Source organism: Salmo salar, chromosome ssa03, assembly GCF_905237065.1.
Source record: "Salmo salar chromosome ssa03, Ssal_v3.1, whole genome shotgun sequence".
Classification (NCBI taxonomy): Eukaryota; Metazoa; Chordata; class Actinopteri; order Salmoniformes; family Salmonidae; genus Salmo; species Salmo salar.
In genome coordinates this window covers 20,484,685-20,556,773 of record NC_059444.1, presented here as the reverse complement: position 1 = coordinate 20,556,773, position 72,089 = coordinate 20,484,685, and the positions used below count along the sequence as shown (strand labels likewise).

The 72,089-nt window shown below is 44.2% G+C and overlaps 1 pseudogene; it reads left to right on the top strand.

Moving 5' to 3' along the window:
- The first annotated feature begins 18,585 nt into the window (after positions 1-18,585).
- LOC123741833 (uncharacterized protein K02A2.6-like) lies at positions 18,586-66,702 on the top strand (annotated as a pseudogene).
- Positions 66,703-72,089: the final 5,387 nt, after the last annotated feature.

The window sequence follows — 72,089 nt, the reverse complement described above, 5'->3', positions numbered from 1 at the left end:
AGGGTATAAGCACAGCGGGAGCAGTGATGTCATCAACTCTCCTGAGCTCCTTTCCAGGTGCATAGTTAGAGCTTCTGACTGACTGATTCATACTTCTTAAAGACTATATATATCACCTGGATACACACCTACGTCTTTGAGTAATGTTGTTTTTCTCCTGATGTGTTTGGATTTGGTTGTATGTCTTTGTGTGGTGATGTATTGTCTTGCCTACAATACTCAGCAGGTCTTTGAGTGTGTGTGTTTGCTCTGCATTGATGTTATTGTCATTATTCTAGTTTGTCCTATTGTGCAGTATGTCCTTGTGCTTCTTGTGTCCACTATAAAGGTTTCCCTGTCTGTACTGTATTTCTATCGATTGTGTATGAAGCACCTTTTGTATATGTGTTCTTATTTGAATAGTATGAAGAGATGATATTATCGATGGCCATGTTCTTCTGTCTCGCAAACACACGGAGGCAGGTCATGTCGTAACGATACGGTGGTGACTCACACACAGCCTGTAGGCTTCATGCACAATGTCCAAACATCATTGTTTTGGAGGTTCTATTTCATATGGAATGGAGTCAGTGTTGAAATGACTGAGGCGTATCCAGGGATTCCACTCAAAAACTGAAATAGTTTGGCCTGGCTGGTCCTGATTTGATTCGCTGGACAAACCAGCCTAGACCGGTTTTTGATGAGGTGCAGACCTCACGCAGGGCTGGATATCTACTCTTATTCACCTTAGCTGAGGCATCGAGCCACTGGGCTGTGAGAAGTCTTCTCAGCTCCGCAGGCTGTTGGCGGGGCCAAGAGGTTGCCTGCCCAAAAACCAGAGGGTAGTGGACCAGAGAGGAGCAACCTGAGCTACTTCACAAATTGTGTCCGGTTTGCAGACTTTCATAGACATGTAGATACAGTATGTGTACACATGCACTCAAGCACACTGACATGCATAAATACAGGCAGGCATCTGCACACCAAATCAAGGTTAAACAAGGGAATATGCTGTACGTGTGTGAGTCATGCTAGCAATGAGTCGAAAGCAGCATGAAATCCTACTATCTTCCTAAAGGTGTGGAAAGTTGACTAAATGGAAACTGAGAAAAGCAAAGACAGAGGAAAACCTTTGTTATTCTAATTGCGGCAGTAATATGCATATATTCATCCTACAACAGAGGCTTAGCTTAAAGGGCATTACCGCCACTTTTCAGCCTCATATTCATTTTCTCCAGCACAAAACCAGTGTCTAAATATGAGAAAATGGTGTGTTTCTATGATCTGTGGTTAAAAAGATAAGAAAGGTCTTTAAAAAATGCATCTCTGTGACATCACAGGGTAGGATTAAAAGTAAAAAACAGTGATTTTCCAAACCTGCAACGAGTTTCTATCCCAAGGGAGCGGCACCGCGAATCTCATAGTATTTGGATATCACTGTTTTTGAAATGTTTGATTATGTTATCATGTAGAACTTTTTAACTTCACATTTAGTTTCACATATGTTGACACTGGTATTGTGCTAGATGTAATTAAAATGAGGTTGAAAAGTGGTGGAATTGTCCTTTAAGGACATGAATTTCAAGCCCAAGGAAGGCTCTCTGCAGTCTTTGACTGAAAGAATGAAAGCAATTTTTCCTCGTGCTCTGTGAAACGAAGAGGCAGAAAGGCAGGCAGGCACCCCAGCAAAACCGTCATTATGCTTTGAAAATCCCTCTCTGCCTCCAGCACCCCAACCTCCACACCTCCCCGCCTCTAAACTGAAGCGAAACAGATAACATTAGCAAGCGGGAGAGCCTACCACAGTCAGGTAGAAAGAGCACCTTTGAATGTCAACCGTCAAATATCAGAGAAGTAAGCTCCAAATGGCAGAGGAAAGAAGCTTGTCAGAGGCCACGAAGACACACATTATCTGAGGCCAAGAACTAGTCTGATAACATATAAAAAGCTGCTCAAATAGTAGAGGGAGATTGGGAGAAGAAGGGAGATGTGGATTTTAATTATGATATTGGGAATTGAATTGCTTTAATTTGCTGTTGCCTGATTGAAAATTAAAGGGAATTCATAGGAGAGTAATAGCGTTGGGCATGAGGTATGTTTTAATACTCCTATCTGTTTTAGGCCTATTTAGTCATCATTTTCTCAGGTTAAGCCTTTCATGAACATTTCATGAAGCTATACACGGAGTAGCAATGCCTGCAATAATGTAATAACTTTTTCAGTAATTAAAGTTGGAAATTCAACATTGCAGATTGTCAAATACATTTTCAAACCAATATAATACCAATCAGCTACCAATTTATATTTTAGGATATACAGAGGAGTCTTTGGCCTGGTTTGCTAACTACCTCTCTCAAAGAGTGCAGTGTATAAAGTCAGAAAATCTGCTGTGTCAGCCACTGCCTGTCACCAAGGGAGTACCTCAAGGCTCAATCCTAGGCCCCACGCTCTTCTCAATTTACATCAACAACATAGCTCAGGCAGTAGGTAGCTCTCTCATCCATTTATATGCAGACGATACAGTATTATACTCAGCTAGCCCCTCCCGGATTTTGTGTTAAATGCTCTACAACAAAGCTTTCTTAATGTCCAACAAGCTTTCTCTACCCTTAACCTTGTTCTGAACACCTCCAAAACAAAGCTTATTTGATTTGGTAAGAAGAATGCCCCTCTCCCCACAGGTGTGATTACTACCTCTGAGGGGTTGGAGCTTGAGGTAGTCACCTCATTCAAGTACTTGGGAGTATGGCTAGATGGTACACTGTCCTTCTCTCAGCACATATCAAAGCTGCAGGCTAAAGTTAAATCTAGACTTGGTTTCCTCTATCGTAATCGCTCCTCTTTCACCCCAGCTGCCAAACTTACCCTGATTCAGATGACCATCCTACCCATGCTAGATTACGAAGACATAATTTATAGATGGACGGGTAAGGGTGCTCTCGAGCGGCTAGATGTTCTTTACCATTCGGCCATCAGATTTACCACCAATAGTACTCTGTAAACTGGTCATCTCCGTATACCCGTTGCAAGACCCACTGGTTGATGCTTATTTATAAAACCCTCTTAGGCCTCACTCCCCCCTATCTGAGATATCTACTGCAGCCCTCATCCTCCACATACAACACCCGCTCTGCCAGTCACACTCTGTTAAAAGTCCCCAAAGCACACACATTCCTGGTTGCAGCTAGCGACTGGAACGAGCTGCAACAAACACTCAAACTGGACAGCTTTATCGCAATCTCTTCATTCAAAGACTCAATCATGGACACTTGTAATGACAGTTGTGGCTGCTTTCTGTGATGTATTGTTGTCTCTACCTTCTTGCCGTTTGTTCTGTTGTCTGTGCCCAATAATGTTTGTACCATGTTTTGTGTTGCTACCATGTTGTTGTCATGTTGTGTTGCTACCATGCTGTGTTGTCATGTGTTGCTGTCTTTCTATGTTGTTGTCTTAGGTCTTAGGTCTCTCACTATGTAGCGTTGTGTTGTCTCTTGTCGTGATGTGTGTTTTGTCCTATATATATATATATATATATATATATAGGACAAATATATATATAGGACAAATATTTATATATATTTGTGTAGGCTAATAGCCTACACAAATGGGCTGCAATATTCAAAGTAAATTAAATTAGGCCTAATCAATTTGAATCCAACTTGAGAGACTCCCCTGGTCTCCCAAAGTCTACCTTTCTTTGTTGCAAATGTTTTCACCACGGCCTGTAGGTCCAGCTTGCAGGCCCGTCTGTTTTCTATACTGAGTACTGCCAACCCAGACAGTCTTTCCTGAGACATTGTGCATTATATGTCCATTGCGATGAACACAATTTAGCATTAGTCTAGAATGATGCATGCCAAGAAATACCAGAGATAAGGGACAAGAACTGTTGTCCGCTAAATATGATAATCTGTTTGCATCTGGCAATTTATTGACTGTCCAGTATCCAGACTACCTGTCCCCAGAGCTTCCTATACAGTTAATCTCTTCCCATAATTTGTTTAGAAATGGAGAATGATAGGCTCAATTAAAGATGTTGCAGAACTGCTGTATTTGAAGCACTCATCCCTTCTGACTAGTTCCCTTGATGTTGCTACGGCAATCAAGCTGCTTTTACCATCTCTGTAAGTATCGCTTCTGCGGAGAGATTGTTTTCTAAACTAAAACTCAAAAAACTATAAGAAGCATTAGGCTCTCGGACTCCTATGAGCTTTTGAACACCTGAGTAAGCTCCACTCATTGCACTGGTGCCGTCGTAGCCTTGACCACAGCATTTGTTTGAAAGTATAAGGGGGATATCGCCAATCAGTTAAAAAAATACATTTTTAAGACCTTGGGCACTTTTTCAGCCACATTCCTGAAGCCCAAGAAACAAACACTTAACTTTCTAGTACATATGGAAATTAAAAAGGTTAATGAATGAATTACTTTTTGGACGGTTCATTGATGACAGGCGCATGGGCCCCCAGAGCTCGTGACCCCCTTAAAAGTACACAGGTTTTTTATCACCGGTTATTTGAACAAATCACGATTTAGCAGGTGTGCGCATCTTTGACATTTGGAAAGGGAGGGGACATTTGGTCCATAGACTTGCCCGAAACTTGCAGAGAGAGGGGGGTAGAGCTGTCGCCATGCTTCCGCTCCTCGTTCTAGTATCTTTTAGAATACATCTCCCCCAGAACTTAATTAATTATCTGACTCAATTACTTGAGATTTTAGTTATTGGTTTTCCAAGTTAACAGAGTTGATACTTCTGATGGTAACAGTGTTGAGACTTCTGATGATAACAGAGTTGATACTTCTGATGGTAACAGAGTTGATACTTCTAATGGTAACAGAGTTGATACTTCTGATAGTAACAGAGTTGAGACTTCTAAAAGTAACAGAGTTGAGACTTCTAAAAGTAACAGAGTTGAGACTTCTAAAAGTAACAGAGTTGAGACTTCTGATGATAACAGAGTTGAGACTTCTGATGGTAACAGAGTTGATACTTCTGATGGTAACAGAGTTGTGACTTCTGATGGTAACATAGGTGAATAAAGTAAGATTGTTGTAACCCAAATTGATGGAAGGAAGAATTAAGGGGCAGAGTGAAGTGAAGGCATCACATTAATTACAAAGGGAAAATGTGTATAAATAAGCAATATTGCAGTGTTTCTGAACAGATTGAATAAGGAGTGCATGCGCATGTCCAATATTTTCTTAACTCTTCTTGAACTGCACTGTTGGTTAAGGGCTTGTAAGTAAGCATTTCACTGTAAGGTCTAAACTTGTTGCATTCGGTGCATGTGACAAATAAAGTTTGATTTGATTTGTCATTTTTGTTAAGTATGTCATGATATGACTAAATCAAATGAAAATGTTGTGCATTTTACCAGGAAATGGCTTGCTCTCACTCTTTCACATGTATTTTGTGTGATTTCGCTTACGTTTTGTTTTGGAGTGTCACCATGTGGATTCATAGGAGCATTGCCGATAATCACTGGAGTGCAATAACAGGAGGAAACCTGAGCAACGAGGCCCGATTGGCAGACCCACCCTTGCGAGAAGGCAGGTACAATCATTCAGATGTATTCCCATTGGTTCACTGTATTTTGAAGCCTGTATAGAGCCCCGTAGTGGAGGTTTCATAATACCTATAAAACCTAGCAATTTTAGAAACACATGGGTATTATGACTCAGCTGTGGTACTCTATTTACATGTCACGTTCTAAACAACTGGGAACTCTGAAAAATACGATATCAAATCATATACGTCAGTGATCTTCAAGTCGGAATGTCTGAGCTCTAGAGAGAGGCCCGAGTTCCCGATTTGTAATTCCGAGTTGGATAAACAGTTCAAATCCCAGTCGGAGCTCGTTACAAGTTGTTTTGAACTCGCTGAAGTCGGAAGTCAGAGATAGAGTTCCCAGTTGTTTTGAACGCAGCAATAGCCTTGCAGAAGCAGCATGTGGGGATAACGGCTTGGGGAGCCAATGAGGAAGGATCTCAGACAAACATAGAGAAACTGGAAAGGGGGCAGAGCTCTAGCTGCATTATTGACCGAAAACACAGACTGAAGTCACAGGGAAGTACACAGTGAACTATTTTCCAGTGGAATGGACTCCAGTGATTTTAAAGATTGGTTTTCAGTTTAAGGAATAGACCCTGGTTTATTGTAAATATTTATTCAAAGACAATTGTGTGTTATTGTACTGCTCAACATTTCTTTGTTCCTCAGGTCTAACCCAGAGGAGGTGGAATGCAGAACATTTTCAATTGATTTCATCATGACACGTACATACTTTCCATACTTGCATCAAGTAGTTCGCTTGGAGGGTAAGTAACTTCCTCTCGAGTTTTCTGTGTCAGTTTGTGTATGCGAGCAACTCCGTGTGGGAATGCATATGATGTTATGGCCTTCAGACATCTGACCTAACCAATGTACTGCTGCTCACAGAGGAGCAGGAATCCATAATTTTCTCCTGAGACCTCACCACACCGTCAGAGGCATAGGCTTCACACAACCTGTAATAAACACAAGGGAGACAGAGCTGGTTTCAAGCACAGAGCGCAGCAGGTGTTTAATGAAAGGGACCATAGGAGGAGGCAGGTAGCTGGGTCTAGGGGCAGGTAGAAGGTGATTCAGTCTGCCCGTTGGTTTGGGGATGGTATCCAGAGGATACCCCCAGTCGTTCGCAGAAGGCTCGCCACACCCTGGAGATGAACTGGGGTCCCCGATCCAAAACGATGTCTTCCGGGATCCCATACAGACGAAACACCTGTTGGAACATGCACTCGGCCATTTCCATGGCATTAGGTAAATGCGGAAGGGAGATGAGTCAGCACATCTTGTAGAACAGGTCCACTACAACTAAAATAGTCGTGAAGCCTGAAGAGTCCGTCAGATCCGTGAGGAAATCCATGGCGATGTGAGACCATGGTCTGTGTGGTGTAGGTAAAGGCTCGAGCTTACCGGTAGGTAGTTGGTGAGGGCTCTTTGCCCATGCAAAGACGGGACAGGAGAGAACGTAATCTCGGACGTCTGCTGTTAGGGATGACCACCAGAAGTTGCGTATCAGTAGCTCCGTGGTCTGGGTGATTCCGGGATGGCCAGAACTCAGCAAGTTATGGCACCACTGCATTAGTTGGGGTCTGACAGACGCCGGAATGTAGGTCTTGCCGGCAGGGGCGTCGAGAGGTGCTGGGTCGTGGCGTAGGGCCTCTTGGACGGCTAATTGGATTTCCCACTGTATGGGTCCCACGATGCAAGACGGAGGCAAGATGGGCTCGGGAGCTGAGTTAGAGGAAGGAGTCAAATAGATGGATAAGGAATCAGCCTTCACATTCGTCTTGCCGGGCAGACAGGTGACGGTGAAGTTGAAGCGGGTGAAGAGTACCCAGCGAGCATGTCTGGGGTTGAGCCTCTTAGCACTTCTTAAGTACTCCAAATTGCGGTGGTCAGTAAGGACAAGGAACTGTTACCAGTGGCTCCACTCTTCAATAACCAGCTTCGACATCGAGAAGCTCTCGGTTCCCGACATCATAGTTCCTCTCAGCGGGTGACAGTTTATTGGCGAAGATGCCATATGGGTGTATGGGCCATATGGGTGTCCCGACCCGCTGAGAGAGAACCGCTCCTATGCCGACCTTGGAAGCATCCACCTCCAGAACAAAAGGAAGGGTTGGATCTGGCTGCCTAAGGATGGGTGCAGAGGTGAAGAGGCATTTCAAGGTCTAAAATGCAGTAAGGGCAGTGTCGTTCCATTGGAGGGTACAGGTTTTTTGGCTGGTGAGGGCTGAGAGAGGAGCGGTTGTGCTGCTGCAGTTTCGGATGAACCGGCGGTAGTAGTTGGAGAACCCTAGGAACCGTTCTAGTTCCTTTACGGTGGTAGGTTTGGGCCAGTTAAGCATGGCCGTGACATTGCCGTCGTCCATGTTGACCCCTCCTGGTGTCAGCACGAACCCTAGGACGGTTACCGTAGTAACGTGAAAGGCGCTCTTCTCAGCCTTGACATAAAGATGGTGGTCCTGTAGTCGTTGGAGGACCTGTTGCACATGCTGTACGTGTTCTGCAAGGGAGTGAGAGTAGATCAAGATATCGTCAATGTACATGATGATGAACTGGTTGATCATGCATGGTAAACTTCATTCATGAAGGACTGGAAGACTACGGGAGCATTGGTGAAACCGTAGGGCAAAACCAGGTATTCGTACTGACCCCTAGTGGTGATGAATGCCGTCTTCCACTCATCCTAAGGGGAGGATTAACAGGGATTAGTTTGACTCTTAACTGTTGTGCTAATTGTTTATCAATGAAAGTTCCTGCGGCCCCTGAGTCCACTAGTCCCTCCACAAACTGAGTGACCCCATTAGCAGAAAGAAGAGTCGGGATACCAAACTGCCTTTTGGTAATATTCAAAAACGTAGAGGTGCTTACCCGGGCAGAAGTGGAGGGGTTGTGGTCACCCCCTCATGGGGGGCGAATCCGACAGCTAGTGAGTAGGTGGTTACTCTCTCCACAATAGAGGCACAGGTTTTCACGTAACCTCCGTTGTCTCTCGGCCGGCGTGAGAGGGGAGCGGACGAGTTGCATGGGTTCGGGGCTATTGGACCGTGCTGGACGAGAGAAGGGAGTGGAAGACTCACAGGCAATGGGCGACTGTATAGGGCTGCGGTCCACCAGTAGGTTGCCAATGGATTATGGACATCCGGATGTAATGGTTTAGGTCCGTTAAATCTCCTTGAACTGGCCTGTAACTCCCAGTTAAGACCTCTCTGGTAGACTGTAAGGAGAGCTGGTTCACTCCATCGACTGCCGGCAGCCATGGTGCGGAACTCAAGGGCATACTCAGCGGTGAAGCGATGGCCCTGTCGCAGCTCACAAATACAGGTCCCCGGTGTGACGACCTGAAACTGAATGGTCTAACACCTCCTTGAAGAGGGCGTGGAAACATGATTCAGAGGACAGATCAGAACGTTGAGTTGCCCACAGGGCTGTGACCCAATCCAGAGCTTTGCCTGTGAGTAGGGAGATGACGAAGTCCACTGCATGATAAATCCTTGACATTTCCCTGGGGAGCCGTCGTATTTATCAGGCATAGATATAGGGGAGGATGAACGAGAGGAGGCTGTGGCACCTGACATCGGTGAAGCAGGAATGGACTGGCGAAGGAGGTCGCAGAGTTTATCAATCCATTCCTCCTGTCGGGCTAGACGTAGCTGCAGCTCCGCTGAATCCATCTGTCATTTTTGGTTGAGATATTCTGTAATGAACACGAGGGAGACAGTGAGCTGCTTTCAAGTGCAGAGCGCAGCAGGTGTTTAATGAAAGGGACTATAGGAGGAGGCAGGTAGCTGGGTCCAGGGGCAGGTAGAAGGTCATACACAGTAGGTCCAAAAATGGCAACAATACAGGCAGGGAATAGGCAAAAAGCGTTGTGAGTGAGGCTGGCAAAAACAATACCTCACAGTGATGGGATGCAAGGAACTGAACTAAATAGTATGGGAGGATGACATGCAGGTGTGTGAGCAGGTGATTAGAATTCCGATGATTGGGATCTGGAGAGTGAGCTGGAAAGTGGGCTGCGTTCTGGGGAGTGTGAGTTGGACGCAGATGTTACACAACCCAGAGTCGATAAACATTCTGTGGACCACAAAAAAACTATAGGCCCCATTCTATTGCTTGCCAAGCAAATATGTCCCTTTAAAAATGTCAAATAAAAAGCTGTTAAGAGCGTGTGGTGTTCTATTGACTCAAGGATGTGCTCATTTGACCACAGCGGTCCGTTGATTGTTCCCTTCTGTTCCGGATACAAAAAAGTGAGGCACAAATTATGGGTTGTATTAAACAGAGTCCAAGGACTCTAAAATAAAATAAATGTTTGAAAATGTCACAATGTGTGAAAAGCATCCAAATAAGGATGAGAAACAACACAAAGACCCTAAACTCCATTTTGTAGTTTTCATGACCAAATAATTGCCTTAAAACTGTCCGTGAGTGTCTCATTCTCCATTTTATATTTGGGTTTTGACTTTGATATCCAGGCTCTGAATTTGACACAGAGAGGGCAGAGAAGAGAGAGAGAGAAAGAGAGAGAGAGAGAGAAAGAGAGAAGGAGAGATAAAGAGAGTGCATGTGTCCTCGGCGCAGTGTGTTTCATATGAACCTGGGCCTTTGAAGACTGTATGACTGTGAATTCAATCACGTTTAATCTGACTCCTTCTGTGGTGCTGGTCTCCAGGGAGCCCTTCTGACTGATCAGGCCACAGCCTTTTATTTGTAGGGTGGCCTTCTTCTCCTCCTTCTCCACCCACTATCCCTTCATCTCTCCCCCCCCAAGAGTGTTCTCTTTTGAGCCTCATAGATCCTCAGTCTTTCAGAACTTTTATGCTGGACTATGTGTGTATGCGTGCGTGTGTATGTGTGTACGGTGTGTATGCACCTGCTCCTACAGCCATGCACTCTTGTGTTTGTGGCTGGTGATTCCTTCCTGTCTGGCCTTGCCTGCCTGCCAACATACCTTTTTACCTGTCTACTCTCCCTCCCTCCCTCCCTGCCTGCCCCGGTGCTCTTCAGGGCTCAGTGGTTCTGTGATGGATCCTTATGGGCGGCCAGACGTCTGCCTGCCTGTGTGGGTGTCAGCTGGCCAGGGCTAATGAACTGGACCCAGGCGCTATGCTAATCAGATTAATGAATGTTTTCAGGTACAAAATGACCATAATCAATGGAGAGAGAGAACGAGCCAAGCTGGAATCGGACGAGGGCGAGTTGGTGTTGACAGGCGGTGAGCGAAGGTCAGGGGTCAAATGCAGGGGAGTGAGGGATGGAAAGTTAGCTTTTGTTCCTTTGTGATAACATTATGATGCACATATGCAATCACATCTCAAACAAAACAAACACACAAAAACTGTCCTTCGATTCACAATGAGGTGGCCTTTACCTCTTTCTGATTTGCACGATCTACCCCCTTGGTCCTTAAAAACCAAAACAAAGAAGTGGTTGGGTCGCACTGTTGAATGGAAATGGAGGCTGCAGATGTCACTTGAATAAACACAGTGCCAGGTATGAGTGTGGACACAATGGTTATCAGATGAATATATTTTTAATGTGCTATATAATTATCTTGATAGACCTTTGAAATGGTTTGATTCTGGCTCTAAATATAATTCAGAGTTATGAATTATTATGTTAAAAAAAATCACAAGGAATCGTTCTGTACTTGCTCAGTCTATAGTAAAACACAAGGGCTGAATTACCCCTTTTCGTGGTATCCAATTGGTAGTTACAATCTTGTCTCATTGCTGCATCTCCCATACGGACTCGGGAGAGGCGAAGGTCGAGAGCCGTGCGTTCTCCAAAACACAACCCAACCAAGCCGCACTGCTTCTTGACACAATGCCCATCCAACCCGGAAGCCAGCCGCACCAATGTGTCAGAGGAAACACCGTACACCTGGCGATTGTGTCAGCATGCACTGCACCCGGCCCGCCACAGGAGTCGCTAGTGCGCAATGGAACAAGGACATCCCTGCCAGCCAAATCCTCCCCTAACCCAGACGACGCTGGGCCAATTGTGCACTGCTCCATGGGTCTCCCAGTCACAGCCTGCTGCAACAGAGCCTGGACTCGAACGTAGAATCTCTAGAGGCACAGCTAGCACTGCGATGCAGTGCCTTAGAACACTGCCCCACTCTGGAGGCCCTCAAGGGCTGAATTATAACTCAAAGCTAAACAATGGTTTGATTTATGTTATGTTTACGTTTTATTTGACTATTTCTCTGATCACAGACCTATTGACAACAGCAACTAATTTAAACACTGGCTTTCACACACACATAAACAGACAATCAGCACGGTATTGCCTGCAGCTGCGTGCCAAACCACTTGTGAGTGGATGCTCAGAGCCCCAGTGTGTCCACAGAGCCCAGTGTTGCATAAAGCCATTTGCCCTTTAAATGCTCATCATTGTAGATGTAATCACCCGATAGGGATACTGAACATCATCTGTTATTGTTATTACGTGGCTCAATGCAGAAAGACTATGAAAATTAAATTGGATGGGGACATGTTCAGAAGTAATATGTTTGAATATTCATACAGCTATTTGGTGTGAAATGTTTCTGATTGCACAATTGGCACACGTCATGTTAGATGTTTTAAATATCCACTTATGTTGACTTCAAAGGTTTGTGCGGGATAGCAATTAATTGGATTTGGAAACATATACTAACAAACATGCATACACACATTATAGTACTACTGTATATAACAGTACAAGCCTACCCTTTGTTTATGCATACACTATCACAGCTTCTCTCTCTCTCTCTCTCTCTCTCTCTCTCTCTCTCTCTCTCTCTCTCTCTCTCTCTCTCTCTCTCTCTCTCAGCCAGGGAGGCAGGCAGACAAGAGGGAGTAGTGTTCAGAGTACACATGAAAACAGCCTGAGAGGCTCCTTCTCTGTGCAGCATATCAGCCTCAGACAGATGCCACCCCAGGACAGAGAGAGACAGAGGACGGGGCTGCAGTACAACAGTCTCAGCGAGGATTATTGCAGTGGGCTGAGGCCATGGGAAAACATACACATATGCACATGGACGCACACATGCACACAGGCAACAGAAGCACATTACTGAGTAATAATATGTTATCTTTCAGTTCGAAGTACAGGTACAGTAAGCTGGTTTAGTAACATGACAGAAGAGACCATAGGATAAGTTATTACAACATTGTATGATCATGTGCCAGCAGCATTGCCAGCAGCATACCACCCTGCATCTCACTGCTGGCTTGCTTCTGAAGCTAAGCAGAGTTGGTCTTGGTCAGTCCCTGGATGGGAGACCAGATGCTACTGGAAGTGGTGTTGGAGGGCCAGTAGGAGGCACTCTTTCCTCTGGTCTAATTTTTTTTTATCCCAATGCCCCAGGACACTGCCCTGTGTAGGGTGCTGTCTTTTGGATGGGACGTTAAACGGGTGTCCTGACTCTCTGAGGTCATTAAAGATCCCATTGCACTTATCGTAAGAGTAGGGGTGTTAGCCCCGGTGTCCTGGTTAAATTCCCAATCTGGCCCTTATACCATCACGGCCACCTAATCATCCCCAGCTTACAATTGGCTCATTCATCCCCCTTCTCTCCCCTGAAACTCTTCCCCAGGTCGTTGCTGTAAATGAGAATGTGTTCTCAGTCAACTTACCTGGTAAAATAACGGTAAAATAAATAAATAAAAATGTACTAGCATTTGATACTGCAAAAAATACCTATAGAAAAATGTAGGCTTATATATAATGCCTTAACATTGTTCCCTGTCAAAATTTCAAGAAATGTTCGACGCACCAAGCCCCAATTATAACTTCTTGGCATCAGCAGGTTGAGAATTTTTTCCTGACCCACTTTCTACAAAGACTATCAGGCTTCTGGAGGAATGCAGTTTTACATCTGAGAGGATTTGGGCCTCCTACTGGCACAGGTATTGTCTTTGACGTCGGTGTCTTCTCCCTGTCTGATAGTTGTTGTTGATGCTATGCTAGTTTGTCTCTTAGCTTGCTCAGGATCAACGGATGGGTAGTTACAGCACTTTTGCAGTTTGTACAGTATGCATATAATGCATTTTATTGTGAATTATCCCTGTGAACTAAATGAGATACATAGCTACATAGATGGAGATACAGTATATTGATCTATACAGTATTGAGATATATTGTGTAATTCTAGTCTAGTGGAAGCCATAGAGCGGATTATCCCAACTATTGTAGCTACTTTCGGCCACTCCCATTCGTCAATATGGATATGAATGGGCTGACAGAGAAAAGGCTGCAACACTCATCAGATATTCACAAGGAATCATTTCCATCCCATTGAGTGGTACTCAAAGCTTGCAAAAAGTCTCGGTAATGATTCCCACTCCAAAAGAGTCATGAATAATTTAATCTAAATCAATGTTTTATTGACAACATGTCATCAAGTGAGGAAACCCCACATGAAAAAGTGATATGGATATCCGTCTGTGTAGCAATGCAAAATGAAAATGAATCTATTAACTTTATGGTGTCACTAATCAGTGCCGCAATGACACTATGTTCTATTAAACATATTTACACCAGCAGTAGGCAATAAAATACTAAACAACAAGAATGTTCATGTTTACAACATTAGCATTCCTTTGCTGGAAGGAGCTGTCAGTTTTGGGAATCAAGACTTGTGTGGGAATGTGAAATAATTGTCAGATATGATAACAAGGTGCTAAGGCTATGCCATAGCCATCATATATACTTCTTTCTTTTCGTTTGAAGGTCTCATGAAAACCCTATTGGAAGGATACACTTTTGTGTATCCTCCTAGTTGACCAACAGTTGGGCATTTCCATCGAAAAGGACCCATGAGCACCAACATGGGAAGTTCATAAGAGCATTTCAAACTGGGTGTCAAATGAATGCTAAGGGCCTATATTTTGGGAAATGAAGGCATACAGTGCCTTCGGAAAGAATTGAGCTCAGATGCCTCCTGTTTCCATTGATCATCCTTGAGATGTTTCTAGAACTTGATTGGAGTACACCTGTGGTAAATTCAATTGATTGGACATGATCTGGAAAGGCACACACCTGCCTATTTAAGGTCCCACAGTTGACAGTGCATGTCAGAGCAAAAACCAAGCCATGAGGTCAAAGGAATTGTCTGTAGAGCTCCGAGACAGAATTGAGTCGAGGCACAGATATGGGGAAGGGTACCAAAAGCATTATGCAGCATTGAAGGTCCCCAAGAAGAGAGTGGCCTCCATCATTCTTAAATGGAAGAAGTTTGGGACGACCAAGATTCTTGCCAGAGCTGGATGCCCGGCCCAAACTGAGCAATCGGGGGAGAAGGGCCTTGGTCAGGGAGGTGACCAAGAACCCGATGGTCACTCTGACAACGCTCTAGAGTTCCTCTGTGAAGATGGGAAAACCTTCCAGAAGGACAACCATCTCTGCAGCACTCCACCAATTAGGCCTTTATGGTAGAGTGGCCAGATGGAAGCCACTCCTTAGTAAAAGGCACATGACAGCCCGCTTGGAGTTTGCCAATAGGCACCTAAAGACTCTCAGACCATGAGAAACAAGATTCTCTGGTCTGCTGAAACCAACATTGAACTCTTTGGCCTGAATGCCGAGTGTCACGTCTGGAGGAAACCTGGCACCATCCTTACGGTGAAGCATGGTGGTGGCAGCATCATATTGTGGGGATGTTTTTCAGTGGCAGAGACTGGGAGACGAGTCAGGATTGAGGAAAATATTGACAAAGCAAAGTACAGAGAGATCCTTGATGAAAACTGGCTCCAGAGCACTCAGGACCTCAGACTGGGGTAAAGGTTCACCTTCCAACAGGACAATGACCGTAAGCACACAGCCAAGACAACGCAGGAGTGGCTTTGGGACAAGTCTCTGATTGGCCCAGCCAGAGCCCGGACTTGAACCCAATCTAACTCTGGAGAGACCTGAAAATAGCTGTGCAGCAACGCTCCCCATACAACCTTGACAGGATCTGCAGAGAAGAATGGGAGAAACTCCCCAAATACAGGTGTGCCAAGCTTGTAGCGTCATACCCAAGAAGATAAAGTACTGAGTAAAGGGTCTGAGTACTTATGTAAATGTGATATTACATTTTTTTTTTTTGCAAAAATGTATTAAAACCTGTTTTTGCTTTGTCATTATTGGGTTTTGTGTGTAGATTGATGAGGGAAAAAAACAATTTAATCAATTGTCGAATAAGGCTTTAACGTAACAAAATGTGGAAAAAGTCAAGGGGTTTCCGAATACATTTTTCAACCATTTTAAATCTTACAAATTTGGTATAAGTAAAGGCTTTGATTTCTGGATAAACAGATGGAAAAGGGGTCTTAGAAAACATTTTCCAGGAAAAGTCTTAAAAGGTATCAGGAATACATCAAAACACAATAATGTTGATGTAAAGACCCCTACCAACAAATATCAAATATTATATTTAATTTTGGAGAAATTGTTTAAGAAATGTTGTAATTGTCACGTCTGCTCCCGCTCTCCCCCCCCGGCGCTTGAGGGTGCCAAGCTGCCCTGCATCACGCACTCCTGCCATCAATTACGCACACCTGTCTTCCCTCGTCACGCGCTTCAGCGATATTGGACTCACCTGGACTCACTTATCAGTTTATTACCTCCCCTATATTTGTCAGTTTCCCTGCTCTGTTCCCTGCTGATGCATTGATTGTTTTTTGTCTTTGTTTTCTTGTATGCTAACGCTGTTCCTGTCTCGTTCCATGTCCGTTCTTCATTAAATGTTTGACTCCCCGTACCTGCTTCGTCTCTCCAGCGTCATCCATGTGACAGTAACTCCATTACCAAAAACCAACATACTGTATTTAACAGATATTTTCTCATTTCTCTCTCTCATGAGGAGGGAGGATAATTTAAGTTCCCAGAAGTAATAAGTAATGGTAGACCTACCAATTAGTTATTGTGATTTTACTGATATCAAATTGGTTTATGAATCATTAAGTGATTAAAACTCGTAATTACCAAAAGCAATGACTACAGCACAGTACAGCACAGCACAGTACTGTACAGTGAGTAGAGCACAGTAGAGTACAGTACAATACAATACAGTACAGTATAGTTCAATACAGCCAGATACAGTAAATAAAAGTAGAGTATACTACAGTACAGTAGTATTTTGTACTGTTCTGAACTATACTCTACTTTACTGTACTGTACTCTTCTCTTCTGTACTCTACTGCATTGTACCTGTCTGTGCTGTCCAAACTTGTGTAACATGATGAGAATGACTTTCATATCTGTGGTATCTGTGATCTACATCTGTTTATATTAGTTACTATTCTGTTACTAAGCAGTAATGTACTATGGCAGTGTTACATTACTACACCTAATAGGAAATGCACATGCACACTATTGTGCCGGGGGGGGGGGGAGATGAGTGGTTTTGACTAAACGAGACTAACTGTACTCCCGTCTCCTGCCTGGTCATTTCTCCACAACACAAATATTACAGTGGCGACGAGGTGATTAAGCTTCTTAAACGGACATTGCTTGAAGGGGAGAATGTTGTGTGAGTAATGAAACTCAAAATAATTATGTAAATTGTTAGTTATTTTTCATTTTCTTTCGCCAGTAGAAAAGGCTAAGCACTGGTAGTAGGTACAGTGTTCAGGAGCTGCCAAGTATCAAGACTATTGGAGTCCAGAATGGTGACACTGCCCTCTGGTGGTTAAATAAAAAAACTGTCATTGAACCCATTGAAATTAGGCAATCTCAGTGGAGAAATATTGTAAAAAAAAAGCAAAAAAGGAAGAAACGTGTACATTATTACAAATGAGTGCAGTGAATGAAGTAATTGCAGACACTTCTGAAATTAAGAAAGTGAAGAATAAGGAAACTGAATAATTAACTGTGAAAAAGGCAACCATTGGTCGAGTACCAGAGTTTTTGAGGCTACAAAAGAGGATTTTGATTCCTATTTAGAGCGTTTTGAGCGTTGGCTGGCTGAAAATGAAATCAAATATGAAAAGAAAGCAGACGTATTTCTCAGTGTTTTGGGTCGAACTGAGTATGGATTTCTGAAAGGTCTCATTGAACCAATAAAAGCATTGGAGTTGATCTATGCAGAACTGACTGAAACTCTTTCAAGGCATTTCAAGCCTAAGCCAATTCTCATTGCAGAACGTTTCAGATTTTACCAACGTCACCAGAGTCAAGGGGAAGCTGTGGCTGACTACATCCTTGCTTTGAAAAGGCTGGCAAGTACATGTGAGTTTGCACAATTTCTTGATGACGCTCTCCGAGACAAGTTTGTATGTGGTCTCACAGGTGAAGCATATCACAGAAGGCTTCTGTCAGAGAAGGACCTGACCTTTAAGAAAGCCTGTGATATCGCACTTGGACTCGAGCTTGCCCACAGGGATACTATTGAGCTATCGGGACATGCAGAACATCAGAACGTCACATGGTGAAAAAGGCTCACAGTCACACTTTTCTCAGTCCCGTCCTCAAGGTTACACAAGAACAAAGTAGCCTACATCACAAAGGTCTAATCAAAGTTGCTACAGATGTGGGGGAGATAATCATCAGCACAGTGAATGTCGATTCCAAAATGAAAAGTGCCACAATTGTGGAAAGGTTGGACATCTACATGGAGTGTGTAAAGCTCCAAAACGCACAGCAAGAGCGCACAACGTGTCAGACACAACACAAGAAGAGGAAGGTACAACTGAAACAGTATTGGAACTGTTCACAGTGTACACAGCTCAACAACAAAAAGATAGATTCTATCTCAGCATGTAAAACCAGTACAAATGTAGCTGGACACCGGAGCGTCTGTATCTCTGGTTCCAGAGAGACTCTACAAAGAAAAACTGAAAGAGTGCCCTCTTCAGCCAGCGTCCATCCGCCTTTCTTCATACACTGGTGACACTATTCATGTGTTAGGGCAGATCCAGGTACCAGTCCAGTATGAGGGGAAGGAGTGGATGCTACCGCTTGTCATTGTTAAAGGAGAAAAATCAGCCTTGCTAGGCAGAAACTGGCTACAAAAGATCAAGTTGAACTGGAGAGAAATCTTCAGTTTGAGAAATGACAAACCAGTGAGTCAGGCTACACTCACTAACATGCTGGAGAAGCACAAAGAACTTTTCAAAGATGGCTACGGCGAAATACAAGACTTCACAGCAAAAGTCAGAGTGCAAGAAGGAACCAAGCCTATCTTTCACAAACCACGTTCAGTTCCCTATGCTCTTAAGGAAGCATTAGAGAAGGAACTGGGCCTTCTACAGAAGAATAACACCATCACGAAAGTAGAGAGGAGCGACTGGGCCGCTCCGATCGTTGTAGTCCCAAAGAAAGACAAGACCATCAGAATGTGCGGAGACTACAAGGTCACAGTAAATCGCTGCATACTACCAGAGGAATATCCCCTACCAAACGCTGAAGATCTGTTTGCCACTCTAGCTGGGGGGAAGGTTTTCAGTAAGCTGGACCTGGCATTCGCTTATCAGCAACTGAAGCTGGATCTGGAGTCAGAACAGTATCTGACCATCAATACACACAAAGGGCTATTCAGATTCAATCGCTTAGCCTATGGAATCTCGACAGTTCCAGAGATATTCCAACACACAATGGATTAGATCTTGGACGGTATAGACGATGTTGTGTGCTTCATGGACGACATCCCCGTGTCAGCACCAACCATTGGAGAGCACCTTGTAGTGCTGGACAAAGTGATGCCAAGACTGGAGAAATATGGAGTGAGAATGAAATGCAGCAAGTGTGAGTTCCTCCAGGACTCAGTTGAGTATCTCGGATACGAGATTGATGCACAAGACCTGCACCCAACCAACAGTAAGGTGGAAGCAATCGTAAATACACCAGCACCCACAAATATCTCAGAGTTGAGGTCATTTTTGGGGCTCCTGAACTATTACGGAAAGGTTGTGGCAAACTTGTCCACATTGTTGCATCCACTTCACCAACTGCTGCAGGGCGATACAAAGTGGAATTGGTCCCCACAATGCAAAGAAGCATTCAAGACTTGCAAACAGCGTCTGCTAAAGAGCAAGTGGCTTGCCCACTACGACACTGTCATGTCCTGGCCAGCAGAGGGCGTAATTGTATTAGTTTTGGTCAGGACGTGGCAGAGTTTTGTGTTATGTGTTAGTTAATTGGGATTGGACTCCCAATTGAAGGCAGGTGTGTTGAGTTGCCTTTGATTGGGAGTCCTATATAGTAGTGTGTGTTTTTCCTTGGGGTTGTGGGTAATTGTTTCTGTTTAGTGTGTTTCACCTGACAGGACTGTTTGGCTGTCAGTTTTCTTGTTTTGTTTGTACAGTGTTCACGTTACTTAATTAAATATTGATCATGAACACTAACTCTGCTGCATTTTGGTCCACTTCCTCAGACAGCCCTTACAGAATTACCCACCACCAAAGGACCAAGCAGCGGAGGAGCAAGGAGCAGCAACAGGAGTACAGCGTTATGGACTCGTGGACATGGGAGGATATCCTGAACGGCAAGGGATCCTACACATGGGCGGAGATCCTGGATGGAAGGGATCGCCTCCCATGGGAACAGGTGGAGGCACTCAGAAGAGCGGAGGCAGGAGGACAGAAGAACCAACGGCAGCGGTATGAGGGAACACGGCTGGGTAGGAAGCCCGAGAGGCACCCCCAATAAAACATTTTGGGGGGCACACGGGTAGTTTGGCTAGGCCAAGGAAGAGCCGTAAGCCAGCTACCCGTGATTACATGGAGGAGCGTATGAGGTGGAGGGAGCCATGTTTCGCTGAGGTGCGCACTATCTCGTCGAGACGCACTCACAGCCCAGTCCGCCCTGTACCAGCGCCCCGCAGGTGCCAGGGCGAAGTAAGCATCGAGCCTGAAGGGGTGATGCCAACCCTGCACTCAAGACCGCCAGAGCTGCCCGCCAGTCAGGAGTCGCCAGAGCTGCCCGCCAGTCAGGAGTCGCCAGAGCTGCCCGCCAGTCAGGAGTCGCCAGAGCTGCCCGCCAGTCAGGAGTCGCCAGAGCTGCCCGCCAGTCAGGAGTCGCCAGAGCTGCCCGCCAGTCAGGAGTCGCCAGAGCTGCCCGCCAGTCAGGAGTCGCCAGAGCTGCCCGCCAGTCAGGAGCCGCCAGAGCGGCCTGACTGCCCGGATCAGCCAGAGCGGCCCGACTGCCCGGATCAGCCAGAGCGGCCCGACTGCCCGGATCAGCCAGAGCGGCCCGACTGCCCGGATCAGCCAGAGCGGCCCGACTACCCGGAGCTGCCAGAGCGGCCCGACTGCCCGGAGCTGCCAGAGCGGCCCGACTGCCCGGAGCTGCCAGAGCGGCCCGACTGCCCGGAGCTGCCGGAGTGGCCCGACTGTCCTCCGGCCCAGCCCGAGTGGCCCGCCTGTCCTCCGGCCCAGCCCGAGTGGCCCGCCTGTCCTCCGGCCCAGCCCGAGTGGCCCGCCTGTCCTCCGGCCCAGCCCGAGTGGCCCGCCTGTCCTCTGGCCCAGCCCGAGTGGCCCGCCTGTCCTCCGGCCCAGCCCGAGTGGCCCGCATGTCCTTCGGACCAGCCCGAGTGGTCCGCCTGTCCTCCGGCCCAGCCAGAGTGGTCCGTCTGCCAGGGTCAGCCCGAGTGGCCCATCTGTCCGGCGCAGCTATCGGTGCCACCGAAGTGGGCGACGCCGAAGGTGGAGCGAGGTTCATGTCCCGCACCTGAGCCACCACCAGGATAGGTGGGTTGGGGAGGGAGGGTGTAGCACAGTGCCGTCGTTGACGGCAGCCACCCTCCCTTCCCTCCCTTATTGTTTAGGGGGTATTGTTTATTGGTTTTGTTGGGGATTTTTTTGTGTTTTCTTTTTTAAGATGCATTCTGGGGTCTGCACCTTGAGGGGGGGTACTGTCACGTCCTGGCCAGCAGAGGACGTAATTGTAATAGTTTTGGTCAGGACGTGGCAGAGTTTTGTGTTATGTGTTAGTTAATTGGGATTGGACTCCCAATTGAAGGCAGGTGTGTTGAGTTGCCTTTGATTGGGAGTCCTATATAGTAGTGTGTGTTTTTCCTTGGCGTTGTGGGTAATTGTTTCTGTTTAGTGTGTTTCACCTGACAGGACTGTTTGGCTGTCAGTTTTCTTGTTTTGTTTGTACAGTGTTCACGTTACTTAATTAAATATTGATCACGAACACTAACTCTGCTGTATTTTGGTCCACTTCCTCAGACAGCCCTTACAGACACAGAGATGAAGCTGAGACTTGCGTGTGATGCATCTCCATACGGAGTAGGAGCCGTCATCTCACATGTTCTACCGGCAGGTGAAGAACCCCCTATTGCATTTGCATCACGGACTCTGTCACCAAGTGAGAAACATTATGCTCAAATTGAGAAGGAAGCCCTAAGCATAATATTCAGAGTGAAGAAGTTTCACCAATACCTGCACAGAAGGAAGTTCCAACTGTTGACAGACCACAAGCCTCTGTTGTTCATCCTTGGACCAAAATCAGCCATATCAACCCTTGCTGCACTTCGAATGCAACGTTGGGCTCTGATATTGCTAGCCTACGACTACAAGATCGAGTACAGACGATCCAGTGATCTCGCAAATGCAGATGCACTATCAAGACTACCATGCAATAGTGACTCCGATAGTGAAGATGATAGAGCAGTCTTCCAGATCTCTCTCATCGACAAACTGTCCATATCTGCTTCAGACATAGCAGAGGAAACGAGGAAAGACCCAATGCTTTCCAAAGTCTTGGATTTAACATTAGGCGGTTGGTCAACCTTCGTAAATGATGATAACCTTCGTCCATTCATCGACAAGAAAGACCAGTTGTCCACTGATCAAGGATGTGCTCTGTGGGGATCAAGGGTGGTGGTACCTCACAAATTCCAAAGGAGACTGCTATCTGACCTGCATGAGGGACATCCAGGGATCACTCGAATGAAAGCACTCGCCCGCAGTTATCTCTGGTGACCTGGACTGGATCAGGACATTCAACAGCATGTAGGCTACTGCTCACCTTGTGAAGCTGTTCGCAACAAGCCTGCTGCTGCCCCTCTTCATCCAAGGTCCTTGGCTGCTACACCATGGATTACGCCGAGATTGACAAGAGATTGACACCATGGATTACGCCGAGATTGACAAGAAACATTTCCTTGTTGTCGTCGATGTCCATTCCAACTGGATGGAAGTGTTCCCTACTCAACTGACCACAGCTGAGAAGACCATCAATCTTCTCAGACACCTGTTTGCATCTTTTGGACTAGTCAAGGAGGTCGTATCGTACAATGGCCCTCCTTTCACGTCAAACGATTTTGAAATGTTTCTCAAGAATAATGAAGTAAGGCACATCCTGTCACCACCTTACCATCCGGCATCAAACGGAGCAGCGGAGAGAGGCGTGCAAACCTTTAAGAAGGCCTGGACTAGACTCGAAGTTCAGTCTGTGCCCACCCACCAAAGGCTTCCCCGGTTCCTGTTCACTTACCGTAACACACCACACACAGTAACGGAACGTACACCAGCTGAACTGTTTCTGAAACGCCAACCACGTACCCGCCTGACATTGTTAAAACCAGACTTGTCAAGCACTGTGGCAAAGCACCAGCTACAGCAGAAGAAAGCTCCTGACATACACTCAAAGACTGTCAGAGAATTCAAAGAAGGAGAGAGGGTGATGGTACATGATTTCAGACACCTCAAGCGCCTGTGGAACTCAGGTGTGATCTTGCAATGCAGAGGACCTTTGACTTACCAAGTCCAAATTGGACATTGCCATGTAAACGTTCATGTGGATCATCTACTACAGTCCAACGCTCCAGCAGACACACGCCGAGAGAACAAGAACAATAACGACCCCCAGGACTATTCTCCTGACTGTGGACGAACGGGAGAGACAGAGCCTGACCTTCCACTCGAACATGGACCACCACCGGAAGCCCAGGAGGAGCAGAGATATCCTATTCGACAGCAAAGGGCACCTCAAAAGCTTGACCTGTGAGTTGAGCTGTTTCAAGAGGTAAGACACAGTAAAACAAACAAACACTTTATTTAATATGTCCTAGATAAAAGGAAAGGAAAAGGACATTACCTGGGTTAGTTATTAGGACACAAATTCAATCTTCGGGTCAGAATAATCCTGTCGATTTGTGCTGGGCTCTGAAAAGTCTGCTTCAACCCAGTAGTTGAAAAATGTTTAAGAATGCATTGTTCAGATATTGCATTAGTAGTTCCCTAACATATTTACCTTGTTCTCTGGGAGTTAAACACTATGGGGGAGGAGTGTAGTATCTGTGATCTACATCTGTTTATATTAGTTACTATGCTGTTACTAAGCAGTAATGTATTACGGCAGTGTTACGTTTCTACACCTAATAGGAAATGCACATGCGCACTATTGTGCCGGGGGGGGGCTGTAGAGGACACGGGGTTTTGACTAAATGAGACTAAACGAGACTAACTGTACTCTCGTCTCCTGCCTGGTAATTTCTCCACAACACAAATATTACAATATCCATAATTATACAGATCAGGGACCCATGATGAAATTCTGTCACCGTAATAATGTTACCTGGTGTACATATACTTCAGTTACTGTATTTCAATAACCAAAATATATTTTTTCTAACTCAAGGTACCATGTCATAGCTGACAGCCCATTGTTTCTACAGACATGTCATAGCTGACAGCCCAGTCTTTCTGCAGACATGTCATAGCTGACAGCCCAGTCTTTCTGCAGACATGTCATAGCTGACAGCCCAGTCTTTCTGCAGACATGTTATAGCTGACAGCCCAGTCTTTCTGCAGACATGTCATAGCTGACAGCCCAGTCTTTCTGCAGACATGTCATAGCTGACAGCCCAGTCTTTCTGTAGACATTTTGAATCTTCATTTGGAGCAGATATTTAATTAACAGAGTTTTTGGAACTCTTATCTGCACTAAATAATTTTTTGTAAATGTTTCCATTACTGTGGAATTGCCCAGTTACTAATTCATTTCAGGACGAACACCAGTGCCCTTTCAGAAACCACTTAAAACTGAGCACAATTTCATCTAGAATACACAGTGTGAGTAGAAATAAAAGATGAATAGCAAAACACTGATATACCTCTAAATAGCTTTCTTTCGTGCAAATAAAATGTTTTTCTGTCTGTGTGTTTTTCTACAGGTGTAGGATCTTAATTTGAGCCAGTTTGCTACAGCAGGAAAATAATGCAGCAACAGGAAATGTAAATTATTATGTGGATTATAATTAACGGAATTTAATATTTTTTTTGTAAGGGGAAATCAAGTCTGAAATCACAAACAGTCAAAGTGGAAATTACAAACTTCAGAAGCCTTCTTTAAACCTCAAATACTCTACAAGTTTGGCATTTTCTGCATTGCAGGAAAGTTCTCTTGCAACAGGGTGGAAAAATGGGGCTCCTGAGTGGCGCAGCGGTCTAAGGCACTACATCTCAGAGCTAGAGACACCCTGGTTCAATTCCAAGCTGTATCACAACCGACCGTGATTGGGAGTCCCATACGGCTGCGCACAATTGGCCCAGCGTCGTCCGGGTTTGGCTGGTGTAGGCCGTCATTGTAAATATGAATTTGTTCTTAACTGGATTTTTTTAAATTAAGATCCTACATCTGTACAGTCAGTTCTGAGAGGTGTCTGCTGGAGCGGAGATCATGGAAATGTCACCTGAAGTTGCCATGTACATTGTAAGTTGTCCAGTTGACATACCGTCCACCCCAGTCAGTTAAGAGATGATATACGCTGATATTACCTGGCAGCTCTGGCGACCTTGCCTCGAGCTACAACATTCTTTCCATTTTCAAAGCGACACTAAACACATCATGACGTCCATACAGGGAGATTTTACTCTAGTTGTAACTGGTCACATCATGCACATGACACACACTCAGGTCATGAGTCACCTGCTGACAGCAGATACTGTCTTCTATCTCCTCTTTGAAGGACATCATAAAAAGATCTCCAACCAGCACAACCCACGCCCAGCCATGATGCCAGGATTGGAGAGTAAGCTGTAATTGGTGAGGCGAACGAGCCTGTGTCCTCTGTTTGTAAGCAGATTACAGGCTGGCTTGGCATGGCAGGCCCAGGGCCCCACAGGGCTCCACCACATGACTCCTACGTGGTGTGTAAAACAAGCATGTCCCTCATTAATAAATCATGGGAGAGAGAGAAATAGAAAAAGAGAGTGAGAGAGATAAAGAGAGAGCGCAGCCATGAAATTAGGTGTAAACGAGAGAGTGTCTTTGCTTCATGACAATTAAAGGGAGAACAGGTGCGTATCCTAGCACCTGGGGAGCTAGCCTGTCTTTTTTTCAGAGCAGAGAGGGATTAGCTAGTTGGAGGCAGTGACACAGAGCATTTTCTGCCATTTTTGCATTGTTTACGAAAGCTTTGTCTTTGTGCCTGCCTCCCCCGCTAACAATGAGCTTGTGTCGTACCGAGGCCAAGTTTCTGTTAACCGTTGATTATAATAAAATCATTTTTGGTTCGTAATTTTTTTTTACTTGGAAGTGTGTCTTCCACAATACAAGAGGATCTAGAAAAAACAACAGCTCCTTTTTAGGCTATTAGCATTTTATTTTGATGGGTTGTTTGTCTAAAAGGAGGATTAAATCCACTAAACATAAAAAAATAAATGAATTAATTAGACGTTAAACTTTATTTTCTCTGTGTAAGAGGACTCTAAGAGCTCAATCATATTTTAAACATTTATGTTAGTCACGTAAAATAGCTGTCTGAGCTTGAACATGAAACATCAGAGAATTGTACATCATTCATAATGTAAAACTAATATACTGTACATCATAGAATACATCTTAAAGGCTTAACAACTTCAGAATAGTTCTGATTCCCCATCCTTAAAGAGGGAGTCAAACCATACCGATACCGAGTGTTATGGCTGGAAGACTGAGCTATGCTCCTTTATCTACTGACACTTAAAGAGAGTCACTGTGTGTGTGTGTGTGTGTGTGTGTGTGTGTGTGTGTGTGTGTGTGTGTGTGTGTGTGTGTGTGTGTGTGTGTGTGTGTGTGTGTGTGTGTGTGTTTTGAATCTGTCTCTGGTCTCTAACAAGTATTTTATCCAAAGCTGTTAACAATGGAGCGTTGAGACCTACAGATACAGTAGAGGGTCTCTGGATGGACAATGGCTTTGAAAAATCGCAGTGACATTTTTCAGAGACCAATAATCCATTTTGGATCTGCAGCATGGGTCTAGTAAAGGCGTTCACAGAGAAACAAAAGAGACTATCAATTTTTTTTGTGACCAACTTTTATTTAGTTTTGTCATTTTTTTTCAGAGGGGGGTTACAGGTACAAAAATAATCAAAGAAATGCATTCATAGATTCATTCCACCCTCAGTCCCCATCCACCCGCCTGCATCCTCCCTCCCCACCTGGCAACCATGTTTCCCTCCCCGCTTAGCCCCACCACCCCAACCACCCAACCTGAGAAAGCATGCCTCCCACCCCTTTCCATCCCACCCAGCAACTGAGGTTGTTTATCAGTTCCCCCCCCATGCAACTTTTTCTGCATCGAGAGAGAATACAGCCCAAGGAGCTTTGTTTCTGATTATATGCATATAAGACAGTGGTCACCAACCGGTCGATTGTGATTGACTGCTTGATATCCAAGGCACTCCTCGTCGATCACCAAATATTTCTGTAAAACGATAACGATAAAGCCTTGCGTTCCTATTTTGTTATTTGTTTTGCGCTGTTTAGTGGTAGGTGCAGATGATTCTGTAGCACTAGCGCCAGGAAGGCAAAGTGTCTCCATTTTTAACCATTTCATTTGTCTGAAGGTAGAACTCTGCCTACCCGGCAGGCCCAGAGAGCAAATCAAGTCCACCTATAGGCCCACCCAATGGCCAATCAGATAGTTCAGATCCCGTTGTCTCCACAGTTTCCTCACTCCATAGACTGTTAAAAGAAGCCTCGAAGGCACAGAAAAGTTGACACTGAAAGATTTAAAAACTCTTAAAACCATGACCATGCTCTCTCAGCTGTGCCTCACAAGTAATTCAAAAAAGTATTTATTACCAGTGTGATCATATACCTTCATTTAAAAATATAATTTCAAAATAGTCTGAGAAGAACAACATTGGCAGGGCAATTCAAACAGTGATAATGTATTGGGCCTATAGCCTACTGCAAAAATCTCATTGCTACAGAGCTGCTTTTAATTGGTTAGTGTTGCGTAGGTTTACATTTTTTAAGTCATGTTTAAAGAAAATCTGAGTGGTAGATCTCGGCTTGCATTTTGACTCAGAAAGTGATCTTGACTCAGATTGGTGACCACTGATCTAAGATATGTAATAGATCCGAAGATAAACACTTTTTAACAAACCTCGCTTTGGTCCGTGTGGACCAATTTGGGTATGTAAGTCTCGAGACGTGACAACAACAATTTAGAAAACAATTTAATATCTATGTTTATCAAAAATAGGGGGCGATAGTGAGAACACTGGGGTACCATCCTTACCTTTTTTTTAATAAAAGCGAAATTAGTGCTGTATTCACCGTCCAATCCAGGAGATTTGCCTTTATTCATGCTATTGAGAGAGACTTGGGCTTCCTTTGTTGAGATAAGAGTTAAAAAAAATATATTGTTTGTTACACCCTTTTCTCCCCAATTGCGATCCAACAAGATCTTGTCTCATCGCTGCAACTCCCCAATGGGCTCGGTAGAGGGGAAGGTTGAGTGATGTGTCCTCTGAAACATGACCTGCCAAACCGCGCATCTCAATACCGAAGCCAGCCACACCAATATGTCGGAGGAAACACCGTCCAACTGACATCAGCCTGCAGGCACCCGGCCCGCCACAAGGAGTCATTAGAGCACGATGAGCCAAGTAAAGCCCCCTCGGGCAAACACTCCAGACAATTTTGGGCCAAATGTGCACTGCCCTATGGGATCCTGGTCACAGCCAGTTGTGACACAGCCTGGGATCGAACCCAGGTCTGTAGTGAAGCCTCAAGCACTGCGATGCAGTGCCTTAGACCGCTGCGCCACTCAGGAGGCCCAGAAGAGGAGTTCTTAATTCTTTTAGAAAGGACCTAGTCTGGCTTGGTGTTTCAGATTAAATAGTTGTTATATCAGCTAATTGATAATAACTGCATAGCTTGTTGGCCAGTAAACGATTGGAACAATCTAACACAGTTAAACCTGTCTGGGCCAGGGGGCAGTATTTTCACGGCCGGATGAAAAGCGTACCCAATTTAAACAGGTTACTACTCTGGCCCAGAAACTAGAAGATGCATATTATTAGTAGATTTGGATAGAAAACACTCTGAAGTTGAAAAGTCTGGGAATTGAAGTTCTTCTTTTGATTCTCTATCGAAGCTCCAGTGTCTGTGGGGTGACGTTAGGCTTCCATTGGCTGTCTAAAGCCTTCAGAAAGTGGTTTGAGCATTTTCCTGTCACTGGGCAGAGTATAGGAGCTCAGTTACTGAGTGGTCTGCCTGGCAACAAAGGGATTGGATATGCTCGGTCCCGCGAGCGCGCCCCTCCTTCTTTTTCTTCTTGAATGAATATGCTATTGTCCGGTTGGAATATTATCGTAATGTTACGTTAAAAATACCATAAAGATTGATTTTAAACAGCGTTTGACATGCTTCTAAGTACGGTAATGGAACATTTTGACTTTTCGTCTCTTGTTCCGCGCTCGCGCGTTATGCCTTTGGATAAGTGATCTGTACGCACAAACAAAACGGAGGTATTTGGACATAAATAGGGATTATTTGGAACAAAAACTAAATTTCTTGTGGAAGTAGCAGTCCTGGGAGTGCATTCTGACGAAGATCAGCAAAGGTAATACAATATTTCTAATACTAATTCTGAGTTTAGGTTGCCCCAAATTTGGCGGGTGTCTGTATAGCTCGCCATGATGGCGGAGCTATGTTCTCAGAATATTGAAAAATGTGCTTTCTCCGTAAAGCTATTTTAAAATCTGACACAGCGGTTGCATAAAGGAGTAGTCTATCTATAATTCTTAAAATAATTGTCATGTATTTTGTCAACGTTTATGATGAGTATTTTTGTAAATTGATGTGCACATTCACCGGACGTTTTGGTGGGAATATATTTTCTGAATATCACGCGCCAATGTAAAATGCTGTTTTTGGATGTAAATATGAACTTTATCGAACAAAACATACATGTATTGTGTAACATAATGTCCTAGGAGTGTCATCTGATGAAGATCGTCAAAGGTTAGTGCTTCATTTCGCTGTGTTTTGGGTTTTATTGACACATGTCCTTGCTTGGAAAATGGCTGTGTGATTATTTTTGTCTATGTACTCTCCTAACATAATCTAATGTTTTGCTTTCACTGTAAAGCCTTTTTGAAATCGGACAATGTGGTTAGATTAACGAGAAGTGTATCTTTAAAATGGTGTAAAATAGTCGTATGTTTGAGAAAGTTGAATTATGACATTTCGTTGTTTTTGAATTTTCCGCCCTGATATTTCACTGGCTGTGTCCCGCAGGTGGAACGCTGGCGTCCCACCTAGCCCATAGAAGTTAACATGTCCAAATCTGATATCTTCTTTAATTGTGATTTATTCAACCCAGATGCAAATGCAATTGCATTATTTTTTATAAATCCTTTGGTGGCATGCCATAGAATCTGGGCGTCATCGACTGAATGTTTCTTTTGATCATTTTGAATTAATTAACCTCTCTTGGTTAGGGGGCAGTATTTTCACATCCGGATAAAAAGCGTGCCCAAAGTAAACTGCCTGTTACTCAGGCCCAGAAGCGAGGATATGCATATAATTGGTAGATTTGGATAGAAAACATAAAATTATGTCTGTGAGTATAACAGAACTGAAATGGCAGGCGAAACCCAGAGGACAAACCACCCCCCCCAAAAAATGTTCAGCCTACCACTGTTTTCAATGGCAGTCACTTTTATTATAAGGCAAAATCCTCCCAGATTGCAGTTCCTAGGGCTTCCACAGGAACTGCATGTCAACAGTCTTTAGAAAGAGTTTCATGCTGGTTTTTGGAAAAATTTGCCAGAAATTGTCGTTTTTGTAGGTGGCTCCCATTTTGGCTGTAGTGTTTCCAAGCGTGTGGAAGAGAGCACGTTCTTTGGTATTTTTCTCCGGTAAAGACAATAACGATTCTCCGTCTTAAATTCTATCGTTTATTTACGTATTAGGGTACCTAAGGTTTGATTATAAATGTTGTTTGACTTGTTTGGAAAAGTTTATTTATGACGTTTTTTTTTTATTTTGTATGCATTTTGATGGAGAGAAACTGGGTGGATTATTGACTGAAGCGCGCCAGCTAAACTTAGTTTTTATGGATATTAAGAAGGACATTATCGAACAAAAGGACCATTTGTGATGTATCTGGGACCTTTTGGAGTGCCAACAGAAGAAGATCATCAAAGGTAAGGCATTTATTATATTGCTATTTCTGACTTTCGTGGCGCACCTGCCTGGTTGAAATATGTTTTTCATGCTTTTGTATGCGGGGTGCTGTCCTCAGCTAATCGCATGGTGTGCTTTCGCCGTAAAGCCTTTTTGAAATCTGACACAGCGGCTGGATTAACAAGAAGTTAAGCTTTATTTTGATGTATTACACTTGTGATTTTATGAAAGTTAAATATTTATAATTCTGTAGTTTGAATTTCACGCTCTGCAATTTCACCGGATGTTGGCCAGGTGGGACGAATATGCTTTCTTTTGTAGGCTACAGTCCAAGCTATGTCTTCCGATGGTGCGACTGCTGTCGGCATCTAAAGATTATCCAAATTGAATAAACGCTTGGAGGTAAGGATGACAGCAGTGGTGTAGATTATGGCAATGCAGATATCACTTATTATTGATATCTACATATCGCATTGATGTGAATCACACTGCTTCTCTCTCGTTTAGATATTTGCGCCATACAGATTGTGGTTGTTGTGGATGGTTGTTCACAAATCTAAATGTGTATTTGAACCCAATAATGTTTGAATTCATGAAGTTTAAGCTGCCTATCTATCATTGTTTTTTAAACCAGTGGACAGCCAGTGAAAAATGTGCTTTGGCAACAGCTGCATACTGCGGATCCCAGCCTATGGAATAAAAGTGGGGCTTTTATTGCTCAATCTAATTCATGTTGATAAAAAAATAAAAATCCATAGGCCAAATGGACAAATGCTAAAACTCGCATACTTCTGATAGACTTAAAGGGGCAATCTGTAGTTGCTACATCCATTTCTGGATTTATAAATTATATATACAGTTCCTGTCAAAAGTTTGGACACACCTACTCATTCCAGAGTTGTTCTTTATTTTTACTATTTTCTACATTGTAGAATAATAGTGAAGACATCAAAACTGTGAAATACATATGGAATCATGTAGTAACCAAAACGTTTTAAATTGTCACGCTCTGACCTTAGAGTTCCTTTTTATGTCTCTATTTTGGTTTGGTCAGGGCGTGAGTTGGGGTGGGCATTCTATGTTCTATTTTCTATGTTTTGTATTTCTTTGTTTTGGCCTGGTATGGCTCTCAATCAGGGACAGCTGTACTTCGTTGTCGCTGATTGGGAGCCATACTTAGGTAGCCCTTTTTCCCACCTGTCCTTGTGGGTAGTTAACTTTGTTTGTGGCACTAAGCACCAGTAAGCTTCACGGTCATTTGTGTTGTTTATTGGTTTTGCTAGCGACATTCAAATAAAGAGGAAAATGTACGCTCACCACGCTGCACCTTGGTGTACTTCATCCGACGGACATAAATAAATCTAAATATAATTAATATTGAAGATTCTTCAAAGTAGCCACCCTTTGCCTTGATGACAGCTTTGCACACTTTACTGATGTATTTTATGACTCTTTTTTTTGCCGTTTGTGAATATTCAATGCATTTCTATGGGCTATAGTAGCAAAGGCCAAATTCAATATTTTATCAAATAGTGTTTTAATATTTTTTATATATATACCTAAAGGAGTCCTAAAATTCTAAATCAAATAGCTAAGTGATCCAGGGTATGACCATCTTAAAACAACCCACCCCCAACGCCTTAGACTGTTATTCATGTATTGTTATACTGCATGTTGACAATTATTTCAAAATATGTCTCTTAATTCATAGTTACAGTATTTTGCGAAAGAAAGCCACGTGTTTCAATGCATGCCACCGGAACCCAACAAAAGAGATATCTGAGGATGGAGGATCTACAGAAGTTGAGAAATGTAAATTCTGGAGCAAGTCAAGATCTCTCTCTCTCTCTCTCTCTCTCTCTCTCTCTCTCTCTCTCTCTCTCTCTCTCTCTCTCTCTCTCTCTCTCTCTCTCTGTCTCTCTCTCTCTCTGTCTCTCTCTCTCTCTGTCTCACTTGTTCACCCTCACTTGCTCTTAGGCTCTCTCTTAATATATGGTCAATGTGATAGAACAATGTGATAGAACATTTATCTCTCTCTCTTTTCCTAGTTTAACATTCATAAATATTTATTGTCATTTAGTGAAAGAGCTCTTTCCAATCTTTCTCTGACAAAACCAAGGATGCATTATGTAGCATGTGGTTGTCTCAGGACTACTTTACTGATTACTTGACTTAGTCACAGGTAACATAGGTCACAGATTCAGCCTATAAACATGACTTAAGGTCCTTTGTATATTTGACATATTACCTGTATGAATAAAATAAAAATATTAAAATTAAAATGTTAATACTATCATATTTGTCAGTGCTCAATTGACACTAAGAAACAAAACTAAACAAAACCACTCATTCAGAAATCAGCATGTAGACAAAACAGCCTGGGAGAGAGTTTGTCCAACTGCAAACCATTGCAATTCAAATCACTTCTCCTGTGCCTTGCACTAGGAGGCGGCGGAGACTCGTTAATGATTTTCATTTACCCCCTAGCCAGATTAATCAAATGAGCATCGGTTCCACTCACTGCACTGAGTGACGCATTGGAAACACCGCAGGGCCTGACACTGTGGGTGGCAGCCGGGCGGGTCCAACCAAGACCAACACCGCCACCCTCTTGTGTCCTGGTGTCAGTCTTCAGTTCATAACTTAGGGCAAGACTAACTCACTGAAACACAGTGCACAGACAAACGTGCACACACACACACGCAGATACTTATGCTGGTGCACATACACGTGCACGTGTGCACACTCGTACACACACACACACACACACACACACACACACACACACACACACACACACACACACACACACACACACACACACACACACACACACACACACACAGACAAACACAAACTTCACTCAAGAGCTCTAAGAACCGAGAGTGTGTGTGTGTGTGTATGTGTGTGTGTGTGTGTGTGTGTGTGTGCGAGCATGGGTGCATGTATGTGTGTTTGTGAGCATGCTTGGCAGGACCCACTGTACTAGAGACCTTTCTGGGTATCCTGGCCAAGTTGAGAGCCAACAGATCAGCAGGTTAATGTGCTATATCAGAAGCATGTTCTGCTTTAAGCAATGGTGTGTGTGTGGTTTACTAAAGCCACATGCAATGACACAAATGCAACACAATACCAAAACAACACAAATGAAATATGGGAGCAATGTCATGAAAGTGGATAAACAAACAACAGCAATAAGCACCCTGCCATTATTGTCAGAACATCTCCTAAGCTGGTTGTTGCCTGGAGGTGTTCTCTTGCTTCTGATATGTAACACATGCAGCTTGTAATTCTGGGGTAGTTTTTCAAGCTCAAGATATTTCCTAGCTACCAATGACATTAGTGCATTATAAAGCATCACATATATGTTTGCGTGTGAACTCCCAAACACTTTTCAATGTCGAATTACAGCTTAATTTCCTCATGATTGCTGAAATCCCAGTAGAAAGTGAAGATTCGCTGGCATATTCTCTATTCTGTGGATGACAGAGGAGCTTGTCCAAAGCCTCGCAGCTAAAAAACCTTCCAGGACTTCTAACAATTAATCATTCAGCACTGAAGGTTCCATTTGCGCAGAACGGGTCCATTTGCAACACGGCCGAATAACTGAATAAGTCAACAACAACAAGGGAGGATAATTTGTTTCCACCCCGGGGCCATTCCTCAAAATTCCATGTCCTGCTGAAACTGAGAGAGCTAGATGCACAGTGACATGGAACCCCGACACAACCGGTCCGATGGAGCTGGTGCTGAAATAGTAAAGGTGAAACATGAAGTTCATCCTTTATTATTAAGAGTAAGAGACTCTGCTTTTATTACTGAGCCAAAACAGCAACTCAAAGATCTCCAACCATAGAAGGGCCATATAGGCCATCTATATGAACCGTCTGGTTTCACAGCGCCTCAGAACCGGACTTGACTGGAAGTCTATGGCAGGAGCGGATAAAACAACCGCTGGTTTTAATTGGCTGATCTTTCAGTCCTTCACCATCTAGCATAACCCATGGAACCTCCCCCCTACATTGTGGACTTAAGTGATTTAAACAAAGGAGTGAGTTCTGGAAAATCTGAATGTACGCATCTTTGAAATTATTTTAACATATAAACGTTATATGCCAAAACTTAGAATTAATTGGGCTTCCCAAAAATAATATGGTCAATGTGATAAAACATTTATACAGCCTTGATTTTAACCACACCCCTTTTAAGTCCAAATTTGTTGCACTGTGTCACCAGGCGCTATGTGCCAGCAATTCAAGCCTGGGGACTAGGTTAGCCATTGCATGTATGATGAGAGACCTACTTGAGAACAAGAGTGAAAGTCATTTATCTCTCTCTCTCTCTCTCTCTCTCTCTCTCGCTGTCTGTCTCTCTCTGTCTCTCTCTCTCTCTCTCTGTCTCTCTGTTTTAGTCTCAGGTTTAAAGGGAAGCTGGGGGATAAAAGGGTCCCACGTGAAACACTTTGGCGGCTTTATCTCTCTGTGTGTATGTGTGTGTGTTTGTGTGTGTGTGTGTGTGTATGTGTGAGAGGCTCTCATATCCTCATTATGCGCACATAAGTGTGTGCCCTCTGCCGCCCAAGCGAACGCGACCCGGCATATGTTTCCAGCTGATTAAACACAGCTTTAAGTGGTTTCCACGACAACACCATACCAAAATATGGAGACGTGACAATTATGTTAAGCCTGGAGGAAATAACGTTACAACGGAGAGTTAAGAAGCATAAGTGAGCATCTCTCTCTCTCTCTCTCTCTCTGTTAGTGTCTATCACAGTGAAATCCTTTGAGAATTCTAACGGAGGTGTGTTTGAAATGTTAAATGTGAGGCCTACTCTCTGGTATTTGACCGCTTCAAACACTTTTGAAAAGCTTCACTTTTGGATTCAACAAAACAGGGACATACATTTCAATTTCAAGCAGTGGTGGTGTGAAGGTTGCAGAAAGCCAAACATTCTTACTGCAAAGGTGTGATGATTCCATTAAACACAGCCACTGTTTTGTCCGTATCCTAAAGTCTTAGGCGATGTATACTGGACATGAAATATAAAAAAGCATCAGACAGTATTTCCATTCCTTTTCCTCTCACAACACCTTCCGAATAAATAAATCATACAGTACATTTATCTTTTTTCTCTCATTCCCTCGTTCCATTTCTTCCACCATGAAACACCTCATTCAGCCCTTATCAGAATGTGCTGGGGGCTACCCAAACACATCTTTCCTATTCGTTATCTGGACTCAAAGAGGCACAATCAGAGCTGGCTGTCTGCTCATGGTGCGTGTGTGAGTCTGTGTGCACTTCTGTGTGTGCGTCTCCGTGTATGTTTGTATGTATTAACACGTGTGTGTGTGTGTGTGTGCGTGCGTGTGTGTGTGCAGAACATCTGTCTGCGTGGGTTTTCTCCCGCTGCTACGCTCCGACTGCAAATGACGCACCCTGTCAGAAAGCACCAACAGGGTTCTGTGGGCCGTCACAGCATGGCACAGTGATAAGAGAGTCGAGGAGACGCTTGGCTGAGATCTGACACTGCAGGGGAGGTGCAGCGACACTGCCCTGAAGCCGCCTAGGGCCGTGGTGAAGGCTGTCACAGGCATCACCCCTTTCTCTATCATTATTTTTGTCTGTCCATCTCTATCTTTGCTTTAAAATTGGATTGGCAAGTGCATGCCACTGTGGTCTGGTCTGATAATTCAAAAGCAGAGATGTTGCTGTCTTTTGTCATCAAATCAAATCAAATTGTATTTGTCACATGCTTCGTAAACAACAGGTGTAGACTAGAGTGAAATACTTACTTACGGGTCCTTTTCCAACAATGCAGAGTTAAAGATAAAGAATAAATGCACAGTGAATAATGAATAACGAGTACAAGTAACATTATTATGTACAGGGAGTACCAGTACCAAGTTGATGTCCAGGGGTACAAATTAATTGAGGTAGCTGTGTACATATAAGTAGGGGTAAAGTGACTAGGCAACAGGATAGATAATAGACAGTAGCAGCAGCGTATGTGGTCAGTGTGAATGTGTGTGTGAGTGTGTGTGTGGCATCAGTATGCATGTGTGCGTGTGCTATGTGTGTGGGTGTATGTAGTGTGTGTGTGTATGTATATGTGTGTTGGGATGCCAGTGTAAATATGTGTAAGTGTGTAGGTAGAGTCCAGTGTGTGTGCGTAGAGTCAGTGCAAGAGAGTTAGTGCAAAAAAGGGTCATTGCAGGTAGTCCGGGTAGCCATTTTTTAAATATATATTTAACCAGGCAACTCAGTTAAGAACAAATTCTTATTTACAATGACAGCCTACCCCGGCCAACTGTGCGTTGCCCTATGATTGCCAGATGTGATGCAGCCTGGATTCAAACCAGGTACTGCAATGATGCCTCTTGCACTGAGATGCAGTGTCTTACACCACTGCACCACACGGGAGCCCCATTTAATTAGTTATTTAGCAGTCTTGTTTAGTAGTCTCATGGCTTGGGGGTAGAAGCTGTTCAGGGTCTTGTTGGTTCCTGACTTGGTGCACCGGTACCGCTTGCCATACGGTAGCAGTGAGAACAGTCTATGGCTTGTGTGGCTGGGGTCTTTGACAATTTTTGGGGCCTTCCTCTGACACCACCTGGTGTAGGGGTCTTGGATGGCAAGGAGCCCTGCTCCAGTGATGTAGTGGACCTGCTCACCACCCTCTATAGCGCCTTGCGGTCGGGTGCCTTCCAGTTGCCGTACCAAGTGGTGATGCAGCCAGTGAAGATACACTCAGTGGTGCAGCTGTATAACTTTTTGAGGATCTGAGGGCACATGACAAATCTTTTCAGCCTCCTGAGGGGGAACAGGCGCTGACATGTCCTCTTCACAACTGTGTGAGTGTGTGTGGACCATGTTAATTCCTTAGTGATGTGGACACCGAGGAACTTGAAGCTCTCGACCCGCTCCACTACAGCCCCATCAATGTGGATGGGGCATGCTTGCCCCTCCATTACCTATAGTCCACCATCAGCTCATTTGTCTTGTTGATGTTGAGGAAGAGGTTGTTGTCCTGGCACCACACTACAAGGTCACTGACCTTCTCCCTATAGGCTGCCTAATCATCATCGGTGATCAGTCCTACCACCGTCATGTCGTCAGCAACTTCATGATGGTGTTGGAGTTGTGCTGTCATGGGTGAACACAGAGTACAGGAGGGGACTAAGCACACACCCCTGAGAGGCCCCCGTGTTGATGGTCAGCGTGGCGGATGTGTTGTTGCTTAGCCTCATTGCCTGGGGCCGGCCTGTCAGGAGGTCCAGGATCCAGTTGCAAAGGGAGGTGTTCAGTCCCAGGGTCGTGAGCTCAATGATAAGCTTGGAGGGGAATAAAGATTGCGTCACCTGTGGATCTGTTGGGCCAGTATGTGAATTGGAGTGGGTCCAGGGTGTCTGGGATGATGGTGTTGATGTGAGCCATGAACAGCCTTTCAAAGCATTTCATGGCTATAGAGAGCTATGAGACGATAGTCATTTAGGTAGGTTAACTTGCCGTTCTTGGGCACGGGAAAATGAAAATATCAATGAAGACACTTGGCAGCTGATCATCTCATGCTCTGAGTAAGCGTCCTGGTATTCCACCCTGTGGCCTTGTTACCTTGTTTAAAGATCACACAGTCATCCTGAACAGCTGGTGCCTGGTGCTCTCATGTATGATTCAGTGTTGCTTGCCTCGAAGCGAGCATAGAAAGCATTTAGCTTGTCTAGATGGCTTGCATCGGTGGGTATGTTCGTACTGTCACTGTGGGGAAGACATCGTCAATGTACTTATTAATGAAGCCGGTGACTGATGTGGTAAACTCCTTAATTTTATTGGATAACTTAGCATCCGCTTCATTGGAACACTTCCATATAGAGTGCGTTACTGGTATTTCCTGTTTGAGTTTTTGCTTGTAAGCAGGAATCAGGAGGATAAAGTTATGGTCTGATTTTCCAAAGGGAGGACAAGGGAGGGCCTTGTATGCGTTGCTGTGCTGTGTGTGGAGTAAAGGTGATCAAGAGTTTTGTTTCAAGGTTTAATGTTACATGCACAAGTACAGTGAAATGCCTTTCTTGCAAACTCAAAACCCAACATTGCAATAATCAATAACAATGTATTAATAGAAAACCCCCACCAGAAATAAGAATAGGAAATATGAAATACGCAAAAAGTAAGTAAGTAAGTAAGTAAGCATACTCTACACAGGAAATATTTAAAAAGTCAGTTCCAATAACATATTTACATGTGGAGGGATGCTGGAGTGATGGAGGTAGATATCTATAGGGGTAAGGTGACTAGGCAACAGGATATAAGATAAACAGAGTAGCAGCAGCTTGTATGTGAGTGGGTGTGCGGGTGTGTAGAGTAAATATAAATGTATGTGCATATTATATGTGAGTGAGCAGATTATGGAGTGAGTGTTTGTGTGTGGTGGAGTGACAGTGTGAGTGTGTAGGGCCCTGTGAGTGTGCATGGAGACAGGGCAAAGATTGAAATAAAAGGTCAATAAAGATGCAAGGTTAACTCAGATTGTCTGTGTAGCTATTTATCAGTCATATTGCTTGGGGATAGAAGCAGTTCAAGAGCCTGTTGGTGTCAGACTTGATGCACATGTACTTCTTGCCGTCCGGCAGCAGAGAAAATAGTCTATGGCTTGGGTGGTTGGAGTCTTTGCCTCTAGTTGCACAGGTGACATGCTGGTAATAATGAGGTAAAACAGATATCAGTGTTCCTGCATTCAAAACACTGGCCATGAGAAACAACTCCTCTGAATGTGCATTTAATTGTTTGCTTATGGCCCTATACAGCTCGTTGAGTGTGGTCTTAGTGATAGCATCGATTTGTGGTGGTAATTAGACAGCTATGAAAAATCTAAATGAAAAATCTCTTGGTAAGTAGTATGGTCTGCAGCTTATCATGATGTATTCTAACTCAGGCTAGCAAAAACCAGAGACGTCCTTAACATTAGAGATTGCGGACAAGCTGTTGTTAACAAAGATACACACCTATCCGCCTCTCGCCTTATCTGAGTCTGCCGTCTGGTCTTGACGATGTATAGAAAAACCAGCGAATGGTATATCCATGTCCTCGTTCAGCCACAAGTCCGAGAAACATAGGATATTCGTTTTTCAGATCCCGTTGATAGGATAGTCTCGAATGAAGCACGTTTGCCAACAAAACAGAAGGCAATGGTAGTCTACATGCTTGTCGACGTAGTCTCGCCATGACACTGCCTAGCTTGCCTCTCTTTCGAATACTGGGGATCAGAGCCTGGTCCGGGATAAGCAGAACATCCAGCGCTGCTTGAAGTAGAAATCTTCATCCAAATTGAGGTTAGTGATTGCTGTTCTGATGTACAAAAGCTTTTTTCGGTGATAGGATATGATGGCGGAGACATTATTTAAAAAAAGTTAAGAACAGCAGAATTGGTCAGGAGCCCTTTAGATGGCAGCTATTCACCGCAGAGCCATCTCTCTCATTTTGATGTCATTTACTGCAGTCTTTTTCGATATACGCCATGGATGTTTATCTTTTAAATGTAATTTTACATTCATACTCAGGACTATTTTTATCTGAATGACGTCATCTCACTTTCAAGTATAATTTTAAAGTGAACAGTTCTATGTGACTGAGGTTTGCTGTATTTGTAGCTCTGGTAATTTCCAGTGGCTGCTCCATTGGCCCATCGTTCAGATGGAAAGTCAGAGAGAGCTGCAGGCAGGTCGGGCTGCTCTGACATGCATCAGTTCAGCTGGTGGTATTAACAGACAATAATCTTTCCTGACTCTTTGTGTTGCATCTCCTGTGACAAAGGGACAGGAGACAGTAGCCAAACAATTGACTCAATATTTTAAATGGCTGTCTTTGGTATCCTGAAAAGTTTTTGTCTTGATTTGAAACAGGGAGAACAGGGACTCTGGATAAAGCATTAAATTATGTTGATGCAAAGAAATAGCTGTCCATGAAGTTGAGCTTATTCAAATTCACTGCCTTTCTCAAACTGAAAAACTCTTAGCAAGGATACAACAACAACGGTTTGGCGGAACATCTATATCTAGGCCTGCATTCTGTGTTAATTGCTGATATCAAGTGGAAAGGAGAGTGACCTCAATTAGAATGGTGCTCATAGAAATATGGGTGATGTACATGAAGTGCTTTATTTTAAAGTCCACAAAAACAAAGAGCTGGAGGAGGCTCCACTGCTCTCCAAATTACAATGCTTTCCAAACATTTGCAATATAACATATCTATTTTGTCTGCCCTTTCTCTCCTCAGCCAGACTCCTTCTGACTTGCTGCTATCTGTCTGTGGTAGTGTGACATAGTTTGCACCCCACAGATTTAATTTAAACTGCAAACAGGACACATCTTCTCATCTATATTCTGTAAGGGAATAGATGTTGAGAGAGAGGGAGAAACAGAGAAAGAGGAGAGAGAGAGAGGTGAATGTTATGGTGCATTGTAGCAATTCCGTGTCTAGCACTGCCCTTTGTAGATATTGGCAGGATTGGCTTTGCTGTCAACAGACCCTAACACGTTCACTGCCAAGACCAAACGAAAACAGCCTCAAAGTCATGTCCGAATACCAACGGCAACCTCTACCTGTGTATGTGCTCGCATCTGTATATGTAACTGGTTACAGGATCCTAGGCATTTGCAGAAATGCCTTCTTGAATATGTGAACTTTCATGTGCCTTAATAAAAAAAAAAAATGTGATCTGTAAATATGTATAAAAATGCTAAATTACAGGCCTAGTTTAGCCAAGGAGAAAGCACTGAGCTATAGTGGGGTACGGAATTATTGTACCGCTTGATAAAGATGAGCAATAAAGACTGAATAAAATAAATAATACAAATACTGAGCTATTTATATGCTCAAAACAATAAAAAATGATATTATTTTATACTAATACAATTGCTCTTTCGAAAGCCAAACGTGGCCAAACGTGTCACATGACCATAGAATCCGTTCCAATCCAAGTGACAATGACGTTTAGCAAACTCCAGGGAGTGCTACGCTAAGTTGACATGAAAATAGATCTCTTTGGCCACACAATGCATATGCTGAAAATGTTGCTTCCACTGGTCCTGGGGCCCTTGTTAAGGTCAACGACATCATGAACTTTACCAAGTATCAGCACATTTTAGCCAAAAACCTGACTGCCTCTACAAGGAGGCTGAAACTTGGCCACAAATCTTCCAGCAAGAGAACAACCCCAAGCACACCTCAAAATCCACAAAGAAATGGTTAACTGAACAGAAAATTATCTGGACTTGAACCCCATTGAAAACCCTCCCAATATGTTCGCCAATCTCATAAAACAGTTGAGAAAAGCCGTCGTTATCCTCGCAAGGGCAGGGTGCTGGAGTATTGAAGACAGGATAAAATAACTTTGATCTCCATCTTTTTTAGATTTTTTGTATTACTTGTTAAATAAAATGTCTTTCTCTGAGAAATTGTATTAGTATAAAAAAATCCCCGCAAAAATGTTAGCATTCAATATACTGTAGCTCAATATTTGTATTATTTATTTGATACAGTCTTTTTTGCTTATCTTTATCAAGGGATCCAATATCTCCTGACCCACTGTATATAGGGAGAAAGACAGGATCCTTCCAGGCTAGCTATGATTGGCTGAGATAAAGGAGGGGCTGAACAATCCAAGAGATGAGTCCTGATTGGCCTGTCATGTCACAGGCTTCTGTCAATGAGGGAATTCGATTAATGCCCTGGGCCTGTGTCACGTCCTGATCCTAGTAAGATGTCATTTTCTATAGTCGAGTAGGTCAGGGCGTGACAGGGGGTGTTTTGGGTTGTTCCATGTTTTCTATTTCTATGTTTAAGTTCTAGTTTTTCTATTTCTATGTTGGGATTGTTTGGGTTGATCTCTAATTGGAGGCAGCTGATCCTCGTTGCCTCTGATTAGAGATCATATTTAAGTAGGGGATTTTCTTCCTGGGTTTTGTGGGTAGTTGTTTTCTGTTTAGTGTATGTCACCTGACGGAACTGTTGTCGGTCGTTTTGTTTAAGTATATTCATTAAAAGTAAATATGAGCACTCTACACGCTGCGCCTAGGTCCCCTTTATACGACCCGCGTTACAGCCTGCCCCAGGAAAACTGGGTTGCCTCCCAGAAGTGAGCCAGGATCCGAAGTCAGCTCAAAACATAATGAGTAGGATTCTGTATTTTCACATGCAACAATGATTTATTTTGATAAAAAGGATTTATCTGCCTTCCCAATCAAAATATATTATATGTAAAATAGATGTTGTATATTTCTGAACGATGCATCATGCTGTCTTGTTGACAGCATGGCCAAGCGACGCAGATTACTGTTTGATTAAAGAAGGGCACTCCTCCCTCACCTCTTTTGCCATAGTTTGGTGCACTTAATCGAACTCCCTCTACAACAGAATGGGGGTTTCCCTGGTCAGTATATAGATCTACCATAGACTTTTGGAAAATATATAGCTACAGTGCCTTCAGAAAGTATTCACACTCCTTGACTTTTTCCACATTTTGTTGTGTTACAGCCTGAGTTTTAAATTGATTAAATTGAGATTTTGTGTCACTGGCCTACACACAATACCTCATAATATCAAAGAGGAATTATGTTTTTCAATAAATATTCAACCCCTTTGTTATGACGAGCCTAAATATGTTCAGGAGTTAACATTTGCTTAACAAGTCACATAATAAGTCACATGGACTCACTTTGTGTTCAATAATAGTGTTTAACAAGAATACCTCATCTCTGTATCCCACATAAATAATGATCTGTAAGGTTCCACAGTCGAGCAGTGAATTTCAAACACAGATTCAACCACAAAGACCAGGGAGGTTTTCCATTGCTTTGCAAAGAAGGGCACCTATTCGTAGATAACAAAAAAAACAGTCATTGAATATCCCTTTGAGCATGGTGAAGTTATTAATTACACTTTGGATGGTGTATCAATATACCCAGTCACTTCAAAGATACAGGCGTCCTTCCTAACTCAGTTGCCAAAGAGGAAGGAAACCGCTGAGGGATTTCACCATGAAGCCAATGGTGAATTTAAAACAGTTACAGAGTTTAATGGCTGTGATAGGTGAAAACTGAGGATGGATCAACAACATTGTAGTTACTCCACAATACTAACCCAAATAGAGTGAAAAGAAGGAAGCCTGTACAGAGGCACTAGGCACTAAAGTAAACTGCAAAAAATGTGGCAAAGAAATTTAATTTATGTCCTGAATACAATGCGTTGTGTTTGGGACAAATCCAACACAACACATCACTGAGTACCACTCTTCATATTTTCCAGCATAGTGGTAACTGCATCATGTTATGGGTATGCTTGGGTATGCTTGTTATTGGCAAGGATTAAGGAGTATTTTTGGATAAAAAGAAAAGGAATAGAGTCAAGCACAGGAAAAACCCTAGAAAAAAACCAAGGCAGCAGCTACTCTTCGTGGGGTCCAAACACATTCAGGCATTTACATTACACATAAAACAAAAGATAAAACGTTGTACCATTATTACACCATTACATATCTACAATGCAAAATGTATAATACCCCATACAACAATATTACAATGTACGTGTGTGTAGAGTGGTTCAGTCTGCTTTCCAACAGACACTGGGAGACAAATTCACCTTTCACCAGTACAATAACTAAAACACAATGCCAAATATACACTGGAGTTACTTACCAGGACGACGTTGAAGGAGTTGCCTAGTTACTGTTTTGACTTAAATCGGCTTGATATATCATCTGATACAGTCTATTGGATAATATATTAGATGATATACCATTTTGAAGCTCTGAGTCTGTACTTATATAAACTGTAAAGAATAGTTTTTGTCAAAAATTACAATAAGCCTAGGATATTGTAACGTGTCAAATATGCTGTTGTTATTACTATGGCTCCAGGATTTTCAGAATTGTAGGTGGAATCTGCTTGCCATCCCCTTTGCCCTTTTCCAATCAAGGTAAGAACTGCAAATATTTTGAGATTCATAGATTCTGAGATTCTATTTCACTATGTTCTGTTTAGATACATATCCCACAATGTACAGTCTCTTATATGTGCCTGTGTTTCGAGGCAGCATGATGTCAGACACATGGGGTGGACATTAGGGTATGTTTTGTAACTGTGGGGCTCAGGTGTCCTCTGAGCAACCAATTAAAGATCTGGAATGAGAGGAAGGGAAGAAGCAGCAACGGCCACCGCTGCCCCTGTAGCATTTCCACTGCTTCCCTTCCTCATGGGCCAAGTGTCACTTCACCTGCTGGGGCCCCATTTATGGCCATGATGTTTTCCTGACCAATGTTATCTGCCCAGGAAATACTTAGAATGAACATACACAGGTTAGAAAAAGAGGATATCCCATAACTCTTTGCATTAATGTGGAAGAATTATAAACAATGGAACCAGCAATGCGAGCAAAAATGACTGGAAGTAAATGTTATGTCATGACGCTAGCTCTCTATCAGAGGTGTGAGGGGCAGTATTATGACTTTAACACCCACGTCATAAATTCCATGCAGAGACTCTTCTCTCCCTGACCATGCAGTATGGAGAGAGAGAGGGTCACAGTAGAACAAAGGAACTCTCCCACCAAATATTCCTACCTCCCCGAATTGGAGAATTAAACATTGTTCTTAATTTAGAGAATGTGGAAACGGTCGGTGGAGAAGCCAGCTACGACCCGGTCTGTTTTGTTTCATGTTTGTGACCTCATGAAAGAGAATACAGCCACATTACCCTAACTCTGTTTATACAGGTTCCTCAGTTATGAGGCTTGCATCTGAATGTTGGATAAAGAGCGTCTGCTAAATGACTTAAATGTAAATGTAATAAAGTGTTTAACGAAGTATAAGAATACTTTTGAAAAGACAGCAATGTGATTTAGTCTTCTAAAATGAGTGTATGTTTTATGGTAAGTGTGCCCAGTCAGTGGCCCCGCCCAAGTGAATAGACATTTGTTGGAAATTATGAACCAACCCCTTTTCTACTCTAGAATATAAGCCCCCATGACGAAAAGTCATCTCAGTTCCAAATACCGTGAGAACTTGTCCTCACGTGTAAAAAGGGCTAATGCTAATTCAACTCTACAGGCCAGAAAATGTGAGAGCTTGCGCCACACGTGAAATGGTTTGAACTTTGAACTATTGATCACTCAAGAAGAACCACCAGTTTAACTATCGAAGCCAGCTTCACGTAAATACAATGCATTACCTTTCTCCAAACGAGCGATCTTTAGTGGCATATTTATTTATGTGAGAAAAGCTTCCATGTACGATAGAGACCTATTCCTTAGTCTTCCTTCCAACCGCCCCCCTTTTCCTCGCTGAATCTTTCGTGTTATAACCAAACTGGTTTTTTTTATCCACTAGGGATGGTATTTACTGTATAATGTTATTATGTATTGTATATTCTGTAATTGATTAGTTAGCTAGTAAATAAATAATTGAGCCAATTTGTGTATGGATGATTCATAGTAAAGGCTGGGTTCGTGCAGAAAACCAAGAATTTTACAACATTCAGATGAGACTGATATTAGGAAAAGAATAATTAATGACTGATTGACTGCTATTGATATAAAAGATCTTCAGATCTTTAAGAGTGGATTCGGGAGATATAAACTAACTCTTCCATGGTGTCCCAGGTTATTAACGAGTTAATTGTTGCATGGTTTAATTCAATCACGTAATCAATCAAACATTAGGTAATCAATTTGATAAAATAGCTTGTCATCACATTAAAGAAGTCAGAGACACGACAGTTAGCAGTACAGAAAGTTTGCCATCAAAGTGGAAAATAAAAACAATCGTAGTGAATTTCAGCAAACTACTCAGCAAAAACATAGCATAACTGTTTTACTGTCATTCTATTTATTTAAAAGTATTTCAAATTATCTACAGCCACTTGACTTCCTGACTGCTGGTCACATTTTCAATGCTAATCCTGTATAATCAGTAACGGCGCTAGTCCCATGAATTTGTTTATTTTCGAACGCTTCCGCATTGAATTATTACGTTGTCCTAACCTGTATATCTTTAACTAAGGAAATACTATTAAATAATAACCAGAGCTGTTCTCTCATTCATCACCAGACTGGACCTCCATTAAGGGAGTGGGGAGCCTCTGTCCCCCATCACAGCACCCCTTTTCTGAGAAGGAAGTTTGACGTGGACATGGTCACACATGGCTGCTTGGAGCAGGTTTTCCACCAGCCGGTCTCCCTCACGCTCTGACAACACCCTGCCACCACACGCAAGGAGAAAGGTGAGGGAAAGAGATTTTTGCCAGTGATGGGAGCTGGCAAAGGGAGGGAGGGGAAGGAAAGATGTAAGGAGAGACAGCGAAGGAGGGAATGATGAAACGAGAGAAGAAGCAGGGACTACAACAATATGGCGCCAACAGAGAAGGGCATCATCTTACGATATCCAACCCGACTTTGCTATTTAGTGACTTTTTTTGTGTTTACCTTTCCTTTTTTGTATAGAAAAGAAAGTTCATACTATTATGATTGCCAAGCACTTTTGGACATGTGCAGTTTCATGTACATACACTACATGGCCAAAAGTAAGTGGACACCTGCTCATCAAACATCTCATTCCATTAATATGGAGTTGGTCCCCCTTTTGCTGCTATAACAGCCTTCACACATCTGGGAAGGCTTTCCACTAGATGTTGGAACATTGCTGAGGGGACTTGCTTTCATTCAGCCGCAAGAGCATTAGTGAGGTTGGGCACTGATGTAGGGCAATTAGGCCTGGCTCACAGTCGGCGTTCCAATTCATCGCAAAGGTGTTTGATGGGGTTGAGGTCAGGGGTCTGTGCAGGCCAGTCAAGTTCTTCCACACCAATCTCGACAAGCCATTTCTGTATGGACCTCGCTTTGTCAACGGGGGCATTGTCATGCTGAAACAGGAAAGCGCCCTCCCCAAACTGTTGCTACAAAGTTGGAAGCACAGAATCGTCTAGAATATCATTGTATTCTTAAGATTTCCCTTCACTGGAACTAAGGGGCCGAGCCCAAACCATGAAAACAGCCCCAGACCATTATTCTTCCTCAACCAAACTTTACAGTTGGCACTATGCGTTGGGGCAAGTGTTCTCCTGCATCCGCCAAACCCAGATTTTGTCCGCATTTCCACTGCTCCAGAGTTCACTGGCGGCAAGCTTTACACCACTCCAGCCGACACTTAGAATTATGCATGTTGATCTTAGGCTTCTGTGTGGCTGCTTGGCCATGGTAACCATTTTATGAAGCTCCCAACAAACAGTTATTGTGCTGACATTGCTTCCAGAGGCAGTTAGGAACTCGGTAATGAGTGTACGCACTTCAGCACTCGGCGGTCCCATTCTGTCCTCTTGTGTGGCCTACCACTTCGCGCCTGAGCCGTTGTTGCTCCTAGACATTTCCACTTCACAATAACAGCACATACAGTTGACCGGGTTAGCTCTAGCAGGGCAGAAATTTGACAGACTGACTTGTTGGAAAGGTGCAGTGGCAACCCGTCATTCAGGGCAGGTGGGGCAGTTTTGAATGTTATTTTGGCATTAACACATATCAATTTGCAAACAAGTTAAAAAAAATGTATAATTGAGTTAATAAAGCTGGATATGAACTTGTTTTTTGCTTTCTTGAGTAAGGTAGCTCCAAAATGCAGGTGTTTCAGCCTAGCTCAATGCTTTCTGTGGTGGTGGGGCAGTCAGCGGAAAATACGGAGTGTAGGGGTTGGTAATCTTCTCAAGTTGCGTCGTGATTGGCTCAGTGTCCTGTCACTCATTTGGACTCTACGTTACCAAGATTTACATGCTAAAATCTTCCATGGAAAGGTGGCATCCTATCATGGTGCCACATTGAAAGTCACTGAGCTCTTCAGTACGGGCCATTCTACTGCCAATGTTTGTCTTTAGAGATTGCATGGCTGTGTGCTCAATTTCAGCAACGGGTGTGGCTGAAATAGCTGAATCCACAAATTTGAAGGGCTGTCCACTTACTTTTGTATATATAGTGTATCCGTCTTAAATACCTCATACCCCTGGACATTGATCTGGTACTGGTACTCCCTGTACTAAGCTCCATTCTTGTGTATTTCCACTGAATAGGGCTCGTAAGCAAGCATTTCACAGTAAAGTCTACACCTGTTGTATTCGTCGCATGTGACAAATACCATTTTATTTGTTGTTTTTTTGCAAAGGAGAGAGAAAGAGAGAGAGAGGAAAGAGTGGTGGTTAATATTCTCCTTGGGCGGTGTCAGCGTCTCCGACAGACGGCTCCTTAACAAGCGGTTGCCCCTTCTTGAACTCTGCGGTGATGCGCAGCAGACAACAAGATGGGTGTGCGTGGTGGTGGCATGGCCCTGGGCAAGGGGCCAGAAACCTGGCCTCGGAGGGGCTGGAGGGGGTAAGGGAAAAACCCAGGGACCAGCTGCTGGTGAAGTATTGATGTCACCATGATAGGAGCACAGCCATAGGTGTACAGAACGTTGGTGCTAACAGTGATGCTGAAACTGTAGATTTATGTCAGGGATGTAGATATAGAGTACATAGACCTCTACAAACTCAAATGCAGATTCTAAATCATCTGTTGGCATTAAAGTGACACCAAACATCCTATAATGGACAATGCCTTATTTCCCCCTATACTTGCTTTGGATAACTGGACAATAATAATATGTATGGAATCAACATACTTCTTTATGATTGACATAAACATCTATTCCGATTCAGCCTATAACTTATCTCCCACCACCCCTATAAAATCAACATACATTCCTGTTCACTGTCAATAAGCTGATACCTTTTCAATCAGCATATGCATCATTCCAGAATCTTTCTGACAGCCATAGATATTGTGAGAAGTGCAAACCATCGCTCAGTTATTTTCTATTTATCCAAATGCTCTCCGATTCCTATCAGCAGGCTGTCTCACCAAGCACTGGGACATTGAGAATAGATGGCATGAGGAATATAATGCATGGTTTCGGATGATGTTTCTTTGTGACATCTAATCAGGTGGATTTGTCATCCACATTCCAGGCGTATTCTGAGTGTTGCAGCTTCATGCTCAACATTATATTAAGCCCCGGTTGCAGCAGCTTGAAAATACATATTTATGAATTCAAAGCAAAGTGTAGACAAAACTGCTTTTTATTGTTATTGTTTTTCCCTTTAATTTAGTTGAGGTAAATGCTTTGTTAAATACAATACCAGAGGCTTTTTGTAATGAAATAGATTGTTATGAAAAAAAGTGTGTAAAAACACATGCAGTTAATCAATCATTTTAATACGACTAGCCGTTAGCTGGAACGTCACACAAAACAATTGGATTACAGTTGGATTTCATTCCCCGAGATTGCTTGGCTGTGCATTGTTATCAATACTGTGTGAATACAAATGGTAATACATCTACAGAAGCACACATAGTAGGATTTTCTGTGTGTGTGTGCGTGTGTGTGTGTGTGTGTGTGTGTGTGTGTGTGTGTGTGTGTGTGTGTGTGTGTGTGTGTGTGTGTGTGTGTCCGTCCATTCATCCTCATGTTCTATCCACTACATGTCAAACCTCACAGTGTATCTACAAATGAAATCCACTTTGTACTGTACCAACCAAAAATCCCTATCAATGGACCAGACAGTCAAGTTATGACGTACTACAGGCCAAGAGGGAGCCACTACCATTACCAGAGTGCCACCTTTATCGACTCAAATGTCTCGCTAGTTTCACTAAAATAAATTGCAGGGTCACAGTAAGTTAGGAGTCAAAATGTCACCAGCCCCTTTTCGCTTCATCTCATGGAACACTGAGTGGTGTTTTTTGGTACAGCTGTTTGGAGCTCAACAGGGGACTGACAACTCATGAAATATGAGGGGCATAGGGGAGGAGAGATGGAGGGGTAGAGGGCAGGAGAGGTGGAGGGGTAGAAGGCAGGAGAGGTAGGAGAGGTGGAGGGGTAGAGGGGAGGAGAGGTGGAGGGGTAGAGGGGAGGAGAGGTGGAGGGGTAGAGGGGAAGAGAGGTGGAGGGGTAGAGGGCAGGATAGGTGTTGGGGTAGAGGGGTAGAGGGCAGAAGAGCTGGAGGGGTAGAGGGGAGGAGAGGTGGAGGGGTAGAGGGCAGGAGAGGTGTTGGGGTAGAGGGGTAGAGGGCAGGAGAGCTGGAGGGGCAGAGGGGAGGAGAGGTGGAGGGGTTGAGGTGAAGAGAGGTGCAGGGGTAGAAGGGTGGAAGAGGGGAGAGGTGAAGGGGCAGAGGAGTAGTGAGATTGCGGGTCAGAGGGACAGATGAATAGATGGATAGCAGAACTTGTGTTTTGGGGTTAATATTTTCAATTTATATAGTTTAAGTGTGTACTGTTCTGTCTTCAGATGTTTTTTTCCAATGGCTTTCGGAATAAACATTTTCGGAGTTAAATTTTAGTGTTATTGACAACATTTCTCATCAATGACATGTTCTCAGTACAAATTGTTATCAGGAAAATCTAACCGCCAAGTCATGATTGCTGAGAAAAACCTATTACACCATGTTCTCTTTCTCTATCCCTCTGTCTTTCTCTCTCTCCTCCTCCTCTTTCCATCCTTGTCTTTCTCTCTGTCTCTGGTGAGTGATCAATAGTTATTTTCTGCCGAGAGTGGCGACAGAGACCGAGACAGACACTGCTGCACATGGCCTCCCATTCCAAGTTGATGGCACTTTTTCATTAAGCTGACACCAGACTAAACAAAGCAGACCCATTTCCCTGCCACCACACAAACACATGTTCCTGTCCGTAATGGGACTGCCTGGATAAAAGGGAAACAGGAGGAGGAAAATGGAGTTTCCCATTATAGGAATCACTAACTCTCTGGTTCACTTATGTCTTTCTCTTCCCTGTTCTCTCTTTTCTTCGCTTTCTCTTTTCTTTTTATTCTGCTTTTCTCAGAGGCCATGGCGTCTTTATACACCAATAGATTAGACTTTAGTTGGATGTTCAATTCAGAATGATATTAACCCTTGTATGGTGTTCGGGTCTGTGGGAACCATTTTCAATGTTTACTGTTGGTGATAGGGGGCAGTATTTGCACGGCCGGATAAAAAACATACCCGATTTAATCTGGTTACTACTCCTTCCCAGTAACTAGAATATGCATATAATTGTTTGATTTGGATGGAAAACACCCTAAAGTTTCTAAAACTGTTTGAATGGTGTCTGTGAGTATAACAGAACTCATTTGGCAGGCCAAAACCTGAGAAGATTCCAAACAGGAAGCGCTCTCTCTGACTATTTCTTGGCCTTCTTGATCATCCCTAACCAAAACAGGGGATCTCTGGCATAACGTGACATTTTCTAACGCTCCCATAGGGTCTCAGAAGGCGCCAGAACGATGAATGGTGGCTTTGCAGGCCCTGGCTGAAAAACATTAGCGCATTTGGATAGTGGTCGATCTGAGGACAATGAGACTGGAGGCGCATGCACGAGCCGACACCATGTTTACTTTCTCTCTCTTTGAACGAAAACAACGACTCCCGGGCGGAATATTATCGCTTTTTTACGAGAAAAATCGCATAAAAATTGATTTTAAACAGCGTTTGACATGCTTCGAAGTACGGTAATGGAACATTTTGAATTTTTTTGTCACGAAACGCGTCGGGCGCGTCACCCTTCTTTACCCTTCGGATAGTGTCTTGAACACACGAACAAAACGCCGCTATTTGGATATAACTATGGATTATTTGGAACCAAACCAACATTTGTTATTGAAGTAGAAGTCCTGGGAGTGCATTCTGACGAAGAACAGCAAAGGTAATCAAACTTTTCTAATAGTAAATCGGAGTTTGGTGAGTACCACACTTGGTGGGTGTCAAAATAGCTAGCCTGTGATGGCCGGGCTATCTACTCAGAATATTGCAAAATGTGCTTTCACCGAAAAGCTATTTTAAAATCGGACATAGCGAATGCATAAAGGAGTTCTGTATCTATAATTCTTAAAATAATTTTTATGTTTTTTGTGAACGTTTATCGTGAGTAATTTAGTAAATTCACCGGAAGTGTTCGGTGGGAATGCTAGTCACATGCTAGTCACATGCTAATGTAAAAAGATGGTTTTTGATATAAATATGAACTTGATTGAACAAAACATGCATGTATTGTATAACATAATGTCCTAGGATTGTCATCTGATGAAGATCATCAAAGGTTAGTGCTGCATTTAGCTGTGGTTTGGGTTTATGTGACATTATATGCTAGCTTGAAAAATGGGTGTCTGATTATTTCTGGCTGGGTACTCTGCTGACATAATCTAATCTTTTGCTTTCGTTGTAAAGCCTTTTTGAAATCGGACAGTGTGGTTAGATTAACGAGAGTCTTGTCTTTAAAATGGTGTAAAATAGTCAGATGTTTGAGAAATTGAAGTAATAGCATTTCTAAGGTATTTGAATATCGCGCCACGGGATTACACTGGCTGTTGAGTAGGTGGGACGCAAGCTTCCCACTGGCCCAGAGAGGTTAAAGACAAATGATACAATGAATTATTTTTTCAACCTGAGACTCAATGGCCTTGCCACATTTTCTGTGAAGAACATGTAAAAGAAAACATTTTCATTGAGTGCACACTGTGCACCCCCCCAACACATTTATATTACATATGTGGTGTTCGGTTCCACTGGACCCAAGGATAATAAAAGTGTAGAAAAGTGTGTGTGTAGGTGAAAACAAAAAGGTTTGTTGTGTGCCTTCACTCTGTCTTCATCTTCCCTGGGCTTGCTGTTTCAACATACTGTAGCACCAAGAACCTGTCTGTCTCCCTGCCTGTCTGCCTGTCTCCCACTTTTCTCTCACTCTTTACCCTTTGTAGTGTGTGAAACTACACAATGTCTTGCGGGTACCTGCACAATGTTATTTCAATACATTATTTCAATACATTGTAAAAAATGCAGTATATTCCAACACTCTACACCAGCCAGGTGCAAATTGGGGGAGGGACACAACAAATAAATAGCTTTGCATGTGTGGCTCCTTACCAATCAATCAGTATGGCAAAAATAATCTTTGCTCAGAGGGCCTTAGAAATATTTTTTGTAGAGAGAGAAGCTCATGTGGAAGGAATGTCTTCCACTTTGGAAGATGAAGAATTTTCAGAATATGAGGATCATGTCTCTGTCAATTCGGAGTCGGACAGTTAGTTGGAAGAAGAGGATGATATTGACCCTCAGCCAGCCCAAGGACCAGCCCGTCAGCAGCCAGCCCCAGGGCCAGCCCGTCAGCAACCAGTTCATCAGCCGCCTGCAGAAGGAGACATATGTATGTCAACAAATTGTGAAATTGGAATGAGCCACCCTGCATGGCTGCCAATGAGTTAAGGATGCAACCAGGGCCGACGCGGATGGCGGTTACTCATGTGCAGGACATAAAGTCTTCCTTTGAACTGTTCATCCCAGACACCAGCCAGAAAATCATTCTGGACTGCATTAAGGGAAGGCATGTTTTTGGCGATATATGGAAGGAGACAGACCAAACTCATTTACATGCATACTTTGGGGTTCTTATCCTTTCTGGTGTTTTCAGATCCAATGGGAAATCCACAGAATCCCTGTGGGATGCAGAAACTGTCAGATAACTTTTCCGTGCAACAATGTCTGGAAAACTTCCACATTATTTCGATAACTGAGACACCAGACCAGCTCGGCGGCAGATAGGCAACATAGCCGCAATCAGGTCAGTGTGGGTCAGGTGGGGGGACCACCTTCCCCTGTTTTATAACCCTGGGCCCAACGCTACTGTTGATGAGCAGCTTATGCCATATAGGGGCCGCTGCCATCTACATACCATACATACCATCTAAACCTGCAAAATATAGAATCAAGATCTGGGCTGCCTGTGATGCTGCTTCATCATATGCGTGAAACTTGCAAGTGTATATGGGGAACCCAGATGGAGGAGCCCCTGAGAAGAACCAAGGGATGCGGGTTGTCGTGGACATCACACAGGGACTCCGTGGCCACAACATCACATGCAATAACTTTTTTAAGCTGACGATGGTAGGAACAGTATGAAAAAACAAGCCAGAGCTCCCATCTCAGCTGTTGAATACACAGAACAGGCCAATCAATTCCTTTAAGTTTGTGTTCATGGCCGACATGTCCCATGTCCCGGGTCTTTCTCAAGGAGCTGGGCAAGGCATTGGTAAGACCTCAGATCCAGAGGTGGCAACGTATACCAAGGACCCCAGCTTCTGCAGCCACCGTGAGGAGGATTCAGGAGGAGGATGGTGGTGCCCCATCTGCCCGACCCATAGAACCAACAACTCCAATACCGGAAGTAAGTGTGAGTGATGTTGTTGCATGTGTGTGTCTGACTGTCCTACCTTGGCCTGCTGTAACTATATGAGTGAGTGAGTGAGTGAGTGAGATGTTAGTAAAATTCCTGAACTAAGTGTTTTCATCATTCTAGATTGCAGCCGGTAGCAACAAGAAGAAGCGCTGCGATGTGTGTGGACCCAAGATGGACAGGAAGACACAGTACACATGCATCAAGTGCAAGAATTACATTTTCAAAGCACACAGTAAAACTCTGTGGTGTGTAGACTGGCCTTAATTTGTGTTCAATGGAGCTCATTTATCATTTCCATAAAATACTGTATGAAAAATGTGTCCTTCCAATTTGTTCAGTTCAAAGCAATAACATCAATAGTGATGAAAACCTTGTTCCATTTATATTTGTTCAAGATAAACATGATTTATTCCGCCCATGTCTTGATTATAATTGATTTTTGTTGACAAAAATCACATTTTATTAAAACAACGAATATTGTTCTCTTGATAAATGTGATCTTGCAGAGGTAAATGGCAAATATTAACCATGTATGCTGTCTATATGGCTTGTTATTGATATGTCAACATCTAAGTATTATGTATTTTTACGTAAATTGTTATGGCTGTATTGTTTTAAAAACCCAATAATGTTGTGGGTCCATCAGTCCCGCAAACTTTGTTCGTCTTTCTGTCCATTAATTTATCCATCCATCTGTCCCTACAGCGATCCATCCTCCTACCTATCAATCTGTGGGTGAGGTGTGTGTGTGTGTGTGTGTGTGTGTGTGTGTGTGTATGTGCTTGTGTGCATGCCTGTGCGTGGTCACGTATGTGTGTGTGTGCGTATACGTGCATGTATGCTTGGGTGTGTTGTTTTGTTTTGGTGCACCTGGAGTGGAACGCATAATGAAGTGCAGAAGTGCACAGGGCCACATGGCCAATGAGCAGATTGGGTTTTTACTGTGAAGTACAGTGGCTTGCAAAAGTATTCACCCCCTTGGCATTTTTCCTCTTTTGTTGCCTTACATCCTGGAATTAAAATATATTTTTGGGGGGTTTGTATCATTTGATTTACACAACATGCCTACCACTTTGAAGATGCAAAATATTTTTTATTGTGAAACAAACAAGAAATAAGACAAAAAACGGAATACTTGAGCATGCATAGCTTTTCACCCCCCCTAAAGTCAATACTTTGTAGAGCCACCTTTTGCAGCATTTACAGCTGCAAGTCTCTTGGGGTGCAAGTCTCGTTAGACAAAAAAACAAGAAACCGACAGCCAAACAGTTCTGTCAGGTGCAAACACTAAACAGAAATGATTCACCCACAAACCCCAAAGGAAAACAGGCTGCCTATGTATGACTCTCAATCAGCAACAACGATCTACAGCTGTTCCTGATTGAGAGCCATACACGGCCGAAACAAAGTAATACACCAACATAGAAAACGGAACACAGAACGCCCACCCATGTCACACCCTGGCCTAACCAAAAATAGAGAACAAAAAACCCTCTCTATGGCCAGGGCATTACAGTACCCCTCCCCAAAGGTGCGGACTCCGGCCGCAAAACCTGACTCTAAAGGGGAGGGTCCGGGTGGGCCTTCCTTACGGCGGTGGCTCTGGTGCGGGACATGGGCCCCGCTCCACCTTCGGCTTGGCCCACTTAGGTGGCGCCCCTGGCTGCGCTGGAGGACTGGCAGGCGACCCTGGCTGCGCCCGGCTGGCGGGCGTCTCTGGCTGCGCCCGGATGGTGGGCGATTCTGGCTGCGCCCGGCTGGCGGGCGACTCTGGCTGCGCCCGGCTGGCGGGCGACTCTGGCGGCTCCGGACAGGCGGGCGATTCTGGCGGCTCCGGACAGGCGGGCGACTCTGGCGGCTCCGGACAGGCGGGTGGCTCTGGCGGCTCCGGACTGGCGGGCGGCTCTGGTGGCTCCGGACTGGCGGGGACCCACTGGAGGCCAGGTCCGAGGAGGAGGCACAGGATAGACCAGGATGGGGAGACCCACTGGAGGCCTGGTCCGAGGAGGAGGCACAGGATAGACCGGGCTGTGGGGGAGCACTGGAGTTCTGGTGTGTAGGCTTGACCCCCTTACTCCAGGCTGAATGGCCACTCTAGCCCGGCACGGGCGGAGCGCAGGCATAGGACGAACTGAGCCCTCCCAGCGCCCTGGAGACACAGTGCGCAGAGCCGGCGCAGGATAGCCTGGACCGAAACGGCGCACTGGAGACCAGACGTGCTGAGCTGGCACAATCCGTCCTGGCTCGATGCCCACTCTCACATGGCACTTGCGGGGGGCTGGCATGTAGCGCTTCGGGCTATCAACGCGTACTGGGGACACCGTGCGCTTTACCGCATAACACGGTGCCTGACCAGTACTACGCTGCCTCCTGTAAGCACAGGAAGTTGGCCCAGAATTCCATCCTGGCTCTGCCACTCTTCCCGTGTGCCAAATTGTTGGGGGGGGGCTGCTGCGCTCCTGTTGCGCTCCCTTGCCTCATACCATCGCCTCTCAGCTTTCGCTCCCTCCAGCTCCTCTTTCGGGCGGCGATATTCCCCAGCTTGACTCCATGGTCCCTTTCCGTCCAGTAATTCCTCCCACGTCCAGGAATCCTGAACCCTCTGCTCCTTCCTCTCACGCTGCTTGGTCCGTTTATGGTGGGTGAATCTGTACGTGCCGCTTGGTGTCTGTGATCGATTGATTCGATTGGCCCATAATCTCCCCTCATCGGGTCACCCTGGGATCGAGAGGACAGTGCGGAACCTGAGGGGAAAGTACTGGTGGCTCACCTTGGTAAAGGACGTGCAGTTTTATGTTTCCTCCTGCTCGGTGTGCGCTCAGAGCAAGGCTCCTCGACACCTGCCTAGAGGGAAATTACAGCCCCTCCCCGTTCCACAGCGGCCGTGGTCGCACTTGTCAGTGGACTTCCTCACCGACCTTCCCTTATCTCAGGGGAACACCACAATCCTGGTCGTTGTGGATCGGTTCTCGAAGTCCTGCCGTCTCATCCCGTTGCCCGGTCTCCCAACGGCTCTGCAGACTGTGGAGGCCCTGTTTACCCATGTCTTCCGGCACTACGGGGTGCCCGAGGACATCATTTCTGATTGGGGTCCCCAGTTCACGTCCAGAGTTTGGAGGGCGTTCATGGAATGGTTGGGGGTCTCGGTCAGCCTGACCTCGGGTTTCCACCCTGAGAGTAATGGGCAGGTGGAGAGAGTGAACCAAGAGGTGGGTAGGTTTCTAAGGACGTATTGCCGGGACCGGCCCAGGGAGTGGGCGAGATACGTCCCATGGGCAGAGGTAGCCCAAAACTCCCTCCGTCACTCATCAACCAATATGTCACCGTTTCAGTGCGTGTTGGGCTACCAGCCGGTCCTGGCTCCATGGCACCAGAGCCAGACCGAGGCTCCTGCGGTGGAGGAGTGGGTGCAGCGCTCAAAGAATACTTGGAGAGCCGTCCAAGACGCACTCACTAAGGCGAGTGGACGGCAGAAGAAGAGCGCTGACCAGCACCGCAGTGAGACCCCTGTGTTTGCACCAGGGGATCGAGTCTGGCTCTCGGCTCGAAACCTACCCCTCCGCTTGCCCTGCCGGAAGCTGGGCCCGCAGTGTGTAGGGCCGTTAAAAGTCCTGAGGAGGATAAACGAGGTGTGTTACCGGTTACAACTTCCATCTTACTACCGTATTAACCTGTTAGGGCTAGGGGGCAGCATTGACACGGCTGGATAAAAAACATACCCGATTTAATCTGGTTACCACTCCTACTCAGTAACTAGAATATGCATATACTTATTACATATGGATAGAAAACACCCTAAATTTTCTAAAACTGTTTGAATGGTGTCTGTGAGTATAACAGAACTCAAATGGCAGGTCAAAACCTGAGAGATTCCTTTACAGGAAGTGGCCTGTCTGACCATTTGTTGAACTTCTTTTCCATCTCTATCATTTACTAAGGATCTCTGCTCTAACGTGACACTTCCCACGTCGTCCATAGGCGCTCAGAGCCCGGGAAAAAACAGAATGTCGTCATTCCAGCCCCAGGCTGAAACACATTATCGCCTTTCTCAAGTGGCCCATCAAGAGACACTAGCTTATGCGCGTGACCCCGACCGCCCCCGCCTTTGGGATTTTTTCCTCTGTTTGCCGAAAAGGAGATTCCCTGTCGGAATATTATCGCTTTTCTACGAGAAAAATGTCATAAAAATTGATTTTAAACAGCGGTTGACATGCTTCGAAGTACGGTCATGGAATACTTAGAATTTTATTGTCACGAATTGCGCCATGCGCGCGACACTTCTTTACTATTTCGGATAGTGTCTGGAACGCACGAACAAAACGCCGCTATTCGGATATAACGATGGATTATTTTGGACCAAACCAACATTTGTTATTGAAGTAGCTGTCCTGGGTGTGCATTCTGACGAAGACAACAAAAGGTAATGACATTTTTATAATAGTAAATATGATTATGGTGAGTGCTAAACTTGCCGGGTGTCTAAATAGCGAGCCCGTGATGCCTGGGCTATGTACTTAGAATATTGCAAAATGTGCTTTCACCAAAAAGCTATTTTAAAATCGGACATATCGAGTGCATAGAGGAGGTCTGTATCTATAATTCTTAAAATAATTGTTATGCTTTTTGTGAACGTTTATCGTGAGTAATTTAGTAAATTCACCGGCAGTGTTCGTTCGGAATGCTAGTCACATGCTCGTCACATGCTAATGTAAAAAGCTGGTTTTTGATATAAATATGAACTTGATTGAACAAAACATGCATGTATTGTATAACATAATGTCCTAGGGTTGTCATCTGATGAAGATCATCAAAGGTTAGTGCTGCATTTAGCTGTGGTTTGGGTTTATGTGACATTATATGCTAGCTTGAAAAATGGGTGTCTGATTATTTCTGGCTGGGTACTCTGCTGACATAATCTAATGTTTTGCTTTTGTTGTAAAGCCTTTTTGAAATCGAACAGTGTGGTTAGATTAACGAGAGTCTTGTCTTTAAAATGGTGTAAAATAGTCATATGTTTGAAAAATTGAAGTTTTTGCATTTTTTAGGTATTTGAATATCGTGCCACGGGATTACACTGGCTGTTGAGTAGGTGGGACGCAAGCGTCGCACCTAGCCCATAGATGTTAAATAACATTTTACTGCTTGCATGAGTTACTTGATGTGGAATAGAGTTCCATGTAGTCATGGCTCTATGTAGTACTGTGCACCTCTCATAGTCTGTTCTGGACTTGGGGACTGTAAAGAGACTTTCACAGTCTTGTGGCATGTCTTGTGGGGTATGCATGGGTGTTTCAAACAGACAGCGAGGTGCATTCAACATGTCAATGCCAAGTAGTGATGATGTCAATTTTTCCTCCACTTTGAGCCAGGAGAGATCAACATTCATATTACTAATGTTAGCTCTCTGTATACATCCAAGGGCCAGCCGTGCTGCCCTGTTCTTTTCTGAGCCAATTGCAATTTTCCTAAGTCCCTCTTTGTGGCACCTGACTACACGACTGAACAGTATTCCAGGTGTGACAAAACTAGGGCCTGTAGGATCTGCCTTGTTGATAGCGCTGTTAAGAATGCAGAGCAGTGCTTTATTATAGACAGACTTCTCCCCATCCTAGCTACTGTTGTATCAATATGTTTTGACCATGACAGTTAACAATCCAGGGTTACTCCAAGCAGTTTAGTCTCCTCAACTTGCTCAATTTCCACATTATTCATTACAAGATTTAGTTGAGGTCCCAAATACAATTCCTTTAGTTTCTGAAATATTTAAGACTAACTTATTCCTTTCCACCCATTATGAAACAAGCTGCAGCTCTTTGTTTAAAATGTTGCTGTAATTTCAGTTGCTGTGGTAGCTTACGTGTATTGTGTTGAGTTATTCACATACATAGACACACTGGCTTTACTCAAAGCCAGTGGCATGTCGTTTGTAAAGACTGAAAAAAGTAATGAGCCTAGACAGCTGCCCTGGGGAATTCCTGATTCTACCTGGATTATGTTGGAGAGGCTTCCATTAAAGAACACCCTCTGTGTTCTGTTAGACTGGTAACTCTTTATCCACAGTATAGCAGGGGCTGTAAAGCAATTACACACACGTTTTTCCAGAAACAAACTATGATCAATAATGTCAAAAGCCGCACTGAAGTCTAACATAACAGCCCCCACAATCTTTTTATCATCAATTTCTATCAGCTTATCATCAGTCATTTATGTAAGTGCTGTGCTTATTGAATGTCCTTCCCTATAGGCGTGCTGAAAGTCTGTTGTCAATTTGTTTACTGTAAAATAGCATTGTATCTGGACAATCACAATTTTCCCCAAAAGTTTACTAAGGTTTGGGCGGCTATTTGAGCAAGTAAAGGGGGCTTTACTATTCTTAGGTAGGGGAATAACTTTCGCTTCCTCCAGGCCTGAGGGCACACACTTTCTAGTAGGCTTAAATTTAAGATATGGGAAATAGGAGTGGCAATATCATTCGCTATTATCCTCAGTAATTTCCTATCCAAGTTGTCAGACCCTGATGGCTTGTCACTGTTGATGGACAAAAAAAAAAAATCACCTCTTTCACACTTACTTTACGGAATTCAAAATTACAATGCTTGTCTTTCATAATTTGGTCAGATATACTTGGTATATACAGATATACTGTGTTGTTGTACGTGTCGAACTGCTTTGCTTTATCTTGGCCAGGTCGCAGTTGCAAATGAGAACTTGTTCTCAACTAGCCTACCTGGTGAAATAAAAAATAAATAAAAAATACATGTGTAGTGTCAGCATTTGTTGCTGGCATGTCATGCCTAAGTTTGCTAATCTTGCCAATTAAAAACTCATTAAAGTAGTTAGCAATGTCAATGTGATGACTGAGACATCTGATTCAATGAATGATGGAGCAGAGTTTGCCTTTTTGCCCAACATTTTATTTAAGGTGCTCCAAAGCTTTTTACTATTATTCTTTGTTTCATAGTGTAGTTTCTTCTTCTTTTTATTCAGTTTAGTCACATGATTTCTCAATTTGCAGTACGTTTACCAATCGGTTGTACAGCTAGAAGTATTTGCCATCTCTTTTGCCTCATCCCTCTCAAACATACAATTTTTCAATTCCTCATCAATCAATGGGGATTTAACAGTTTTCTTAATGGGTCCTTTTCTTAATGGGTGCATGCTTATTAGTAACTGGGATAAGCAATTTCATACATGTGTCAAGTGCAGCGTCTGGTTGCTCGTCATTAACACCACGGACCAACAAATAATCTTCACATCAACAACATAGGAATCACTACAAAACGTATTGTATAACCTCTTATACACTATATTAGGCCCAGCCTTTGGAACTTTTGTTTTCCTAGATATGGCTACTATGTGATCACTACATCCAATGGATTTGGATACTGCTTTTGCAGCATTAGTAAAGATATGATCAATACATGTTGATGATTTCATTCCTGTGCTGTTTGTAACTACCCTGGTAGGTTGATTTATAACCTGAACCATGTTGCAGGCACTAGTTAGAGTTTGAAGCTTTCTCTTGAATGGGCAACCTGATGAAAGACAGTCAATATTTCAATCACCCTCTCTATTGATATCACATAGAGACCAAGACGCAGCGGGAAAATATATACTCATCTTCTTTTTATTTGGTGAAGAAGGAAAACACAATAAACGTATACAAAACACAAACGAACTGGACAGTCTTGTCAGGCACACAGCTAAACAAGCACAATCTCCCACAAAATACTAACACAAACACATACCTATTTATAGGACCCTCAATCAGAGGCAACTAGAAAACACCTGCCTCCAATTGAGAGTCCAACCCCCAATTAACTAAACATAGAAATACAAATGACTAGACTAAACATAGAAATACATTAACATAGAACAGTGCCCAAAACCCGGAATAGTAAGTCAAACACCCAACTACTCACACAACCAGCCCGAACCACATAAAACAAATACCCCCTGCCACGTCCTGACCAAACTACAATAACAAATAACCCCTTTTACTGGTCAGGACGTGACAGATACAATGGTCTCGTAGCCAGTCATAGAGGGCTAAAAGTCTGCTGAACCGTTCAATGCAACGATTTAGGGAGGGCAGAGGGCCAGATATTATGGGGCGTTTGTTGGTGTCAATTAGAGACCCAATCAATTCTTTAAAATCCATTTTCAGCTGTTTTGAGCAGCCCTTCATAATGTCATTCGACCCAACATCAACCATGACAGAATCAGCCCCCGGTGACTGACTCACAGCCTCGGGGAGCAACCTGGTGATATCCTGAACTTTTGCAGCAGGAAAACACAGAGTCTTTGCCCCAGATACAGATAAACAGTACCAGTCAAAAGTTTGGACACACCTACTCATTGCAGGGTTTTTCTTTATTTTTCTATATTTTTACTACTACTATTGTAAATTAATAGTGAATCATGTAGTAACCAAAAAAGTGTTAAACAAATCAAAATATATTTTATATTTGTGATTCTTCAAAATAGCCACCCTTTGCCTTGATGACAGCTTTGCACAGTCTTGCCATTCTCTCAACTAGCTTCATGAAGTAGTCACCTGGAATACATTTCAATTAACAGGTGTACCTGTTCAAAGTTAATTGATTTCCTTCTTAACCTCTATGGGCTAGGCGGGACGAATTCGTCCCACCTACGTAACAGCCACTTGTATCCAGTGGCGCGATTTTTGAATCGTTTGAAATACTATTACTTCAATTTCTCAAACATATGACTATTTTACAGCTATTTAAAGACAAGACTCTCGTTTATCTAACCACACTGTCCGATTTCAAAAAGGCTTTACAACGAAAGCAAAACATTAGATTATGTCAGGAGAGTGCCCAGCCAGAAATAATCAGACACCCATTTTTCAAGCTAGCATATAATATCACATAAACCCAAACCACAGCTAAATGCAGCACTAACCTTTTATGATCTTCATCAGATGACACACCTATGACATTATGTTATACAATACATGCATGTCTGTTCAATCAAGTTCATATTTATATCAAAAAACAGCTTTTAACATTAGCATGTGACGTTCAGAAAAAGCATACCCCCCGCAAACTTCCGGGGAATTTACTAACAGTTTGCTAAATTACTCACGATAAACGTTCACAAAAAGCATAACAATTATTTTAAGAATTATATATACATTACTCCTCTATGCACTCGATATGTCCGATTTTAAAATAGCTTTTCGGATGAAGCACATTTTGCAATATTCTAAGTACATAGCCCAGCCATCAAGGGCTAGCTATTTAGACACCCGGCAAGATTAGCCTTCACCAATATCAGATTTACTATTATAAAAGTTTGATTACCTTTTGTTGTCTTCGTCAGAATGCACTCCCAGGACTTCTACTTCAATAACAAATGTAGGTTTGGTCCCAAATAATCCATCTTTATATCCGAATAGCGGCGTTTTGTTCGTGCGTTCCAGACACTATCCGAAATGGTAAACCAAGGTCGTGCGCATGGCGCAGAACGTGACAAAAAATGTCTAAATATTCCATTACCGTACTTCGAAGCATGTCAACCGCTGTTTAAAATCAATTTTTATGCAATTTATCTCGTAGAAAAGCGATAACATTCCGACCGGGAATCTGCAATAAGCTAAACAGCCTAATGAAAATACTCCACGGGGGGCTAATCGCGCACGCGCCTCATTCCATTGTCACCTAATGGGACACTTGGATAAGGCGATAATCTGTTTCAGCCTGAGGCTGCCTCGTAATCGTTCATGATTTTCCCGGGTTCTGAGAGCCTATTGGAGCCCTGGGAATTGTCACGTTACAGCTAAGATCCTTACTCTTCAATAAACAGATGCAAGACGCACGACTCCTTGTCAGACAGGCCACTTCCTGCATGAAACCTTGTCAGGTTTTTGCCTGCCATAGGAGTTCTGTTATACTCACAGACACCATTCAAACAGTTTTAGAAACTTTAGGGTGTTTTCTATCCAAACCTGAACAATAATATGCATATTCTAGCTTCTGAGTTGGTGTAGGAGGCAGTTAAAAATGGGCACATATTTTTTCCAAAATTCTCAATACTGCCCCCTAGCCCAAACAGGTTAATGCATTTGAGCCAATCAGTTGTGTTGTGACAAGGTTGGTATACAGAAGATATTTGGTAAAAGACCAAGTCCATATTATGTCAAGAACAGCTCAAATAAGCAAAGAGAAATGACAGTCCATCATTACTTTAAGACATGAAGGTCAGTCAATACGGAAAATGTAAAGAACTTTGAATGTTTCTTCAAGTGCAGTCACAAAAACCATCAAGCCCTATGATGAAACTGCCTCTCATGAAGACCACCAAAGGAAAAGAAGACACAGAGAACCTCTAATGCAGAGGATAAGTTCATTTGAGTTACCAGCCTCAGAACTTGCAGCCCAAATAAATGCTTCACAGAGTTCAAGTAACAGACACATCTCAACATCAACTGTTCAGTGGAGACTGAGTGAATCAGGGCTTCATGGTCAAATTGCTGCAAAGAAACTACTACTAAAGAACACCAATAAGAAGAAAATACTTGCTTTGGCCAAGAAACTTGAGCAATGGACATTAGACCGGTGGAAATCTGTCCTTTGGTCTGATGAGTCCAAATTTGAGATTTTTGCTTCCAACCGCCGTGTGTTTGTGAGGGGCAGAGTAGGTAAACCGATGATTTCCGCATGTGTGGTTCCCACCGTGAAGCATGGACGAGGAGGTTTTATTGTGTTAGGATGCTTTTCTTGTGACACTGTTGGTGATTTATTTAGAATTCAAGGCACACTCAACCAGCATGGCTACCACAGCGATAAACCATCCCATCTGGTTTGCACTTAGTGGGACTATCATTTCTTTTTCAACAGGACAATGAAGCAACATACCTCCAGGCTGTATAAGGGCTATTTGACCAAGAAGGAGAGTGATGGAGTGCTGCATCAGATGACCTGGCCTACACAATCACCTGACCTCAACCCAATTCAGATGGTTTGGGATGAATTGGACGGCAGAATGAAGGAAAAGCAACCAACAAGTTCTCAGCATATGTGGGAACTCCTTCAAAACTGTTGGAAAAGCTTTCCAGGTGAAGCTGGTTGAGAGAATGCCAAGAATGTGCAAAGCTGTCATCAAGACAAAGGGTGGCTACTTTGAAGAATCTAAAATCTAAATTATATTTTGATTTGTTTAACACTTGTTTGGTTACTACATGATTCATATGTGTTATTTCATAGATTTGATGTCTTCACTATTATTCTACAAAGTAGAAAATTGTCAAAATAAAGAAAAACCCTTGAATGAGTGGGTGTGTCCAAACTTTTGACTGGTACTGTATGCCTCACCATCGAACTCCCTATCACAATCGCCTGAATGATCCGGCCTCTGCCGTGTCTCGAAACAGATTGCAAGGCCAGAGCCACAGAACTCACCTGAGAATAGGGCTGCTGAGACACCGGCTGCATGCAGGCCACAACAGGCAAAGGGACAGAGCTCTGATCCGGAGAGCACGGCCCAGCGGAGGGGGCAGCGGTGGTACAGGCTGTGCCAGGCAGTTTGACTAGGACAGAGAGAGGTAGATGGAGGGGCATCCACAGCCATGGAGGGACCACCCAAGTCCTCGGCAGAAGACAGCTGGTATAGGGCCTCAAAGCGATTTGAAAGTCTTATGTCTGGAGACGGAGGAAGAAGGCAGGTGCACCGAGAACAATTCTTCTCCTCATAGAATCCTTATTCAGTTAACATTTGTTATGTCTTCATGAAGAGTAATAATCCTTTCTTTAGCTGCATCAAGTTCAAAACATTTTTCACAAATGAAAGTATTCATCAGAACTTTCCCCGTGACAAATATGAACATGTCACAGATAATACATTTAATAGCACGTGAGTCCCCAGCAGTCTCAAAGGAGTTATCCCTGCTGCACGCCGACAGTTCAACGGAATAATCATAGATGCTCCCTCCATGGCTGAGGACGCCCCAACCAGCCCCCCGCACAACTGTGTTGTTGTCTGTCTTTCGTTGAATGTGAACGGCGAGAGAGAAGCGGAAGGGGGTGGGTGATGTCTGGGTTGGTTGTTAGTGGCAGGTCGCCGGCTGGTCTTTGCTACACACTGGCCCGGCTGTGTGTTAGCATTCGGTATGTACTCTCAGAGCTGTGTATGGCGTGTCCCCAGTGTCGGTTGTCTGTGCTGTTGGTCCTTTTGACGGTAGGAATGTGAGACAATATATCCACAGGAAAGTATAATTACATAACATTTTCAAAGCACTGTTAGTGCATTCAGATTTATATAACCTGAAGCATGCGCAGAACCATGTAAGCATGAGCTTACATGGTTAGAGTTAGCTAGCTATATCTCAATACGACATATTTTAGCTAACGGCCTACGCCAAAACAACAAAAGTAGAGGATCTCCGTAAGTATATTTACTGGTTTCTGGTTTGTTGTGTTTTGCCTCCTACATCTTTTTTTTCCTCAAACATTATAAAATTGCTTGGGGCCTATTCCACTGTAACAGAGTGATGCAGAGACTCAGGTTTTTCACATTAAAACCAACAGTTGAAAAAAAGTTTACATACACTTAGGTTGGAGTCATTAAAACTAATTTTTCAACCACTCCACAAATTTCTTGTTAACAAACTATAGTTTTGGCAAGTGTAACGGCTGTCTTCTGTGGAAATGGACCAAGGTGCAGCAGGTATGTAAATACTCATCTTTAATAAAAATAAAGGAGTAGAGCATCCACTTAACAATACAAACAAAATATAAGACAGGAACAGTTTTGCAGGCACACAACACGCAGTGCAAAAACAACTACCCACAAAACCAAGTGACAAACATACTCCTACATATATGACTCCCAATCAGGAACAACGATCCCCAGCTGTTCCTGATCAGGAGTCACAAGACCAACACAGAACAATCACACACACAAGACTGCCACGTCCTGACCCCAAAACTACAACAACAGCTCCATCTGCTGGTCAGGACGTGACAGTACCCCCCCTCAAGGTGCAGACCCCGGAATGCCCCTAACAACGAAAAAAACACCAACAAACAAAATCCCCAACAAAACCCATAAACAATAACCCCTAAACAATAAGGGAGGGAAGGGAGGGTGGCTGCCGTCAACAACGGCACTGTGCTACACCCTCCCTCCCCAACCCACCTATCCTGGAGGTGGCTCCGGTGCAGGACGTGGACCCTGCTCCACTCTCGGCGTCGCCCACGTCGGTGGAGCCGATAGCTGCGCCAGGCATACGGACCCCTCGAGCCGGGCCGGAGGACAGGAGGGCCCCTCGGGCTGGGCCGGGGGACAGGAGGGCCCCTCGGGCTGGGCCGGGGGGCAGGAGGGCCCCTCGGGCTGGGCCGGGGAGCAGGAGGGCCCCTCGGGCTGGGCCGGGGAGCAGGAGGGCCCCTCGGGCTGGGCCGGAAAGCATGCGGGCCCCTCGGGCTGGGCCGGAAGGCATGCGGGCCACTCGGGCTGGGCCGGAAGGCATGCGGGCCACTCGGGCTGGGCCGGAAGGCATGCGGGCCACTCGGGCTGGGCCGGAAGGCATGCGGGCCACTCGGGCTGGGCCGGAAGGCATGCGGGCCACTCGGGCTGGGCCGGAAGGCATGCGGGCCACTCGGGCTGGGCCGGAAGGCATGCGGGCCACTCGGGCTGGGCCGGAAGGCAGGAGGACCACTCGGGCTGGACCGGAGGGCAGGAGGACCACTCGGGCTGGACCGGAGGGCAGGAGGACCACTCGGGCTGGCCCGGAGGGCAGGAGGACCACTCGGGCTGGACCGGAGGGCAAGAGGACCACTCGGGCTGGACCGGAGGGCAGGAGGACCACTCGGGCTGGACCGGAGGGCAGGAGGACCACTCGGGCTGATCCTGACAGGCCGGGCACCCTGGCAGATCAGGGCAGGCGGGCACCTCTGGCAGAACCGGGCAGTCTGGCCACTCTGGCAGTTCAGGGCAGTCTGGCCACCCTGGCAGTTCAGGGCAGTCTGGCCACTCCGGCAGTTCAGGGCAGTCTGGCCACTCCGGCAGTTCAGGGCAGTCTGGCCACTCCGGCAGTTCAGGGCAGTCTGGCCACTCCGGCAGTTCAGGGCAGTCTGGCCTCTCTGGCGACTGTTGACTGGCGGGCAGCTCTGACGACTGTTGACTGGCGGGCAGCTCTGACGACTGTTGACTGGCGGGCAGCTCTGACGACTGTTGACTGGCGGGCAGCTCTGACGACTGTTGACTGGCGGGCAGCTCTGACGACTGTTGACTGGCGGGCAGCTCTGACGACTGTTGACTGGCGGGCAGCTCTGGTGATGGTTGACTGGCGGGCAGCACTGACGACTGTTGACTGGCGGGCAGCTCTGGTGACTGTTGACTGGCGAGGCTGGGTTGACACACTAGACTCCTGATGCGTGGGGCTGGTATAGGACGTGCCAGCCTGGAGACACGCACCTCCATGCTAGTGCGTCTGGCGGGAAACACCGGACCGAAAGGGCGCACTGGCGGTCTTGAGTGCAGGGTTGGCATCACCCCTTCCGGCTCGATGCTCCCCTTGCCCTGGCACCTGCGGGGCGCTGGTACTGGGCGAACTGGGCTGTGCGTCCGTATAGGCGAGATGGTGCGCACCTCAGCGTAACATGGCGCCCTCCACCTCGTACGCACCTCCCTGTAGTCACGGGTAGCTGGCTTACGGCTCTTCCCTGGCCTGGCCAAACTACCCGTGTGCCCCCCCCAAAAAAAATCTTGGGGCTGCCTCTCGGGTTTCCTAGCCAACCGTGTTCCAGCGTAACGTTCCCGATGGTTCCTCTGTCCAGCTGCCTCCACTCTCCTGAGTGCCTCCACCTGTTCCCATGGGAGGCGATCCCTTCCGGCCAGGATCTCTTCCCAGGTGTAGGCTCCCTTGCCGTCCAGGACGTCCACCCATGTCCATTGTTCCCTTTTTCTCTCCTGTGGCTTCCTCCTCTTCTGCTGCTTGGTCCTTTGTTGGGTGGTTCTGTAACGGCTGTCTTCTGTGGAAATGGACCAAGGTGCAGCAGGTATGTAAATACTCATCTTTAATAAAAATAAAGGAGTAGAGCATCCACTTAACAATACAAACAAAATATAAGACAGGAACAGTTTTGCAGGCACACAACACGCAGTGCAAAAACAACTACCCACAAAACCAAGTGACAAACATACTCCTACATATATGACTCCCAATCAGGAACAACGATCCCCAGCTGTTCCTGATCAGGAGTCACAAGACCAACACAGAACAATCACACACACAAGACTGCCACGTCCTGACCCCAAAACTACAACAACAGCTCCATCTGCTGGTCAGGACGTGACAGCAAGTCAGTTAGGACATCCACTTTGTGCATGACACAAGTCATTTTTCCAACAACTGTTTAAAGACAGATTATTTCGCTTATAATTCACTGTATCACAATTCCAGTGGGTCAGAAGTTTACATACACTAAGTTGACTATGCTTTTAAACAGCTTGAAACGTTCCAGAAAATTATGTCATGGCTTTAGAAGCTTCTGATAGGCTAATTGACATCATTTGAGTCAATTGGAGGTGTACCTGTGGATGTATTTCAAGGCCTACCTTCAAACTCAGTGCCTCTTTGCTTGACATCATGGGAAAATCAAAAGAAATCAAGAAGACCTCAGAAAAAAAATTGTAGACCTCCACAAGTCTGGTTCATCCTTGGGAGCAATTTACAAATGCCTGAAGGTACCACGATCATCTATACAAACAATAGTACGCAATTGTAAACACCATGGGACCACACGGTGGTCATACCGCTCAGTAAGGAGACGCATTCTGTCTCCTCGAAATGAACGTACTTGGTGCAAAAAGTGCAAATCAGTCCCAGAACAACAGCAAAGGACATTGTGAAGATGCTGGAAGAAATGAGTACAAGAGTATCTATATCCACAGTAAAACGAGTCCTTTATCGACATAACCATAAAGGCCACTCATCAAGGAAGAAGCCACTGCTCCAAAACTGCTATAACCTGTTAGGGCTAGGGGGCAGTATTGACACGGCCGGATAAAAAACATACCCGATTTAATCTGGTTACTACTCCTGCCCAGTAACTAGAATATGGATATAATTATTGGCTTTGGATAGAAAACACCCTAAAGTTTCTAAAACTGTTTGAATGGTGTCTGTGAGTATAACAGAACTCATATGGCAGGCAAAAACCTGAGAAGATTTCATGCAGGAAGTGGCCTGTCTGACAAGGTGTCGTTCTTCTTGCCTCTGTTTATTGAAGACTGAGGATCTCTGCTATAACGTGACACTTCCTACGGCTCCCATAGGCTCTCAGAAGGCGGCAAAAAGCTGAATCGTGGCTTTGCAGGCTCTGGCTGAAAAAAAGTAGCGCGTTTGGGTAGTGGCTGGTTACAGTACTGTGAGACTCAGGCGCGTGCCCGCGTCGACCGAATGCTTTGTTTTCTTTCCTCTGCTTACCTAAACGCAGATTCCCGGTCGGAATATTATCGCTTTTTTACGAGAAAAATGGCATAAAAATGGATTTTAAACAGCGGTTGACATGCTTCGAAGTACGGTAATGGAATATTTAGAATTTTTTTGCCACGAATTGCGCCATGCTCGTGACCCTTATTTACACTTCGGATAGTGTCTTGAACGCACGAACAAAACGCCGCTATTTGGATATAACGATGGATTATTTTGGACCAAACCAACATTTGTTATTGAAGTAGCAGTCCTGGGAGTGCATTCTGACAAAGAACATCAAGGGTAATCAAACTTTTGTAATAGTAAATCTGACTTTGGTCAGGGCTAAACTTGGTGGGTGTCTAAATAGCTAGCCGTGATGGCTGGGCTATCTACTGAGAATATTGCAAAATGTGCTTTCACCAAAAAGCTATTTTAAAATCGGACACCTCAATTGCACAAAGGAGTTCTGTATCTATAATTCTTAAAATAATTGTTATGTTT